We start from the raw sequence: 72089 nt of genomic DNA, 5'->3' as shown, positions 1-72089 counted from the left end.
TTTTTATTTTATCTCAGCTCTATGGCAAAATTAATAGAATGGCAGGAAATTGGCTTTGAAACAATAAAACATTTTTAAAAAACAGCTCCATGGCAGGATGTGTGGAATTGCAGGAGATTAGTTTTGAAACGACAAGCTGTTCTCTCTACTGCCAGGATGATATTTTTGACTTATTCTTTGGTCTGTGTATGTTTTTTCACTGCTAAAACCCTATGGGGGTTTGCGACTCAAAAGACACCTCAATTGGTGCGTCACGAAGCAAAAAAGTTTAGGAACCCTTGGTATAGGGGACAAAAAGGAAATATGTGTGGGAGTACTCCCATCTTCCAACTCAATAGGTTAACATCTGCCCCCTCCATGAAAAGAGACTCCAGATTAATTTTTTCCCCTGGGTTTTCAAATGAGTAAGGGAGACAGTGAGAAAGGTTTRAAAAAGTTTTAATGAGTAAGTTGGGCATGAATAACCCATGTTAGGCTTGTCTCTGAGGGACCCCAAACTGAGTGACCTCTGATCATTATCTGTAAAATTACATATATCATTTTCTGACAGCTCTAGATACTAGAGCWGTGAGACTGAGGGCTCTATTTTTGTCTGGCGCTAAGGCGGCGCAAGTGTAAAACGCACGTTAGTTTTCAATGTTGTCAAGTTTACACTGTCCCTAAYGCTAGGTTCGGCAATTTACTTGTCTAACATCAGCTCGCTTGCGCTGAGGTGGGAAGGGTGGCAATATTTTAGGCGTGTCCTTAAAAACAAGTGCAAAAGTGACAAGTTCATGAAGGGCTAATGGGAAGTTCTGCGTAAATACATTTAGGCCTACGTTTGCACACAGTGCCATGKAACGAGAAAAGCAATTTATGATATTATGCTTCTGACCCGATCCTATTTATACATATTGTTGTTTGAAAAACAGATTGTTTTTCATTTAATTTCATTTAAAAAAAAATCGAATTCATTAGAAAGATTCCCCGTCCATGGGTTTATGATGAGAACGTACATGGCTCAAATGCAATGCAATTTCATCTGCTATTTCTGRAGTGCAAATATGATCTGTAAGATGGTTCCATGATGTTGATAAGACATTACATTTGGGAGCAGTATCACAGTGAGTGGACATTCCCCCTTTCTCTTCATATTGGATCTTTATCCAGCTCTAGAGAAAAGTTTRGATGTGTGTAAAACCCTCMATAGTCTAAGTTGCCCTGTCTGTATTATACACCCATGGGGAGCAATTATGGTGCCTGGAACTGTATTTAGACAGAAGGTTAGCGTTTTTCATCATGAATCTTGTTCTGTAGGCAGTTCTGCAGAATGGTCACTAGCTGACACATCCACAAAGTCATAAAATCTGATTTTAAACCTAACCCTAACCTTAACCCTAAGATTAACCACACTGTTAACCCTAATGCCTAACCCTCATTTTTAATTAAGAAAAAAAAAAAGCCCATTTTTGTTTTCATGCATTTTTACAACATATTCAATTTTGACTTTGCAGCTAGCCCATCTAGCGGAAATCGCTCAGTTCGGTCTCAAGGACAAGACTCCCAATAAACGTCAACCTGCCTTTAGAGAAAGCCTATTTAAAACAAGTTGTTTCATTTATATTAGAATTTGATTATAATTATACACTGTCTTTTCATTCCTTATCAATAGTCTAGTGTGTATAATCTTGCTTATTGACTACGTTTGACATGTCCATGTCCAGACTGCAATTTACAGTAGTCCTAGCCCCTTTATCAGTGTGAATGCTATAGCCTGTTTAACAATTTATTTCCATATTGAAGCAATAGAATTAGAACAATGTGGACTGCAAACATGTTCAACATACAATTTAGCAAATATGAGGCAGGCTATTTAACAAACTAACATTCAAATTGGAGTGCCTTCAGAAAGTATTCACACCCCTTGACGTTTTCCACATTGTGTTGTGTTACAGCCTGAATTTAAAATTGATTAGATTTAGATTTTTTTTTCACTGGCCAACACACAATACCCCATAATGTCAAAGTGGAATTATGTTTTTATACATTTTTACAAATTAATAAAAAATGAAAAGCTGAAATGTCTTGTGTCGAAAAGTATTCAACCCCTTTGTTATGTCAAGCTTAAATAAGTTCAGGAGTAGATTTGCTTAAAAAGTAATATAATAAGTTGCATGGACTCACTCGGTGTGCAATAATAGAGTTGAACATGATTTTTGAATGACTACCTAATTTCTGTACCCCACACATACAATTACTTATAAGGTCCCTCAGTGAATTTATAACACAGCTTCAAGCACAAAGACCAGGGAGGTTTTCCAATGCCTCTCAAAGAAGGGCACCTGTTGCTGGATGGGTAAAAAAGCAGACATTGAATATCCCTTTGAGCATGGTGATTATTAATAACACTTTGGATGGTGTATCAATACACCCAGTCACTACAAAGATACAGGAGTCCTTCCTAACTCAGATGCTGGAGAGGAAGGAAACCGCTCAGGGATTGGGACGCCAATGGTGACTTTAAAACAGTTACAGAGTTTAATGACTGTGATGGGAGAAAACTGAGGTTTGTAATTACTCCACAATACTAACCTAATTGACAGAGTGGAAAGAAGGAAACCTTCAGAGAATACAAATATTCTAAAACTTGTATCCTGTTTGCAACAAGGCACTAAAGTAATACTGCAAACAATGTGGCAAAGTAATTCCCTTTTTGTCCTGAATACAACCTTTTATGTTTGGGGCAAATCCAATACAACACATTACTGAGTACAACTCTACATATTTTTAAGCATAGTGGTGGCTGCATCATGTTATAGGTATGCTTGCAATAGTTATGGACTGGGGAGTTTTTCAGGATAAAAAAGAAATGGAATAGAACTAAGCACAGGCAAAATCCTAGAGGAAAACTTGKTTGGTTTGCTTTTCACCAGACACTGGGAGATGAATTCACCTTTCAGCAGGACAATAACCTAAAGCACAAGGTCAGATCTACACTGGTGCATGATAATGGTCCATTCTAAATCCAAACAAATTTCACACATATTATCTAGTATATGTAAAGACAAGATTAAATCAAGAATAGTCTATATTGACAATATTAGCTTATCACTTGTGAATGATGCCCAGCATAAGATACAATGCCTTTTTTTGCAACTTTTTCTAAGCATAGTCGCCCACCTCATGTAGCCTAGCCCATAGGCCTATATGTTTTAATAAGGTTTGTATCACAACTAAAGTGGCCAAATAACTTCTTAAAATATCMTTTCGTTGCTTACCAAGAAGACAGTGAATGTGGCGGAGTTAGATTTTTGAGCAGATTTAAGTAAAAACTATGTCAAGACCTGAAAATGGTTGTCTAGCAATGATCCGACACCTAGAGAGAGCTTGAAGAATTTTGAAAAGAATAACGGGCAAATGATGCACAATCCAGTTGTAGAAAGCTGTTAGAGACTCACAGCTGTACTCTCTGTCAAATGTGATTCTAACATGTATTGACTCAGGGGTTTGAATACTTATCGAATCAATATAGAGTATATTAGTGTTTTATTTTTCAATGTATAATTTTTACAAACTTTAACATTTTTCTTCCACTTTGACATTACAGAGTAGTTTGTGTAAATCGTTGACAAAAAAKGACAATTTATATCCATTTTAATCCCACTTTGTAACACAACAAAATGTGGAAAAAGTCAAGCGGTGTTAATACTTTCTGAACACACTGTATTTAGCCCCGGAGCAAGTTCGGATTGGCAGGTGAGGGGCCAAGCCTCGACACACCCACAACTTATTTATTCATCAAAACCCAACCATTTCGCACCACCACCACTACGGCGACCATAATTAAAGTTGTGAAAATTGCCAAACCACATCGGACACACCCTCTAACCTCTAACGCTACAGCAGTCGCTAAGATTTACCATTGTGTTAGGTTTGTTAAAGAGCCCACAATGTGATCATATCAGTGTAAAAAGGAAGAAAAATAAATTCTCCCTTTCTAAGTCACTTTCCAGATATCTCTTTCCCTGCAAATGAAACTGTGATTGCCTAATGGAGAGTAATTCAACATCTGTGGGAAAACCTGTATTTCAGACAACAATATTATCGTCATGTAGGTTTATTAAAGGGCTTACTGATATATACACTCAGTGGCCAGTTTATTAGGTACACCACCTCGTTCACGAAAATGGTTCGCTCCTATAGACAGTGAGTCACGTAGCTGTGGCGTGCTACATTAAACAGGCAGACAGGCATCGAGACATTCAGTTACTGTTTGATTGAATGTTAGAATGGGCAAAACTAGTGACCTAAGTGACTTTGAGCGTGGTATGATCGTCGTTGCTATTTGCGCCGGTTCCAGTATCTTAGAAACGGGCTTTTCACACACGGCAGTGTCTAGGGTTTACCGAGAATGGTGGGACAAACAAAAAAGATCCAGTTAGCGGCAGTCCTGTGGKTGAAAATAGCTCATTGATGAGAGGTCGAAGGAGAATGGCAAGAATTGTTCAAGCTAACACACGGGCCACAAACAGGCAAACATCGGCACAGTACAACAGTGATGTGCAGAACGGCATCTCGGAATGCACAACTCGTCGGTTATTGTCACGGATGGGCTATTGCAGCAGACGACCACACCGGATTCCACTCCTATCAGCTAAAAACAAGAAGAAGGGCCTCCAGTGGACACGTGATCACCAACACTGGACAATTGAGGAGTGGAAAAAACATTCCCTGGTCCACCGAATCCCGGTCAGGATTTGGTGTAAGCAGCATGATTCCATGGCTCCATCCTGCATGGTGTCAACGGCGCTGGCTGGTGGTGGTGGTGTAATGGTGTGGGCAATGTTTTCCTGACATGTTTCCATGCCCTGAAGAATTCAGGCTGTTCTGGAGGCAAAAGACAGGTGTACCTAATAATAAACCACTGAGCATACAGTAGTTCTGGGGGCAACATGATATATGAGTCGACATATACATGTTATTACCTATGGTTGCCATGGTGGCAACACAAAACTTTGCCATTATTTTCCAAGTCTTGTCAAATGCGATATATGTTTCATATCTCCTTTTTAATAGGTGAATGGCACTACGACAACCCTGTGCTTGCCTGGCTAGTACTTGCCATGCAAATGAAGAACATACACTTTTGCAACAGTATCATTTAGTTGTCTGAATTCTGCATTTTGGAATAGCCAGCAGGCATGCATATTGCTCAATCACTGTAGCAACTATTCTCTAGAGTCAGGGCTTCCCAATTAGTACTTCTAAGCCACTTTCATTAAGACTCTGTGGTGTATTTCCATTGAAGAGAGAGACACAGCTCCAGGCTCAGTGTTTCAGTAAACTGTGCCATCAAGCTCATTCACTAATCCCTGCTAGTTCATTAGAAACATCACAGCGAGAATGTAATTATTTGAAAAGTGTCTGTGGATTCAATAACAACCAAGATATGTACAAACAATTTTAGACTACAATACCACTGTGGTGAAATAATGGATGAACTTTGGTTTCAATGAATATGTCAGTATAATGGAACTTCTTTATAAAGCGACATTAATCAAGTCCTTTACAAAGTGCGTCTTGAGGTAGCTAACATCAAAGGAAAGGGAAACCCATACTATCACTTATTTTATTAAAATGTATGTGCCAGCCTCATGGCCATTTGCTTTTCACCCGAAAGCTCTGACAACGACCAAGAGGCTGACACGTACATTTTAATAAAATTAATTATACGAGCAAGAGCAGTGTGCAGGTTTTTTGTTGTTGAAGTTATTGCATTGTTCCCACATACCTGCAACGACATAGGCTGATTGACATTAAAACACTCAAAAAGCTCAGATAAAACCTGTAACACATTACACAGTGTAAGATGACAGTGAATCTGATACAGTTGAAGTCGGAAGTTTACATACACTTATGTTGGAGTGATTAAAGCTCATTTTTCAACCCCTCCACAAATTTCTTGTTAACAAACTATAGTTTTGGCAAGTCGGTTAGGACATCTACTTCGTGCATGACACAAGTCATTTTTCCAACAATTGTTTACAGACAGATTATTTCACTGTATCACAATTCCAGTGGGTCAGAAGTTTACATACACTAAGTTGACTGTGCCTTTAAACACCTTGGAAAAATCCAGAAAATAATGTCATGGCTTTAGAAGCTTCTGATAGGCTAATTGACAACATTTGAGTCAATTGGAGGTGTACCTGTGGATGTCTTTCAAGGCCTTCCTTCAAACTCAGTGCCTCTTTGCTTGACATCATGGGAAAATCAAGAAAAATCAGCCAAGACCTCGGGAAAAAATTTGTAGACCTCCACAAGTCTGGTTCATCCCTGGGAGCAATTCTCAACTGCCTGAAGGTACCATGTTCATCTGTACAAACAATAGTACGCAAGTATAAACACTATGGGACCACGCAGCCGTCATACCGCTCAGGAAGGAGACACGTTCTGTCTCCTAGAGATGAATGTACTTTGGTGCTAAAAGTGCAAATCAATCCCAGAACAACAGCAAAGGACCTTGTGAAGATGCTGGAGGAAACAGGTACAAAAGTATCTATATCCACAGTAAAATGAGTCCTATATCGACATAACCTGAAAGGCCGCTCAGCAAGGAAGCCACTGCTCCAAAACCGCCATAAAAAGCCAGACTACGGTTTGCAACTGCACATGGGGACAAAGATCGTACTTTTTGGAGAAATGTCCTCTGGTCTGATGAAACAAAAATAGAACTGTTTAGCCATAATGACCATCATTATGTTTGGATGAAAAAGGGGGAGGCTTGCAAGTCAAAGAACACCATCCCTACGTGAAGCACAGGGGTGGCAGCATCATGTTGTGGGGGTGCTTTGCTGCAGGAGGGACTGGTGCACTTCACAAAATAGATGGCATCATGAGGGAGGAAAATGATGTGGATATATTGAAGCAACATCTCAAGACATCAGTCAGGAAGTTAAAGCTTGGTCGCAAATGGGTCTTCCAAATGGACAATGACCCCAAGCATACTTCCAAAGTTGTGGCAAAATGGCTTCAGGACAACAAAGTCAAGGTATTGGAGTGGCCATCACAAAGCCCTGACCTCAATCCTATAGAACATTTGTGGGCAGAACTGAAAAAGCGTGTGCGAGCAAGGAGCCCTACAAACCTGACTCAGTTACACAAGCTCTGTCAGGAGGAATGGGCCAAAATTCACCCAACCTATTGTGGAAAGCTTGTGGAAGCCTACCCGAAACGTTTGACCCAAGTTAAACAATATAAAGGCAATGCTACCAAAAGCTAATTGAGTGGATGGAAACTTCTGACCCACTGGGAATGTGATGAAATAAATAAAAGATAAATCCTTTTCTCTACTATTATTCTGACATTTCATATTCTTAAAATAAAGTGGTGATCCTAACTGATCTAAGACAGGGAATTTTTACTAGGATTAAATGTCAGGAATTGTGAAAAACTGAGTTTAAATGTATTTGGCTAAGGTGTATGTAAACCTCCGACTTCAACTGTATGTTTCAGTAGTGTTCAGCTGTAGACGACTAGACAAGGAAATCAATGAGGAGTAAAAGAAGATATATTGCTGCAGTGCTGAGTGACAGTGGCATTTGAAAGTGGTAAAGCCTGAATTAGTTACATAAAGGTTTCACAAAACCAGGGATTTTGTCGCTGGTGCCCCAAAAGACACATGTTGAGGTAATTCCTAGTCATTACCATCTGGTTGGAAATGTCATTAAAACAAACATAATTTGTTTTGCCATTTCCCTCAGCGACCAGCTACACAGCAGAAATAGGTTTTAAGTATTAGGCATTAGGATTCACAAGCTGCTCAATATTCCCTGAATAAATTATAGCTGACATTTTACTGAAGGTGGTGATAGATGCAGGTCTGTGCTACAGCAAAATAAAAKCAAGTTCTTTTAAAAATATWTTTTTTTTATGCTCCAGTTGTAATTACTAAATGGATCTAATTGCCACCTTTGGGCTGGCCATATAAACAGTATTGTTGTCTTAGTAGTTCCTTTTTTAAATATATTTGTTTTACTTTAGTTTATTTAGTAAATATTTTCTTAACTCTTATTTTCTTAAAACTGAATTATTGGTTAAAGGCTTGTAAGCATTTCACGGATACACCTGTTGTATTTGGCGCATGTGGCAAATAAAATAAAATGTTATTTGATTTCTCACAGAACATGAATGAAGAGAAGCAGGTGATGTGGGCAAAATGCTTCGGCCAGTGGAAAATAAAGACAGACTCTTCCATCGTAGAGGAAAGGCAATGTAGCACTTTGCCGTTTCTCCCCCACTCACCGGCAGAGCCAGAGAGACACTTCACTAATGGTGACAGTGCACCATATGTGGCATCTGACATAAAGGAGAAGTATCCTTTTTTTAAATTGTCACCACATGAAATTGTCTCATTCCGAACTTCCTCCGCAAGGTTATATTCCCTTTTGAGTGACTCCAGCCATTTCCCCTATCCACCTGTTCCATTTTCCCTGTAGCCTGCTGCTACATGTAACTGCCAAAATATAGGAAACACCAACATAAAGCGTCTTAATAGGGTGTTGGGCCACCACGAGCCGCCAGAACAGCTTCAATGCACCTTGGCATAGATTCTACAAGTGTCTGAAACTTCCTATGTGGAAGCACCCCATGCTTTTAATATACTTTGTCTCCCTCGTTTACTCAAGTGTTTACTTTATTTTGGCGGTTGCAGGTGGACTGGGCGGCGAGGTACCACTTGAGTTACAACAAAATGTAATATAATATTGAGGATAAAGCTCGGAATGACACAATGTCATGTGTACAGTATCTTAAGACCTRCGTCACTATACTGAGAGCTTTGCCATTTCTAAAAGGACATATTTGGGTCTTTTTGGAGCCTTTGTTTATTTTTCTTCAGGGCCACCATACTACACAAGAGGATGAGGAAGGGATTTCCTTTTTGGTGTAAGTTTCTCAAAAGCATGTGAAGTGACAAAATGTCATGCCCTGACCACAGTTTGCTTTGTATGTTTCTATGTTTTGTTTGGTCAGGGTGTGATCTGAGTGGGCCTTCTATGTTGTATGTCTAGTTTGTCTGTTTCTGTGTTTGGCCTGATATGGTTCTCAATCAGAGGCAGGTGTTAGTCGTTGTCTCTGATTGGGAACCATATTTAGGTAGCCTGTTTTGTCATTGTGGGTTGTGGGTGATTGTCTATGTTAGTTGCTTGTGTCAGCACATTTCTTATATAGCTTCACGTTCGTTTATTGTTTTGTAGAATTTGTTCAGTGTTCTCTGTTTATTAAATTCATGATGAACACATACCATGCTGCATTTTGGTCCTCCGATCCTTCCAACTACTCCTCCTCAGACGAGGAGGACGACGAGCGTGACACAAAAGCTGTATGGACCCTTCTATAACTTTCTATTTACATAAAAATAGATATTTGGTTGTAAAAAAWTTCACTTCTTTAACTATGTCAGTCAGCTAGCCTCAACAGTCAGTTAGAGCTAAGCAACTGATCAAGTCACTGCACTGGTGACCAACGTCCTTGCACAGAATTTTTGCAGGAGATAGCCACTGTTTTGATTTGATTTTCTCACAATTGCAAACTATAAAATGACTGTCACAATATTTGTAATAATTTGGCTAGTTATTATGTCTATTTCACGGAGAGTCTTACGAGAGCGCATCGATGTAAAAAATGAGGAACTATGTTCTCATTGTTGAATGGCGGATGCTCGGGAATATTACAATTTGAATAGGAGTTCTACGTCCTACAAGACAGGTCGGTTGAGGGGAGAGTGTCGTGTAGGAGTGATGCCATTTGTCAGAAGAAAATGGGGACAGGTAGCATATTGTCAGGCGCACCAATTAAATGGATGTGCTTCTGGTCAACGAAGTAAAAGGGAACGTCCTCAGGCGCTAAAAGGAGCAACCAGAGCTTCTGGAATTATCAGGTACTCAACAGATGGTGCTAAAGAGAAAATTGCAATGGTAAATAAATAATCATAACAGTCATTGCGAGCCTGGGACCTATTAAACTGGACATCATCATATATCATCATATTCAAGCTAGTTGACAGGGTGACATGTGTGGACTAAAACAGCATGAAACTGTGTGTATCACAAAGCATGATCAAATTAATTAGCCAGTCATTTTGAGAAACATTCAGAAATAATTCAGTCACATTTTTTTGTCAAATTAACAAGTTACCTTTGATAAGCAGCTAGCTACCGGTAGCTTGCCAATTTCAAGTCAATCTGAACTAATATCTTAAACTCAGTTATTTCAGAATTAAACTTAACTGGCTAGCTCATCATGGTTTTTGACATTATGCTCAAGTTTTTTACATGTAAAAATGCAGTTCCACATGTGAAAGCTCGATTTTCACATGTGAAAGTTTTTCACGTGAGACCACAAATTAAATTTTCACATATGGGAAAATATCAAATATACACTTAGGAGAAATGGGTGAGCACCACGATGACCAGAAACTCTCAGATGTTCTGTAGCTCAGTTGGTAAACCATGGCTCTTGCAATGCATATACAGTATTGTGGGTTCAATTTCCGGGACCACCCATACGTAGAAAATATATGCACGTGTGACTATAAGTCACTTTGGATAAAAGCATCTGCTAAATGGCATTTACTATAAAAGAACATGTAGTCAGATGACGAGAGAGCAGCTGGAGTAGCAGTGTTCTCTGGGGTAATCCATGTCTCAGATGCTCTCGAACTATGAGAGAACATGTAGTCAGACGACGAGAGAGCAGCTGGAGTAGCAGTCTTCTCTGGGGTAATCCATGTCTCTGTGAGGGCCACAAACTAAGGGGCAGCATAGGCTGAAATTAACTCAATCTTCTGGACCGCAGATTGGCAGTTCCAAATGCTGCTGGAGACCAAGAATTCCACATGGGTTGTGCATGTAGGGTACACTAGATTAGAAGGGTTGCAGCTAAGGGGTGGCGCTCGTCTGTAAAACCTACAGGGAGARGAGCGAACAAGAATAGAMAACAAACACATAATTGACAAAGAAAAAAAACAGCAACCTCCTGAGAAAGGCTCTTTGGCTCATCAGAAAGGAAATCTTTGTGATGGCAGAGATAATCCTGGATAATGTGGGGATTGGGACAAAGTGTTAGCTCTCATCCCTGAGAGGAATTCTAACCTAAAGACAAAGCGAGACTCAAGAGCTGGTCCTGTGGCATTTATCAGGAGATGGTTCTGAATTGAAGTGCGTGCCTTCAGGTTCAGTTCAGCTTTGTGATACAGTGCTAGGGGAAATATATTCAGACCCCTTGACTTTTTCCACATTTTGTTATGTTACAGCCTTATTCTAAAATTKATTAAATCGTTTTCCCCCYTCATCAGTCTACACACGATACCCCATAATAACAAAGCAAAAAACGTTTTTTAGAAATGTTTGCACATTTACTACAAATAAAAAACGGAAATATTACATTTACATAAGTATTCAGACCCTTTACTCAGTACTTTGTTGAAGCACCTTCAGCAGCGATTACAGCCTCGAGTCTTCTTGGGTATGATGCTACAAGCCTGGCACACCTGTATTTGGTGAGTTTCTCCCATTCTTCTCTGCAGATCYTCTCAAGCTCTGTCAGGTTGGATGGGGACCATCACTGAACAGCTATTTTCAGGTCACTCCAGAGATGTTTGACGGGTTTGGTCTCTGGCTGGGCCACTCAAGGAAATTCAGAGACTTCTGCATTGTCTTGGCTGTGTGCTTCGGGTTGTTGTCCTGTTGGAAGGTAAACCTTTGCCCCAGTCTGAGATCCTGAGAGCTCTGGAGCAGGTTTTCAACAATAATCTCTGTACTTTGCTCCGTTCATCTTTCATCTTTCCCTCGATCCTGGCTAGTCTCCCAGTCCCTGCAGCTGAAAAACATCCCCACAGCATGATGCTGCCATCACCATGTTTCACCGTAGGGATGGTGCCAGGTTTCCTCCAGATGTGACGCTTGGCATTCAGGCCAAAGAGTTCAATCATGGTTTCATCAGACCAGAGAATCTTGTTTCTCATGGTCAGAGTCCTTTAGGTGCCTTTTGGCAAGCTCCAAGAGGGCTGTAATGTTCCTTTTACTGAGGATTGGCTTCAATCTGGACMCTCTACCATAAACGCCTGATTGGTAGTGATGAAACTATGGTTGTCCTTCTGGAAGGTTCTCCCATCTCCACAGAGGAACTCTGGAGCTCTGTCAGAGTGACCATCGGGTTCTTGGTCACCTCCATGACCAAGGCCCTTCTCCCCCGATTGCGGTTTGGCTGGGCGGCCAGCTCTAGGAAGAGTCTTGGTGCTTCCAAAACTTCTTCCATTTAAGAATGATGGAGGCCACTGTGTTCTTGGGGACCTTCAATGCTGCAGAAATGTTTTGGTACCCGTCCACAGATCTGTGCCTTGACACAATCCTGTCTCTGAGCTATACAGACAATTCCTTCGACCTCATGGCTTGGTTTTTGCTCTGACATGCACTGTCAACTGTGGGACCTTATATAGACAGGTGTGTGCCTTTCCAAATCATGTACAATCAATAAAATTTACCACAGGTGGACTCCAATCCAGTTGTAGAAACATCGCAAGGATGATCAATGGAAACAGGATGCACCTGAGCTCAATGTCAAGTTTTATAGCAAAGGGTCTGAATACTTGTTTTTTTTCTGAAAAATTTATAAACATCTGTTTTCACTTTGTCATTATGGAGTATTGTGTGTAGATTGATGAGTAAAAAAAAAGATTTAATACATTTTAGAATAAGGCTGTAACGTAACAAAATGTTGAAAAAGTCAAGGGGTCTGAATACTTTCCGAATGCACTGTAGCTGCAGTTCCTGGCCTTAAAACATTACATTTCCTATTGCATTTGTGTGGTAGTGAGAGCGCCTTCTCTTCTCACAACTTAGCATTACATTTCCAGACAGTATAGGAATATTTGTATTCAACTGTATTTTACAGTGGGTTCCAGAGTACACAATTTGGAGGGGGCAGAACTGTTCAGAAGAGTACGGACTCCTCTAAAAAACAACAACCTCCACTTTTCAAAAACCCTCTCTTTCTTTCTCTCTCTCTCTCTCGCTCTCTCTCAACCCCTTCATCACTCCTTTCCCTCTTTTCCTCAGTTCAGAGGTAGATTTAAAAAAAATCCATACTATTCACAGCTCTTTGCCCGCTGAGCCCCGGCAGGGGAGTCTACAGCCCGCCTTGCCCCACCTGGCCCCGATCCCACCCTGGCTTTGAGGCCTCACTCCGGCCCCTTTCATGCCTGGCCCGACCTTTTCCACACGCAGACAGGAGGAGAGACTAGCTGTCTTAACCTCTGTACTTTCACCGAAGTGTTTCCTTTCTTCAGAGGAGAGAGGGCTTGGTAAAAGCTTCTTGAACTGCATTTCTAGTTTGCAATTGAAGGGTCCAATAAATGAAATTCTCTGTGAACCTGATGTTCTGTATTCCAGTGGAAAGAGAGACACAGACAGATCATGCTTGTGAAAATGTTCAACTTCTGTTTTAAATGCAGAGACATTGAGATCATATTATTACCGGTAAAGGAATGATGCAGAGAACAAAATAGATCTATTCTAAAGCACTTTTTTTCTGAGCATAGAAATATAATCTATATAGAGATTCCATTTCTATGGTTCTAAGGGATTTGATGTAGGTTCCAATACATATTTATTGAATGGGATTTAGCTTTTGTGTGCTTGTTACAAAGTCAAAAGGTTTGTTAAAATGTGCAAGGTCGTTTCGTTGTCAACCAGCGGCGGCAACAAATAAAGAGAACTGGAACGACAAATGTTATGTTATGCTCTTTTGAATTGTGTGCATTCACTGAAATCAAATCAGCCAGTCAACCTATCCACTCTCCATTGTATTGACTGAAATTTACCTGAAGAGTGGCAATGTAATCTGTGAATCACCTTTGTTTTCCCGTCTGGGCTCTGGCTGCTTGCAGTGTCCAGCTGTTCCTATMTCTGCGCAACCATTTGTTTACTGCAATCAGACAGGGTGAGAGGAGAGCCATAGCAGATTCCACAATTACATCAGGCCACTTTGAGAGGCGTACACCTCCTCTACAGATACATGAAAAACATTAGAGCAGCAGTCAGGACCAAGGCTCAACAACAGGTTTTTAACAAGCCGTCTCTAAATCAGGGATAGGCAACTTTGATGGGTGTGGCAACCACAAAAAATCTGAACTCATCATGAGGGGTCGCAGTGGCTTGCATGTCTGCATCCCCTCATCCATACCAACACATGCAGTAAGAGCTGGCCCTAGCCTTTTGGGAGCCCTAAGTGACATTTTGTTGATCAGTTTTCAATGTGATATCTGTTTGAGAGTGACTAACAAAATCAATTGGGCCCCCTGGTCAGTAATTCACCCATGATTACTACAAGTTTAGATACTGTAGCTGCTTAGATTAATTTACCAATAAGAAAATGTGGGCTAATTAAGTGACTGTCAGTGACTGACATAACAAGAGAAGAACTGCTTATTCACAAACAAATTAAGAAATTGCGGCTTGTGTATTCTACTATTCTAATTGAACAGTAAGTTGAGACCCCGACTGAGTTCCCCCCMAAAAACGTTTACCAGTAAACTACCAGAATTTTTGTAACTTTCAAGGAATATATGTAATTTGATCAGATGATATCTAGTGGCCTTTTTAGGTACGTCATATTATCACAGGTGTCTGTAATTATCTGTCCCACGGTGTGGCTTTATAATATGTAAAATATATAAAAATCTGATAAGATTATTTAAAATAAGAAGTAGAATGACAAAGCTGTAAAACATTATCCTAAATATAAGCCCTAATATTAGTGAATAATGTTTAATATGAGGGTTTCATCATGAAATATCCTTTATATACAGTTGAAGTCAGAAGTTTACATACACTTATGTTGGAGTCATTAAAACTATTTTTCAACCACTCCACAAATGTCTTGTTAACAAACTATAGTTTTGGCAAGTCAGTTAGGACATCTACTTTGTGCATGACACAAGTAATTTTTCCAACAAWTGTTTACAGATTATTTCACTGTATCACAATTCCAGTGGGTCAGAAGTTTACATACATTTGACTGTGCCTTTAAACAGCTTAGAAAATTCCAGAACATGATGTCATGGCTTTAGAAGCTTCCGATAGGCTAATTGACATCATTTGACCCAATTGGAGGTGTACCTGTGGATGTCTTTCAAGGCCTACCTTCAAACTCAGTGCCTCTTTGCTTGACATCATGGGAAAATCAGCCAAGACCTCAGAAAAACAATTGTAGACCTCCACAAGTCTGGTTCATCCTTGGAAGCAATTTCCAAACACCTGAAGATACCATGTTCATCTGTACAAACAATAGTACGCAAGTATAAACACCATGGGACCACGCAGCCGTCATACCACTCAGGAAGGAGACGCGTTCTGTCTCCTAGAAATCAACGTACTTTGGTGCAAAAAGTGCAAATCAATCCCAGAACAACAGCAAAGGACCTTGTGAAGATGCTGGAGGAAACAGGTACAAAAGTATCTATATCCACAGTAAAACAAGTCCTATATCGACATAACCTGAAATGCAAGGAAGAAGCCACTGCTCCAAAACCGCCATAAAAATGCCAGACTCTGTTTTGCAACTGCACATGGGGACAAAGATTGTACTTTTTGGAGAAATGTCCTCTGGTCTGATGAAACAAAAATAAAACTGTTTGGCCATAATAACCATCATTATGTTGGAGGTAAAAGGGGGATGCTTGCAAGTCGAAGACCACCATCCCTACTGTGAAGCACAGGGGTGGCAGCATCATGTTGTGGGGGTGCTTTGCTGCAGGAGGGACTGGTGCACTTTACAAAATAGATGGCATCATGAGGGAGGAAAATTATGTGGATATATTGAAGCAACATCTCAAGACATCAGTCAGGAGTTAAAGCTTGGTCGCAAATGGGTCTTCCAAATGGACAATGACCCCAAGCAAACTTCCAAAGTTGTGGCAAAATGGCTTCAGGACAACAAAGTCAAGGTATTGGAGTGGCCATCACAAAGCCCTGACCTCAATCCTATAGAACATTTGTGGGCAGAACTGAAAAAGCGTGTGCGAGGAAGGAGCCCTACAAACCTGACTCAGTTACACAAGCTCTGTCAGGAGGAATGGGCCAAAATTCCCCCAACCTATTGTGGGAAGCTTGTGGAAGGCCAAAACGTTTGACCCAAGTTAAACAATTTAAAGGCAATGCTACCAAATACTAATTGAGTGGATGTAAACTTCTGACCCACTGGAATGTGATGGAATAAATAAAAGCTGAAATAAATCCTTCTCTCTACAATTATTCTGACATTTCACATTCTTAAAATAAAGTGGTGATCCTAACTGACCTAAGACAGGGAATTTTTACTAGGATTAAATGTCAGGAATTGTGAAAAACTGAGTTTAAATGTATTTGGCTAAGGTGTACTGTATGCGACTTCAACTATCTTTTTATACACACTTATTTATTGAACTATGTCAATATGTCTGTGTTGTAAATGTTTTGGTGCCAAACTGGTGGCAGTTGTGAAAAAAGACAGTAGTTGGAAAAGTTGCAGAATTAATTCAAAATAATGCCATCGCTGACTAGATGCTTTTTTCATAAATTTGACTTTTTCTCTTGAACCATATGGTCTATCCACTAGAAACTCATGGACAATATGAACACAGATATAATAAATGAATACTATATATGAATAAATTGTTTTAAGTTATTCAAGTAAAAATTACCAAAGTTACCATAGATTGCCATAGATTACCAGTTAATTACCAAAATTACAGAAGATTCCGGTAATTTTTTCGTAAATTACCTGTAGTTTTGCAATCCTATATGTGCAGGATTAATAAAACATATTATAAAAATGTAATTCATCCCTGCCTGAGAAACAAGGTGCCTGTGGTGTTATGTGGTTGGAATTGAATTTAAACATCTCCTCTGTGTTTCTTTTTGTTCTCTTTCACAAAACAGATTTCTAGCAGAATGAATCATTTCTGAAGGTCTCTCTCTCTCTCTGCATAGTGCTTTGTGTCGTTGATTAAATAACAGCCTCCATAATGATATACAAGGGGACAAGAAGGAATAGACAAAATGTAATCATTAACAAAGCTGAAGCGGTCAATGTTTGACTAGTCTCTGTGAAATCTTAATTTGACCAGTATTGTTGTTTAGTCCATAATGTTGCTTGATCGGTGGTTAGGCTATTAGGTGGCCAAAATGTGGCTACATGAAAAGTGCAATACTGTTAATACAACCATGAAGCTCATCTGCATTACCTGCAGTGCAGAACAATTCTGAGCAACAAAGGGGTGATCAAATTAAGATCCTACATCTGTATGAAAGAGAAAGAGAGAGAGCGAGAGCAGAGAGACACTTAACACTCCCCCTTCTGAGATTGAATTATTTAAAACAAGCAATACACAAATAATACCGCATCGATCTGGTTGCCTGGGCCAGTGGTTCCTAAACTGTGGGTTGGGACCTACTTGTGGGCCGCAGCATGGGCAAAGGTGGGTAGCGGGATGACATTATTAGTGCATTGCAAAAATAAATGTAAATACATTTGTGATGGAAAAACGCTTTCAGTGTAAACTTAAACAACTAAAACGAAATAGAAAGTACGTAGAACAGATAATGGACCTATATATTTTTCAATAATAGCCCATCATCTTTGAAAATGTACAATCAACTAAATAAAACCTAAAGCCTCCATTGATTTTGTTATAATGTTTGAGCGTAAGAACACAGCATTAGCCATGTCAAAATGTGTAGAATTGTAGTAAATTAGCTTAAAAACTGCAAAGTGTTCTCTCAGCTCCATGGCAGGATGTGTTGAATTGCAGGAGATTTGCTTTGAAACTGCAATGATATTATGTACTTATTCTTTGGTCTGTTTTTTCCCCCACCGCTCAACCCTTATGACGGGGACTTAAAAATACACCTCAATTGGTGGGTCATAAAGCAAAAAAAAGTTTGGGAACCCCTGGCCTTTTTATTTGAATACTACCCAGGCCTGTCAGGCACTCTGTCAATCCATCTCCTTTAACAACTAATCATCAAACATAGTTAATAGATAGTGCTATTCAATTATACACAGCTGTTCATTTATTTTGTATTCATTCCTGGTTTACAGGCGCTGAGGACCATTCCATTTCATGTGTGTATTTCTCTGGCCTTTCTGAGGAAAATTATTAACAACAAACACCGTTAGCGCTAATGCAATGTGACAAACCCAATGATAGGTGGGGTCAGCATTTAACGGGCATTGCACAGCATCAGTTTAAATTGCTTGAGTTACTGACTGATGTTATATGACCGCACAATTACTGTGCTGCTGGCTAGCACTGAAAAAAAGCTGCACTGATCTGAAGTCAGAACACGGAATCCACGACCAGCTAAATACATTTTTCAACTACCGGGACAGAGCAACTTAAAGAACTCTGGCTAACATGGTTAGTTTGGATAGCTTGTTGCTACAGTCCAAGCTCTACATACCAATTGCACATACATATATTGGCTCTTGGTACAGTATGTGGTGCTACATTATGTAGTAGAGAGAGGAAAGAGCTGGAGATGCATGGAAAGATGGAAATGGCTGTGAACCGAGAAACACCAGTGAGCTTTCCTATTCCTCAGGGGACCAGCCAGTCTCCATGGGATGTCCATTAGAGATGTAGGAGGTCAGTGGTGATGACCAGGGTCAAGGGCACATATGTACTGGAGCGATTGGTAGATTGAACAGATTTAACCAAGTCCAGCAGGGCTGATGTTCTGACAGAGAGCCTCAAACTCATTATCCAGGTACCTCTCAAACATACCTCTCAAACCAGTGCATAATGGCTCCAATTTTGAAGCTGGGTTAGTTTTTGTTCATTTTTACTCGGATGCAATCAGATAAAGCATCTTCGGTTTTCTCGGTGAAAATCCAATTTGCTTCTTCTCTCTAGCATAAATACAAATATATTTTCAGCAACGTAAGTCATGAAAAATGGAATAGAACCAGTGCTCAGTCAGACTGGTTTTCAATTAGACTAGAGAGGCCAGGTACAAGGGCAAAGGCATTCCATTAGAACGTTGTGTAGGCTACCATATGACCACTCGCCTTAGATTTGGATCAAATCTATCAAGGTCCCGACTCGATTCAATCAAACTCAAAACATATTACCTAGTGATATAGTCATGTCAAGTCCCAAGCCAATAATGCAAAGTATTAGGCATAGGTGTTTCCTGCGCACATATTGGAACCTATGCTATATCTCTACAATAACGTGTTCCACGACAATAACATCCAGCTTTTTTATTGCCCATCCTCAATGCATACACATTATTTCAATGCTCAGTATCTAAAAATACACGACTGGGTTCAATAAGTGTTCAATATGGTCCATCAAGCAAAAGCGAGCAGCTGCTTCAGATCAAGTCCTCATCTGGCTGTGTGGCTGCAGGCCCAGGGGGACCCAGGGATGAGTTAACTCCTGGTGAACAGAGACGGACTCCACTGCCTGAGCTGATGAGGTGTGCTGGGCTGGGCTGGGCTGGGCTGGGTTGGAGGGCCGGAACGATACCAGTATTGCAATACTCATTCGTATCGTGGCAAGGAAACAAAACAGAAAGCGGATTTAACTTATTTAGACCTACAGGGCCCTAATATTGCCCTAATGTTGGAAACAAACATCATTATGTTGTTATCTAAGCTATAGCACACCATTTTTACATACAGCAGGTTTTTAAAGGACCAAAGAGTTTGGTCTGCTTCCTGTTTTCATTTTTGCCATGGAAAAAATATTGCAATACCGGTATTGTCACAGCCCTACTAGATTGTCACAGCCCTACTAGGTTGTGTGCCTAGGAGGCTGTGAGGTAGATGTGCCACTCCGTCCCATGTCCTTCCATCCATGTCTTATGTAGGTTAGATGAGATGTAAAAGGTATTTCTGTATTCTGTACCTCACAGTTGTGAAACACCTTTCAAAGACATCTCTAAAAACACTTATTCTCTATGACTCGTGTTATCCATATTGCGCATGTTGTACCTGTAATAATTCACGTTACTGAAATAAGACCAAACGGCCGCCCATGAGTCATATATAGAAGAGTAAATGTGCTCCATTCAGGTAATCTGACAGAGATAATAAGAATCCAAGTTCATGGGATTTTACAGTGAAATTGATTTCACACAAGAAACCCGGGCACAATATAAAGAAGAGTTAATTGACATGGCTTTGTCTGAAAAACACCACGTCGTTCGACTAGATGATTCGGATACTACAGTGTCTGCCTACTTAGCAGTCAACAAAGGGATGGGGAGCAAAAACAGAGGTCTATCAGGAGCTACATTCATGCCTTCAAATTTCCACCACTCTAATCTCAGCTCCTCCATCAACACATTGTAATCTTTTTAATCTGCATACATTATCTATTATTTTACTCTGTGTCCTTCAGACTCTGCCTGTCGCTAATTGAAATATGCTTTTCACTCCATAAGAAGTGTAGCTTCTCCCCAGACACATGATCTATCTACCAATCATCCTAGCACAGTCTAGTCATACCACGCCTGGGTTCAAATAGTGTTTGCTTTCTTTCAAATACTTTAGCTGTGCTTGATTGAGCTTGCCTGGTGGAAGGGAACCAATGGAATATTCCCAAAATTACAAATCCCGCTTATCTGGCATTCCAGGCAGACTCAATCAATCAAGCGCTCAGAATATTTGACAGAAAACAAAGTACTTGAACCCAGGTCTATGGTCCCACACATATAAAGAACCACTTATCACATTGCTGATTTGTAAGAAACGTAAATAGCAACCATTTATCAGTTCACTTCATTTGTCAGTATACAGTATGTGAGAATAATTGTAAATGTGTGTCTCATCTACACCTATGAAACAGGACCCATCCATCCCCCACATAAACACAACTGCTTTCTGAGTACTATTTAACACATACAATTAGCAAGCCATTTTAATTGCTGTGTCTCCCACCACATGCAGGAAAAACCAAGCGCTACGTTTAACCGATTTGCTTACAACTGCTTGAGTTCAGTTTAATCTTGCACTCTATTGGGACGTTAATTGAAGCACAGAAAAACCAAACTGATTGTGTTGTTTAAGAATAACCTGATAGAAACGGCCTTTAAAAGCCTAATTAGGCATGTACATTATATACAAAAAACTGAGGATAGCTCATCAATTGTCATCGAACCTACCATTCAAAAGAAGGAGAGCCACCAGATTCACTGTGGTCCTGATACTAAGTAGATGTGTGTTTGGAAAAGCAGCATGAAGAATCTATTGCACTCTCTTTGTTCTACTGGCTGTTGTATGACAAATAAAATAAGATCAAATTGTATTTGTCACATGCGCCGGAAACAAGAGGAGAAATGCTTACTTACAAGCTCTTTTCCCAATGATGCAGAGTTAAATTAGAAAAATAAGAACACATGAGAAATCAATCACACAATAATGAAGCTATATACATGGAGTACCAATACCATATCAATGTGTAAGGGATACATAGCAATGGAGGTAGATATATACATGTAGGCAGGGGTAAGGTGAAAAGGGATCAGGATATATAGTAATAAGAGTAAAAAGCAGCAGCGCGTATGGTGGGTGTATGTGTACATGCGTGATAATGTGTTTGTGTGTGTGGCGTCAGTACGTGTGAGTGTGTTATGCAGGTGCGGAGCTAGGGTATTAGCACAGTGGGGGCAGAGCGGTCTCGAGGGGCCTTCAAGACCAAATCATTTTTAAAAAGGATAGCTGATATGGCCTATCATAAACGCAAATTAGTCATTGTCACATAATGAGCCATGCAAGCCTTTTTCCAATAAAACATACAGAGAGATATAGTATCACTTTGCCAGACATGCGTGCTTTGAAAGACACAAAAATCGAAAACAAATTGCCAGTCTGATGCAAATTGCAATACAATGTTTTAGCCCCAAGGACAGCACACCTCCCTCTGCAACTGGATCCTGGACTTCCTGACGGGCTGCCCCCAGGTGGTAAGGGTAGGTAACAACACATCCGCCACACTGATCCTCAACACAGGGGCCCCTCAGGGGTGCGTGCTCAGTCCCCTCCTGTACTCCCTGTTCACTCATGACTGCACGGCCAGGCACGACTCCAACACCATCATTAAGTTTGCCGATGACACAACAGTGGTAGGCCTGATCACTGACAACGACGAGACAGCCTATAGAGAGGAGGTCAGAGACCTTGCCGTGTGGTGCCAGGACAACAACTTCTCCCTCAATGTGATCAAGACAAAGGAGATGATTTCGTGGACTACAGGGAAAATATTACCGAACACGCCCCCATTCTCATCGACGGGGCTGCAGTGGAGCAGGTTGAGAGCTTCAAGTTCCTTGGAGTCCACATCACCAACAAACTAACATGGTCCAAGCACACCAAGACAGTCGTGAAGAGGGCATGACAAATCCTATTCCCTCTCAGGAGACTGAAAAGATTTGGCATGGGTCCTCAGATCTGCAAAAGGTTCTACAGCTGCACCATCGAGAGCATCCTGACTGGTTGCGTCACTGCCTGGTATGGCAACTGCTCGGCCTCCGACCGCAAGGCACTACAGAGGGTAGTGCGAACGGCCCAGTACATCACTGGGGCCAAGCTTCCTGCCATCCAGGACCTCTATACCAGGCGGTGTCAGAGGAAGGCCCTAAAAAATGTCAAAGACTCCAGCCACCCTAGTCATGGACTGTTCTCTCTGCTACCGCACGGCAAGCGGTACCGTAGCGCCAAGTCTAGGTCCAAGAGGCTTCTAAACAGCTTCTACCCGCAAGCCAGAAGACTCCTGAACACCTAGTCAAATGGCTACCCAAACGATTTGCATTGTCCCCCCCTTTTACACCGCTGCTACGCTCTGTTGTTATCATCTATGCATAGTCACTTTAATATCTCTATCCACATGTACATATTACCTCAGCTAACCGGTACCCCCGCACATTGACATCATATTTTCAATGGTCGCACAGTTGAACAATAGTTATTTTCTCACTTTTGGGTGTGATGCATTGGTGCTATGTCCTAAGAACAGAAGAGTTGGTTTAATGATGTGTCTTGACCCACCTTTGATACCCTGATGCCCTGGCCAAATTTACATCCAGGTCATTAATCAATCATCATTCCTGACATATTACCACTTACCAGATTATATCAACACACTTACCACTTCTCTGTGATAGTCCAAGTATGGTGAACGCTCTGGTGTGAAATTCTAACCGTAATACCTTTAGTTGGTAAAACAGTGGAGGAGGTATCCTGTCACAACGTTGAATGTTTTGGTCTTCGTACCTGTCACCTATACTCCCTCTCCGGCCTCTAGGTCATCAGGCTGCTGATTATCCCGCACACCTGTCACCATCGTCAAGGGCACCAGTGCCTCATGACACTCACCTGGACTCCATCACCCACTTGATTATCTTCCCTATATCTGTCACTCCCCTTGGTTCTTTCCTCAGGTGTTATTGACTCTGTTTCATGTCGGTGCGTTGTTTGTGTTTTGTGTTTATTGTTTTGTTTATTTATTAAAACACTCACTCCCTGTACTTGCTTCCCGACTCTCAGTGCACTCATTACAGAATAACATCTCACCTAAGGGAAGCATTAGGGAGTGTTTTCTTTTTTTGTGTGTCAGTGTAAATGATGTCGAGTCCGGGAGCGGCTACAGGCTTTCATGCCTCAGCCGGATCGCCAGGCTCCCCTGCATCAGCCGGCTCGTCGGGCTTTCATGCCTCCGCCGGATCGCCAGGCTCCCCTGCTTCCACCGGCTCGTCAGGCTCTCATGCCTCAGCCAGATCGCCAGGCTCCCCTGCCTCAGCCGGTTTGTCAGGTTCCCACGCCCCAGCCGGCTCAACAGGTTCCCGTTCCCCAGCCGGCTCAACAGGTTCCCGTGCCCCAGCCGGCTTGACAGGTTCCTGCGCCTCAGCTGGCGTGACAGGTTCCCGCGCTTCAGCAGGGGTGACCGGTCCGCTCCTGATCCCCGGGTTCGTCCCCTTTGTTGGCGTCCTGCGGCTGGAGCCGCGCTTCGGGGAGGGGGTACTGCCACGTATACTCCCTCTCCGGCCTCTAGGTCATCAGGCTGCTGATTATCCCGCAGACCTGTCACCATCGTCAAGTGTACCAGCGCCTCATGACACTCATCAACATTTAACATGGATTGGCAGAATTTCTCTTTTTAGCCAAATGAAGTGGTTCAAAATGGGAACACTTTACCTACCTGGTGCGCAGTGCTTCTGAATCAAGTGCCAATAGCGCAACATGAATAATAACAAAATAGGCGTGTAAGCCTTTATTGTTGTCTTTTCTACAGAACAGTTTGGTGATCAACTACGAATTCCTTCGAAGATCGACCAGTCGTTCTCGATCAACCAGTTGGTGAACACTGGCTTAGGCGATGATGTTGGTTCATTGATTGTGCAGGACAAGCTTACAGAGTTAGCATACAAATATAGTGTATTTGATTTTGAATAGCCAAGTAATAGGGCATTATATTGTCATAATTAATAGGCTGATACCTTACCGTTAGCTACAGAATATCTCACCACTGTGTCTTTCTATCTCCATGTGTTTGATGTATTTAATAACATTCCACTATTTCCGCTCCAGCCATTACATGAGCCCGTCCTCCTGTGTAACCACCATATACTAAACAGCCTTAATGTTACATGGTCAGGGGAAACTGCTGGCCCTAATTATGACCGTTCAAACAGACTGGCGCTCAGCTATAAAAGTTCACAGACCAGTCAGTATGATAGTCTAGACGTTCCTAAAGGTCACATGGCTAATTAGCTCTGTTCTAGTTTATGACTATGGATGGGGCAGCAGGTAGCCTAGCAGTTAGAGTGTTGGGCCAATAACCCGAAAGGTTGCTAGTTTGAATCGCAGAGCCGACTAGTGAAACATCTGTTGATCTGTCCTTGAGCAAGGCACAACCCTAATTACTCCAGGGTTACCGTCAGTTGTGTGTCAGAAAAATATGTTGATCTGCCCTTGAGCAAGGCAAAGCCCAAATTATTCCAGGGTTCACCGTTATTGGTGTGTCCATCCCAAATGTTAAGATGTGATAGGTTGTCTCTGAATAGACGCACACCGACAGCAAGACTCATCAATGGCATTTCATTTTATTTCTGTCCAGACACCATCAGATAAATGGGATACAGATATTAAGACAGAGGGGAGCCGTTTGTCTCGCTCTAATGCTTTCTCTGGTGAAATAGATTCAACCTCTTGCAAACTGAAGTAAAATTATGAAACACGGATAGACACGAATGAGAAATAATTGTATAAGTTTGTTTCTTTTTATTAAGGTAAGCCTGGCTTTCCTTGGCCTCTATGAATACACACCACTTTGTAGGCTGAATGTCATTACACTTATGGTGTTTGTAATACACTATATATACACCCCTTCAAATTAGTGGATTTGGCTATTTCAGCCACACCCGTTGCTGACAGGTGTATAAAATCGAGCACACAGCCAAGCAATCTCCATAGACAACCATTGGCAGTAGAATGGCCTTACTAAAAAGCTCAGTGACTTTCAACATGGCACCGTCATAGGATGCCACCTTTCCAAGAAGTCACGTCGCCAAATTTCTACCCTGCTAGAGCTGCCTTGGTCAACTGTAAGTGCTGTTATTGTGAAATGCAGCAAGGAGCAACAACGGCTCAGCCGCGAAGTGGTAGGCCACACAAGCTCACAAGACAGGACCAGTGAGTGCTGAAACGTGTACCGTGTAGAAATCTGTCCTTGGTTGCAACACTCACTACTGAGTTCCAAACTGCCCTTGAAAGCAACGTCAACACAATATCTGTTAATTGGGAGGTCCATGAAATGGGTTTCCATGGCCGAGCAGCCACACATAAGCCTAAGATTACCATGCGCAATGCCAAGCATCGGCTGGAGTGGTGAATAGCTCGACTCAATTGGACTCTGGACGTGTTCTCTGGAGTGATGAATCACGCTTCACCATCTGGCAGTCCGATGGAAAAATCTGGATTTGGCGGATGCCAGGAGAACGCTACCTGCCCCAATGCATAGTGCCAACTGTAAAGTTTGGTGGAGGAGGAATAATGGACTGGGGTTGTTTTTCATGGTTTTGGCTATGCCCCTTAGTTCCAGTGCAGGGAAATCTTAACGCTACAACATACAATGACATTCTGTGCTTCCAACTTTGTGGCAAAGGTTTGAGGAAGGCGGCCGTTTCCTGTTTCAGCATGACAATGCCCCCGTGCACAAGGTTCATACAGAAATGGTTTGTCGAGATCGGTGTGGAAGAACTTGACTGTCCTGCACAGAGCTCTGACCTCAACCCCATCAAACACCTTTGGGATGAATTGGAATGCCACCTGCGAGCCAGACCTAATCGCCCAACATCAGTGCCCGACCTCATTCATGCTCTTGTGGCTGAATGGAAGCAAGTCTCCGCAGAAATGTTCCAACATCTAATGGAAAGCCTTCCCAGATGAGTGGAGGCTTTTGTAGCAGCAAAGGCGGAACCAGCTGAATATTACTGCCCATGATTTTGGAATGAGATGTTTGACGAGCAGGTTTCCACATACTTTTGGTCATGTATTGTAGATGTCCCTTTCCATTCAAATAGAGGGTGCACACTGCACAGTGCACTGTTCGGATACTGAACTTATTTTGGAGTAGACGAACATGCGCAGGTAACCTACTTAACCTACTTTTTTAAGTGATTTGTTTGAACACAACCAGTCAGATGAAAACATCATGACTGGTTGTGTTCATGACACATTAAAAAGTGACATATTTTTACAATTCATTTACGTCTTTACTACAAACACCATAACAAATGTTTGCGCATGCTCAGGAGCGTGCAGACATAGGAGGTCTCGTAAAAAAAATGTCACGGTATAATTCGCACTCCGTGTGTCACTTTCAAGTGAATTTACTGCTGTATGCTAGAACTATTATATAAAATCCTGACCTTGACTGCAAACACTGTAACAATACTTTTTGAATCGATTTATGATTTATTTTAACAGGGAAATGTACCAAACCTAAGCTGAAGCATTTAATGTGTTGAACCATCATAATTATATTGAAAAAATACGCTGTGCATTGATCAAGCTTCAAAGTGTTATGGACCCCCTAAACTGGATCTGTGCCCTACCTCGGCCACCCCATTCAAAATGTTCTGGAAACGCCATTGGTTTCTGTCAATAATGGCTGATCCCTGGCCTTGACCCCACTCAAAATGTTCTGGACACGCCATTGGTTTCTGTCAATAATGGCTGATCCCTGGCCTTGACCCCACTCTCCAATGGTTTTTCTCAGGGGGAGTGGGATATGCAAAAAAAACACCACCCACTGTACAGGTTACACACTTGTAAATGTGTGAAACAGGACAAATATAAGCACACCCTATTTGACCTTTCGATGCACTGTTGAACCTCCACAGGTGTCTGCTCCCTCTCTGTGGGCTTCTGGAAGGAGAAAATGCATGCATATCCCACTGGTTTTACTGCTTGACAATAATAGGGGGGGGGGGGAGTCTGCAAAACTGGTACAGCATGCTCCAATCCATGATTTCAGTCACTGTTGAGAGCATATCAGAGTTAACGATATTTTTCATGTTTTCCATAAGCAGGCCTCTTGCTCACAAAGCGGCATCAATACTCTCATACTATCGGAAGACGCTAAGGTCGCCTGTCTTCACTCTAGCATTTAGCTGTGCTACTCAGCAAGGCTTACTTCCTGAGAGAGCTGATGGGTTGACATTGATCTATGGGTAAATGGAGAACAAAATGGAGTCGGCAGATCCGCTGAAAGCCAGGTGCATCAATGGTTGAGTGAATGAGCACATATTGAGTGGCCATGTTACATGATGACTCACCCATTGAGAGGTTCCAGGTTTAGCCATCAATGCCGTCTGGCTTTCTGCTTATTTGGCCATATCCTGGCTATATGTTTGCTCTGTGTAGCCATGCATTAAATAGGTGTGTTTGGAGACAGTGGAAACAGATGGCTACTAAACCTCACAATATGGATACATACTGTAGAGAGGTGGTGTCCAGGTTTCAGGTAGAATCAATGGCATCATCTCACTGCTTAAAGAGACCACTTACTTTAGAACCACAGTCATTTATTAACAAGCATGTATGAAATGTATAAACGACATGGAAACGACAAAGACATGGCAAATTGGGAAAAGACATGGAAAAAATATGGAAAAGTGTGAAGTCCAATGACATAAACAACAGTGAAAGGAAAAATTGCATTGTGCATCTTTCCTGACAGGAGAAAAAAGCCATGGCGAAATTAGGAATGTGCCTGATGTTTCCGGAGGCAGGTGCACAGATAGAAGTGTGCCTGTGCCAAGCACATGCCCCTCTGCCCTCCCACTCGCCAAGTGCCCTTTTGGGTGATGGTATATATATAAAAAAATCTAAAACGTTTCTGTTGTTGTTGATCTAAACTCACTGCCAGCAAGTGGTCGTCAAGTTCGCCACCCCCATCATTGGCCTGTTGGTCTGCCCTGTACGGTGCTCGTGTGCCCTGGTTACGCCTGTTTTTCCAGTCTGCCCTGTACCGAGATTGCACACGCCCAGTATCCAAACAAGCACTGCTTGAGATGCGGTCAGCAGTCGAGTGTGTGTACCTACCTACCTAGATTAAATATCAACAGTACTGCCACAGCAGCATAACATCTGATTAACACTTGATTTACATCATCAATATTCTATCTGTTTGGCTGATACGCGCAGCAGAGAAAGGCAGAAAGACAGAGAGGAGCATAAACGATCCTCCGACTCAACTCCATCCCTTCTTCAGTCGGGAGTTGCACATGCGTGTAAGGGCAGTAGCAACACAGGTTGTATAGACTTGTATCGACTCTAGCTAACCACCATATATGTGACTTGTTTCAGAAAACTAGGCGTGTTGAGAGTCAATACTTCACAGGAGAGCCATTTGAACATAAACTTATTTTTTTTATCAAAATCAATTTTTTTGTCAAGAAATGCCTTCTGGAACATGTGAACTTTCATGTGCCTTAAAAACAAATTTGTATGCCATCTGTCAATAAAAATAAAATTGTTAAATTACGAGCCTAGCTGGTTCAGCCACAGAAAAAGACAGCAACCTTCATTAGAGTATGATAGCTAAGGAGATGGTGAAAATTCTGCCGTTTGATTGCAAATATGCAGATGTATTCGAAAAAGGAACACACAGAAGGCTGTTGTAAAACACCTGTCTCCGGATTACATCTTCAAACTAAGGGCAACCATGGCATCCGTGACAGAGAGGGAGAAGTGTCCATCCATGTATACGGGTAAGAGAGTCTAGCTAGCTACATTTTCATATATTACACTTTCTAATTTGGTCAGAAAGTAATTTTCATTTCAAGCTAAAGTGTACTGTTAGCTAGCTAGCTAACTTTAGCTGGCTGACTATCTAGCCAACATTATGTGTATGATCTGTGTAGTAATATTATTCATATCTCAGAGCCATTTGCATTGCTAGTTATAGCCTAATGTTAGCTAGCTAACATTGAACCTGGTTGGTTAGGTCCCTGCAGATTCATACAGGGTAGTAACGTTATGAGTTGGGATTATGGATCATTGTTTAGCTAGCTAGCTACGTCTAAACAAAAGACTCTACTATGCAAGTAACCATTTCAATAGAATGTTTATGATGTCACTGTGCACAGAATAACTGCCGAATATCAGAACACTCAACAACCGTTGAATATGTCCAGTGTCAGTAAACATTGGCAAAAAAGCATAATTAAATTGTTGCCAGCAGCACAGTTGCAGTCCCCAATGCTCAGGATAACATAAAAACAGCCTAACCAGCTCTGCTAGGGTGAGTAAAATGGTCAGAGTGAGCTGTTCTCTCATTTGCGTCTGGAAGTAGCTAGCAAGCTAGCCAACGTTAGCCAGGTAGATTGGGTGCTTGACTGCTGTTGTTAGGCCATGGATCAACCCTACTTTTCGGACAGAGCGTCCAGTTTGCGCTCTGAAGCTCCGTGAGCGAAACGTTCTGAATTTACAAACGGCCAATCTGACAACGCTCTGAGTATACGAACGCCCAGAGCACACTCGATACCGATTAATCGGACTATTTTTTAAATGTATTTGTAATAATGACAATTACAACAATACTGAATGAACACTTATTTTAACTTAATATAATAATTCATAAAATCAATTTACCTCAAATAAATAATGAAACATGTTCAATTTGGTTTAAATAATGCAAAAACAAAGTGTTGGAGAAGAAAGTAAAAGTGCAATATGTGCCATGTAAGAAAGCTTAAGTAAGTTCCTTGCTCAGAACATGAGATATATAGAAAGCTGTGGTTCCTTTTAACATGAGTCTTCAATATTTCCAGGTAAAAGTTTTAGGTTGTATTTATTATAGGAATTATAGGTCTATTTCTCTCTATACAATTTGTATTTCATATACCTTTGACTATTGGATGTTCTATAGGCACTTTAGTATTGCCAGTGTAACAGTATAGCTCTGTCCCTCTCCTCGCTCCTACCTGGGCTCGAACCAGGAACATATCAACAACAGCCACCCTCGAAGCAGCGGTACCCATGCAGAGCAAGGGGAACAACTACTCCAAGTCTCAGAGCGAGTGACGTTTGAAACGCTATTAGCGCGCACCCCGCCAACTAGCTAGCCATTTCACATCGTTACACCAGCCTAATAGCGGAGTTGATAGGCTTGAAGTCATAAACAGCGCGATGCTTGAAGCACAGCGACGAGCTACTGGCAAAACGCACGAAAGTGCTGTTTGAATGAATGCTTGCGAGCCTGCTGGTGCCTAACATCCTCAGACAGACTGGTCTATCAAATCATAGACTTAATTATAACATAATAACACAGAGATACGAGCCTTAGGTCATTAATATGGTCGAATCCGGAAACTATCATCTCGAAAACAAAACGTTTATTCTTACAGTGGAACCGTTCCATATTTTATCTAACGGGTGGCATCCATAAGTTTAAATATTCCTGTTACATTGCACAACCTTCAATGTTATGTCATAATTACGTAAAATTCTGGCAAATTAGTTCGCAACGAGCCAGGCGGCCCAAACTGTTGCATATACACTTACCTGCGGTGCAATGAACGCAAGAGAAGTGACACAATTTCACCTGGTTAATATTGCCTGCTGACCTTGATTTCTTTTAGCTAAATATGCAGGTTTAAAAAATATATACTTCTGTGTATTGATTTAAGAAAGGCATTGATGTTTATGGTTAGGTACAGTCGTGCAACGATTGTGCTTTTTTCGCAAATGCGCTTTTGTTAAATCATCCCCCGTTTGGTGAAGTTGGCTGTCTTTGTAGGAAGAAAAGTCTTCACACAGTTTGCAATGAGCTAGGTGCCCAAACTGCTGCATATACCCTGACTCTGTTGCAAGAGAAGTGACACCATTTTTCCTAGTTAAAAGAATTCATGTTAGCAGGCAATATTAACTAAATATGCAGGTTTAAAAAATATATACTTGTGTATTGATTTTAAGAAAGGCATTGATGTTTATGGTTAGGTACACGTTGGAGCAACGACAGTCCTTTTTCCGAATTGCCACCGCATCGATTATATGCAACGCAGGACACGCTAGATAAACTAGTAATTTCATCAACCATGTGTAGTTAACTAGTGATTATGATTGATTGATTGTTCTTTATAAGATAAGTTCAATGCTAGCTAGCAACTTACCTTGGCTTCTTACTGCATTCGCGTAACAGGCAGGCTCCTCGTGGAGTGCAATGTAATCAGATGGTTAGAGCGTTGGACTAGTTAACCGTAAGGTTGCAAGATTGAATCCCCGAGCTGACATGGTAAAAATCTGTCGTTCTGCCCCTGAACAAGGCAGTTAACTTACTGTTCCTAGGCCGTCATTGAAAATAAGAATGTGTTCTTAACTGACTTGCCTAGTTAAATAAAGCTGTAAAAAAATAAAAAAAAATAAATAAAAAAATAAGAATTGGTCAAATCGGTGTTCAAAAATACAGATTTCCGATTGTTATGAAAACTTGAAATCGGCCCTAATTAATCGGCCATTCCATGTCTTTTTAGGCCTGTGGGCATCCTAGAGCGAAACAACCGACATGTATAGCACCAGTCAAAAGTTTGGACACACCTACTCTTCAAGGGTTTTTCTTTATTTTTACAATTTTCTACATTGTAGAATGATAGTGACATCAAAACCATGAAATAACACATATGGAATCATGTAGTAACCAAAAAAGTGTTTAACAAATCAAACTATATTTTAGATTTGAGATTCTTCAAAGTAGCCACCCTTTGCCTTGATGACAGCTTTGCACATTCTTGGCATTCTCTCAACCAGCTTCACCTGGAATGCTTTTCCAAAAGTATTGAAGGAGTTCCCACATATGCTGAGCACTTGTTGGCTGCTTTTCCTTCACTCATCCAAAACCATCTCAATTGGGTTGAGGTCGGGTGATTGTGGAGGCCAGGTCATCTGATGCAGCACTCCATCACTCTCCTTCTTGGTCAAATAGGACCAAGTAGTTCACGGAGAACACCATTGTGTTCGTGAGAGTCTCAACTGTTTGGATGCTACCGACGATTTTGTGAGAAGACCGATTTTCGGGATGTCTCATGGTCTGACAAACACGGCTGTCGCTATGTCACCTTTCACCCCACATGCGGAAGTGTGACATGCAGTGGATTGAGATACAAAACCCCCCAAATATCTCTAGCTTAAACTGACAGATTTTTATGGGGATTTTTTATTATGTTAATTCGATACAGACATCAACCTTAGGTTAAAGGAATAGTTCACTATTTTACAACTTGATGTTCAATGGTTCCTCATCCTGAAAGTAGTCTATGGGCAAGGATAAACTATCATCCATGGTTCAGTCTTCTTTAAACAGCCACTACGAACTTCAGTTAACTTTAGCCACCACAAGCTAACAATCAATGGAAGTGATGGGGGCATGTGAGCATGTGTTTCTTTATTTTTTATGGCCAAATCATCTTTAAGTAACATCAAACCAAATATGGAGTTGATTTGAGTGGATTGCAGGTGATTATTATGTATTATTTGAAACATGCTCACATGCTGTGGCTGTTTCAAGAAAAACTGTAATCCATAGTTCAGTTATTTTGGCCCATAGACTACTTTCAGGGTGAGTAGCCATCTAACATCAAGATAAACACACAATACAGATTACATTAAAAAATATATATTATTCCAAAACAGTCACATTGTTGTATTAGTGTGATGTGTAACTTCAGACAAGCTTTATGCTAAGTAAAATACAGTTTTTAGTCCGAAATTGCTAACAAAGTGTTTACTGGCAGTGACTTTTCTACCAAGAGTAGTCTAATCTCGTTTAATCCAGAACTAAAATCTTGCATATCGTAATTTGGTCGGCTGTGTGATTAAGTTCTGGGTCCATAGGTGTTAGAACTTGGGAGTTCTGGCTCCCTTGCAAAAGGAAACCACTAATTTCACTACACACGCAAAGCAGTAGAAGTTTTAAGCACCGCTTTCACCCAATCCTGGTAAACCCAAATAATCTGTGACGAAAACCCAAACATCAGAACTACTGCTGATCATACCCATTCCATCATGTCGCGACAGATTCTTCAGGTAATGCCAGAATCGGTCCACGAGAGCTTAAGAGCAGTCCATAGACTGCTTATGAGTTAAGGAAACAAATGTAAATATCTGAATACATTATTTTGCTGAACTATCCCATTAAGTTTAAAGAGTTACTACCTTTAAATGCCCAGTAAAGGTGCCGCCAAACAAAGCCATATGTGGTTATAGTCTTCGGTTAAAAGACTGAATCACGGAAAGCATTTAAAGGTTATACATGTAACATTTCTACCTCAATCACATATCAGTAGTAATGAAGGAATTCAAATCCACTAGAGAAAAACTATATATTACTATATATCAGTCTAGCCAGCTGTTGCGTTTAGGCTACATCTCCCTGTTTTATGATTAGGTTGACAACGTTAGCAAAACGTTCACATTACAACTCTCCCTCAAGTCCTTGCAACAGTTGTTTTACAACATCTTTTGTGAATAAAATATTTCCTTTGTGTGGTATGCTTATTATTTTAGCACTGATATGTTCCAGGCTATTTTGAGACCCTAAGGAGTATCAGGTGCGTCCATCGTTTTGTGAGAAATTACACTGGTCACTCAAAACATTTGGAAAGTATAAACAGCCCACACTTTAGATGAGGCTATGCAAAAATACTTAACTAATGATTAGTGAATGGTTTTATAAGGACCTATATAATGAATGGATTCATAAATAATCAATAAACTATTTACTAATCCATTACAAATGAGTTATTATAAAGTGCTACCTAAAATTGTTAGGAATTTTGATCATATGAATGATTTTTTGTTGTTGTTATTTAGCACCTGCCCCCTAAAAGGTCTGTGCACAGCCCTGTGTCTCCATGACGACCCCTCAGTCCAGCTGGGACGCTGCAGTCTAAACACACAGAGCCACGGACGACAGACACGGGCTCTTTTCGGATCAACATGAGTTATTGGAACAGTAAACAGTTTATCTTAGGGAGTTATCTAGGGAAAAAAGTGTCTTTGTGTGAATCTTTCCCTGTCTGTTATTCTGCAGTGAAACTAGGTCTCCTCAGTGATACTGTAGCTTGTGCTATAAACTGATAGGGGGTAAGTAGGTGCAGCGGAAGGTTTTTAATGAAAGACATCTGTCTATATTCATCCCTTCAATGGACACCCCTGGTGAGCTTGTGGTCCTGTCGAAAATGCTGTTTTATCTAATTTAGTTCTGTCAGTCCAACTGATTCATCATTATGGGATCAACTATATATAGAGCGGTTTGAAGCTATCAAGTAACCTCATAAAAAGGATGTCAAGGATATTCCAGGATAAGAAGACTGAATGCCACTGAGGAAGAGAAAGATATTTCAAGATATGAGAGGAGCAGAAACATCCACAGGCCACCGGCTCAACAGGTAGCTGCTCATCTATCAAGAGCCGCAGAGACAAAAATAGAATAAAAACTATTTCCCCCAAAAACTAATCAAACACACCAAAGTGTTACTATTTTGAAAATAATTCCTGAACATAAACAATACACACTAACAATGTCTAAAAAGAAAAGTTCATACACAGTGCTCACTTCAGCTAGTCATTACCTGCATCGAATGAGCTGGCTCACACCTGTGAAAGCAAATTCACAGCAATGCTGAAAAGCCAGGTACTACTGGCCAGCTTGCTTCTCTCGTTTAGTACACCTAACGTTCAATCATTTCATTGGCTAAACTGACCAGCTACACCTCATGGTGCTATGATCAAAAGAGACTCAAGACCGAAGAAACAATGCTATTCACACGGTTGTCTTCAGCTAGTACTTGCTAGATAAGCTATTAGCCAACTAGGTAAACACTAGCTAGTTAACACCAAAAGCCTCCCACCGGAGTATTATGGACCCTTCAATGGGAAACTAACATGCTCATGCAGCTCTCGAACCAGTCCTAAGAGTGTTGTAAGGTTTTACAGAGTACCCGGCCTGTGCTAAGTCTAAGGAGTGCTGCTAGTCCTCACGGCTAACCCCAGCTAGCTAACCATTCTGGATATTGCTAGCTTAGCTCTTGTATCTAGTTTACCTAGCGTTTAGTGCTTTGTGCTTAATTGAATTTATTTTTTTATTTAACCTTCATTTAATTAGGCAAGTCAGTTAAGAACAAATTCTTATTTACAGTGACGGCCTACCAAAAGGCAAAAAGCCACCTGCGGGGATGGGGGCTGGGATTAAAAAATCTAAAAAAATAAAATAATAATAATAATAAAAAATTAAATAAAAATATGGGACAAAACACACATCACGACAAGAGAGACCACAACACTACATAAAGAGAGACCTAAGACAACAACATAGCATGGCAGCAACACATGAAAACATAGCATGGTAGCAACACAACATGACAACCACATGGTAGCAGCACACCATGGTAGCAACTTGTAAGTCGCTCTGGATAAGAGCGTCTGCGAAATGACTTAAATGTAAATGTAGCAGCACAAAACATGGTACAAATATTATTGGGCACAGACAACAGCACAAAGGGCAAGGAGGTAGAGAAGCAGCCACAACTGTCAGTAAGTGTCCATGATTGAGTCTTTGAATGAAGAGATGGAGATAAAACAGTCCAGTTTGAGTGCTTTTTGCAGCTCGTTCCAGTTGCTAGCTGCAGCGAACTGAAAAGAGGAGCGACCCAGGAATGTGTGTGCTTTGGGGACCTTTAACATAATGTGACTGGCAGAACGGGTGTTGTATGTGGAGGATGAGGGCTGCACTAGGTATCTCAGATAGGGGGGAGTGAGGCCTAAGAGAGTTTTATAAATAAGCATCAACCAGTGGGTCTTGCGACGGGAATACAGATATGACCAGTTTTCAGAGTAGTATAGAGTGCAGTGATGTGTCCTATAAAGAGCATTGGTGGCAAATCTGATGGCCGAATGGTAAAGCATGTCTAGCTGCTCGAGAGCACCCTTACCTGCCGATTTATGAATTTAATCTCCGTAATCTAGCATGGGTAGGATGGTCATCTGAATCAGGGTTAGTTTGGCAGCTGGGATGAAAGAGGAGCGATTATGATAGAGGAAACCAAGTCTAGATTTAACCTTAGCCTGCAGCTTTGATATGTGCTGAGAGAAGGACAGTGTACCATCTAGCCATACTCCCAAGTACTTGTATGAGGTCAAGATCTAAACCCTCAGAGGTAGTAATCACACCGGTGGGGAGGGGCAACTCTTCTTACCAAACCACATGACCTTTGTTTTGGAGGTGTTCAGAACAAGGTTAAGGGCAGACAAAGCTTGTTGGACACTAAGAAAGCTTTGTTGTAGAGTGTTTAAAACAAAATCCGGGGAGGGGCCAGCTGAGTATAAGACTGTATCATCTGCATGTAAATGGATAAGAGAGCTTCCTACTGCTTGAGTTATGTTGTTGATGTAACTTGAGAAGACCGTGGGGCCTAGGATCAAGCCTTGGGGTACTCCCTTGGTGACAGGCAGTGGCTATGACAGCAGATGTTCTGGCTTTATACACTGCACTCTTTGAGAGAGGTAGTTAGCAAACCAGGCCAAAGATCCCTCAGAGACACCAATACTCCTTAGACGGCCCACAAGAATGGAATGGTCTACTGTGTCAAAAGCTTTGGCCAAGTCAATAAAAATATCAGCACAACATTGCTTAGAATCAAGGGCATTGGTGACATCATTTAGGACTTTTAAGGTTGCAGTGAAACATCCATAACCTGAGCGGAAACCATATTTCATACCCAAGAGAATATTATAGACATCAAGAAAGCCAGTCAGTTGATTATTGACCAGTTTTTCCAACACTTTTGATGAACAGGGCAAAATAGAAATTGGCCTATAACAGTTAGGATCAGCTTGATATCCCCCTTTAAATAAAGGTCGCACCGTGGGTGCCTTCCAAGCATTGGTAACCTCGCCAAAAGGGAAAGACAGGTTAAAAAGGTCAGAGAAAGGCTTGGCGATGATAGGGGCAGCAACCTTAAAGAAGAAAGAGGTCCTAGGTCTCCAGGTCTTAATAATTGAGCCGGCACCATTATGTGGTGATCCGGTCCACGAGACGGCTTGAAACAGGCTAGCTAACGCGACAAGTTTGGCTTCTGCCTGCCAGGCAAACCCAGGCCCGTGGCAGCCCGTTAGTCACTGCAACTTGCCCCAGCCTCACAGTAGGGAGGGGGCAACAAGCTGGCCTTGGGGGCCAAAAACTCTCAGTGACACAGCATACTGCCAATACCCAGGCTTAGCTCTTGAAAAGAGGTAAACCTGGAGCTAAACAGACAAATAAAAAGGCAAACCTGGAGCTAAACAGTCATTTGCTGTGGCCGTAGCAAGGTTGCGCCCTCATAAACTCCTTAAGGGGGAGGATAGTGTGTAAAGCCTAAGGCTTCCTTGCCCTACCCTGTCTCTCGTGTTTAACGTAAGCCGTCCCTCGTCGTCGCACGATTCCCTGTGTGGAAGCACAGTTTCATGACATTTCTCATATGGGAAGATGGAAGATATGCACTCTTACCTCCAAGTGCCATCCCCCTTGGACTCTCCCCTCGGCACCTTCTCAGGTTCTAGCCAGGGATGGAAGTCAGCATGTCAGCATTCCCTCCGGTCTCTTCTGACGTAAGGAGCTGGATGACAGATTGCCATATACCCCTTTCCCTTGCCTTACGGCCATGTCTACTATAATTGTCTATTGCGTGAGCAACAGTAAAAACTGGCTCACGTGGGCAACTCCTTGGTACTGCCACCAGGAGGTGCTATCACTTTAAGTGAGCGAGGCAGGGAAGAGAGCTGACACAATGCCCCGTTTTCATAACGATAAACAAGGAAACAGATTTTCCGGGGGTTCTCTCTGAAGACCACCGTAACCCACTGGGTTTCTCTGGATCTTTTTTGGCAATCTTATGGCAACATAGCTCTATTAATATAGAACTCATTCTATCGCGCTATAGGACGGTCAGTACAGTATTCCTTTACTTGATCCGAGGAAAAAGGGGGGCTTAACAGAGCCCAGCCCAGACAGCTATCTGGTACACCCCAAGTCCACTACACTCTGACGTTTTTTTCTCATCCCATTCCTACCTGTGCTTGGTTCACACAGTCAGGTATTTGCTGGCTCTTACCTTCCCCTTTGGGAACGAGTGGCTGGGGAAGGGCTCCGGCTGGGGTATGACCAAGACAGAACAGACACATACACAGCTGATCTTTTTCTTAGAATTAGGACATCTGTGTAATGAGCATGTTTCCAGTGATACTGTATAGCCATACCTATCAGACCTGGGATAACTATAGATTTAACTATGTTTTTTGTGGAAAGTAATTTTAAAAAATTGGGAACAAAAAAAGTTAAGTAACTACTTTTTAAAACTGTTTTAATAGAGATCTGAGAAAGCAACTACTTAAAAACAAATATTTGAATACAGATCTCAGGAAGTGACTACTTTTCAGAAACTATTGGATTGGTTGCCTTCAACTACAGGCAGGGCTGTATCTGGAACTGCATGTTGAAGATAGAAATAGAATGAATAGAGCACACACAACCGTCTATACTATTCCAATATATCTGACAGTCATATTTGATCTCCACAATACATTTCTATCTGAACATTCTGTAAATGTCCATTGTGTACATTATCAAGTCAAACCAAAAACCAATGATACTTAGTACAGATAAATATAAATAAGTTGTGATGCTCATATACTGACTCTTTCAACATGCCAATGTTGCTATTGTAATAATCACAACGTTACTACATATGTATAGGAACTTGATGTCAAGTGTTACTGTATAACCTTATGTCTCACTCATTCTGAAAATATATTTGTTATTCATTTTGAAGCTGCAAAAGGGGTCTACTCTAATGTTGAGGAGATTCCATGTCCCCCTCCATTTAATTGTAGTCTATAGACTATATTAAGATTCACTTCTAAATGCACTCAAAACCATGTGCTTATGATCATCATATATTTAGACTAATTCAACTAACTGTTGTAGTTTTTGGTTCTTCATCAAATATTTGGCAGCCAGCAAATATATATTTTTTATATATCTTTTTTTTATAACTTGCATATATTCAAATACTTTCAAATATTACTCGGTTTCAAAATACTTTCAAAAATGAATTGTTTTTCTGAGACCTATATTTGAATATCAATGAAAATAGTTGCCTATTAGTTGAAACTCAATATAAACTATATTCGACTACCGCAAGTATTTGTGTATTTTCAAATAAACTGAAAAATACAACTATTTTCTGCCCAGGTCTGGACACCATGACTCAATACTGGAACACACAAATTGGTTTCATCCTTATGAGTACATGCAAATTGTTTCCTGAGGTGGTTGTCCGTGGCAATACTTTTGACATTGAGGGAAACTCCTCAGCTGATGAGAGCACATAGATGAGAGAGGGAGATTTGTCTCCGTCACTGCTGGAAATGGGCAGCTGAGGATTCAGACAATCTCATGGACATTCCACATGCTGCATGGATCCCATACCAAGATCATGTAACTTATTGGGTTGAGTGGGAAAAGTATTTTCTAAAACAGAATTGCAAGTCTATTATAAGGAACAGGCAAATGACAAGCAATGTCTGTCTCCTTTCCATTGCTGCCTTTATAGAAATTAGATTTGTTTTTCAAAAACTAAAATGCCATAAGGAAACGTGATGGGCCTCAGTGTGCCATAATTGTTTTGTGCCGACCATCTCCGTTTAAACTTTTATTGAATTTACCCACCTACGTAAGTAGATTGTGATTAAGCAAAAATAATAACCAGCAAATTTCAGGTTGCCGTCTGTGCCCCAGGTTTTCATCCATCAGGCTTGCCAGATGAGCGGCCATCTAGTATAACAGCCAACTAGTTAAGACTGAAAGCATCGACGCTTCAGGCGGCGTAAGATGACAGTGAGACCCGTGTCCTCCTCAACAGCAATTCATATTTATATTAACATATCAAATCAAATGTTATTTTATTGGTCACATACACATGGTTAGCAGACGTTAATGCGAGTGTAGCGAAATGCTTATCCATTCCCACAGCAGCAAATGCCACTAAGATGTGATTTTATACAAAGAAGATGAAGTCTAAGAAATTCATGCTTCAGGCTCCCTGAAGTAGTCATGAGAATGGATGGAGCCCCGGGCAAATTAACTTTGTCAAATGATACCTTTAACTTGGGTGAGGGAAAATGTGAAAGAAATGGAGCTTTCAAGATTTCATATAGAAAATTGGACGTCTGACTTTCTTAGCTTCCTAATGCAAGACAAACTATCTTTTTCCATATTCCACATAACAAAGAAGATAGAAGAGCATACCCAGTAATGAGCCTGTCTTTTGTGGGCTACGGTAACAAACTTAGATAGAGAAATGTCAACGTGGATGAAAAAAAAGCGACCGTCTCTCGTCTCGTCTGTTGTATGGAGACTGATCTAATCAGCACAGAGATCCTGCCGGACACCCGTTAGCCACGCAGCACTAGCTAGCGGTATTGTTACAGCGTCTTCACAGGACTGTGTCATGGCAAACAAAGCCACCGAGCAGTATCTTCTGGAGGAATAACTCGCCTGAGAGAAATAGAGAGCCTCAGTGATCCTCACAGACACAAGGGTCACAGTGTCACACTGGAAACGTCGATTTAATTGGCATATACATTAACAAAGCTGCTGATTTACTTCCAATGTACTGTGGACAATATTGCGATGGCAGATTGAGGCTTCATGTGGCCTGGAAGGTAGGAACCTGTCTATGTGATGTAAATACTGATCTTCATTTTTCTTCTCTGCTTTCTCAGTTTCTCTCAGCGCATGTTTGATGGAATTCTAGCCTCAGACTACTTTCACCCTCTAAAATACTTGTTGTTAGGAAGCGACCTGAAATTTAGCTGCAAGCACTTATCCAATACGTTTGTAAACACTTGAATTGCAATAGCTATGGATACTAATATACCACCAGACACATCCAAAACAACTTAATCAACTAATTCTAATAGTCAAACTCTCCGGTGCCAACTGACAGATGGCAGATATTGTGGTCTTTGTTTACTATAGAGAAATCTATCAATTCAAATGTGTGCTCAACGAGTGGGCGCAAATAAAGGTGATTGGCCAAGCACACTAGTATGATCCAATCAGAAAGGCCATTACTGTTCACAGATCTTAACGCTTGACCATAAATGGTCGAATGAGACCGAGCCACAACATCATCTCCATTTGGCCATAAAAATCACTTTATTTGAATGATAGAGAAAAAAAAACAATACATTTTACATATGCAAAATTCTGCATATAAATTGATATTTGACGCCAACTCCGATGAAGAGGACTTATGAATCTCTGGCTGCATTTATGATGGTAATGAAAAGCCATAAGCTCACCATGAATAAACATGACGGCAGCATATAATAACATCAGGTAGGCATATGCCCCAGGGGCAGAGGTAAACACACAAACAAGGCTGAGCAGAGAAGCAATAAGTAATTGCACACACTACAATCACCTATCCATGTAATGTACCCTTGGGATGGATGAGTTTTGGAACTGTTTTAAAAATCTTGTAAATTGGGCTGTTAGATTTATGAATATACATAATGCATACACTGATACAGTTAAATCTATAGGGGGAAAATGAAAATAGCCCTAGTGCATAGCAGTGCATATTTGTTCTCTTCAAGGTGCTGGCTGTGGCAAGATGAATTTTGAATTTTGGTTTATCGGGTGTGCTGTGTTGAATAGGAATTTTATCTATCTGAGAGTGAAATCATAACTTAAAAAATGCTCACAAGACTTGTACAAATTGCACAAAGATGTGCACAAATATGTGTGTTGCGCATGCGTTTCTCAAATTAGGATTTGGCCCTGAGAGATGAAAAGAGACCCAACAGTTATGAGGATGATCAGTCTTTTTCATTACCACTTCACCTTGATAAATCACCCTTACTATAAACAACAAAACATCTAGTTTATTTCAGTTTACCTGACAACAATGTTTTTATGAAACCTGAAGGTTCCTTCCTTCAGACTAGCTCACTAGCGCAGTCCTTATGCTTATTCATACTGTAGCAGATGGGAGGTTACCAGGTTTCTACCTTCTCTGTACCTGGGCTGACCCCTGCCAGCTGTTTGGAAAGATAAGGCTCCAACTGAAAATAGTCTGTCTATTTTGGGCAAAGCCTGCAATTCAAGGTGCTTGATGCTATAACGTCAACATCTTGAAGGGAAAAAGCCAGGGTTGGGCTCAATTCAATTTCAACTCGAGGAAGTTCTTCATGAATTGAACAGTCCACACAGAAAAATAATGGGTGATTTCAATTGATAAATTGAATATCAGTTCATTGGATTTCAATGTATCTCTCTGAACTGACTGAATGGGGATATAACTGGTCCCCATCTGGCTGTTTACAGTACAGTTAACTCCCTCCTTCATCCCAGTCTCTGGCATGACATCTGCCTGTCTCACCAAGCCAACAAGCATCTACAGTGAGAGCAAAGCTGATCTTACATTCAATCAAACAAAGAGGTGCAATGGGTTGGCACTCAAAAATGTCGCATAAAGCTTACTTCATTATTCAATGTTTAAAATGTTTTACTGCATCAGGGATAGCGTACACAGACATCTTGGTTTTACCAAGGTCAACCTGCAGATTGATGTGCCTCACAGAGTGGAGTCTTACATTCACAACGGCAGATATACTTTTGAGGAGATGGGAAACGTTGCCCATTCATTCCCACTGAAGGTCTGAAAATCCAGCTAAGGATGCCAACCTGCTGGTGCTTTTACCATGTACAGTAGCATGTTGGTACCACAGGTATTATATCTTTGTGAAGTACATCAATGCATATGAACTGTATTACCTATCAGCTGACTATGGTCAAGATGTATTTTGTGACCGTAGAATACTTTGTCGACCTTCCAACTATGAAAATGTCCTGGCGTGTTAATAGAAATTGCCGAACTCTTCTTTGACCGGCTGACCGTGTGGTGACAGAGGGGATGGCAGGTGTGTGTGCATGTGTATGTGTGTATGGTAAGGTTTACAAGTCGTAGGTCCATAGCGCCAAGCCTGACTGAGGAGAAAGTGGAGAGCAGCAGGCCACAGGTCGTTAAAGATTCCAGTCAGACACAGCTATCGTCGGTATGTATAATTATTTTAAAATGAGTTTCGGTGCTAAATGAACCTCCGACTGAGCTAAATTAAATCCCACAGCTATCGTTAGAAAGGTCGCCATTAAAGAGCCCTGTGTTGGGAAATTGGCTCCAAGATTCTTGGCCAGATAAAGGGGATATTTTTAATTTCCTACTGGGCTTGCTCATTCTGATCCGCGAGGCTGTAGGGCAGCAAAACGCACCATTAATTCCGTTTGAAGGCAGGTTGCCATCACGGATCATTTAGCTTTGTCCCGTCCCCCTAATGATCAAGGTGAAACTTCTTCCTTGTGCTTATAAAACATTGTGTTTCATCCAGCTATTGATACACTGAATTATTTACCAATGGTGTATGCCGTTCACGAAGACATGAAAGAAATAAAGCCATTCACAGATTGCTTTTGACCAATCCACACCTTCCACCTTCTATTTCCACTCCCTCATTCCCTTTGATTCCTCTCCATTCATGCCCTAGCCATATTGGCTTTCATCATAACTAACCACGAGATGATTGGTTTTCTTTCCCCACCCCTGGCTAAAGGCTGTCACGTCCACTCAGCTCAGTGTCTCAGTGCCATGGGGATCAATGGTCAAGAAGGCAATTTGCCTCATTTGCATAAACAAAACATCTATGACCAACGTAGAAGCCAGACAGACGCAGCATGCCGCTTGTCTCTGGTAGAAGACGACACTTTGGTTTTTATTTTACTTCCCTTTTCTCCCCAATTTCATGATTTCCAATTGCAATCTGACAACCGAATTCAGCTTGCAGACGCCCAACCCGTCACAAGGAGTCAGTAGCCCCCCCCCCCCCNATAAAACCTGCCGACAAAGGAGGTGCATTAGTGATACTAAATGCAGCAGACTATGAAAAGGAAACCCTGAGACAACTTAGTGATGATGCATTTTACAAAAGACTCCCAAAGGACCCTACTAATCAATTCAAGTCTCTGATCCATGACAACTTGTCTAAATCTTTGAATGAAGGGGAAATTACAAAGACAGAATATGAGTATATGAAAGTTGACTGCCCAACCACACCTGTCATATACGCTCTACCCACAATTCACAAGAGCATGACACCACCTATACCAGGCAGGCCCATTTTGAGTAGTAACGGATCTCTGACAGAGAATATCTCTACCTTTGTAGACCATTTTGTGAAACCCTGGGTGATCTCCCTCCCCACGTATACTAGAGAATCTACTGATTTTATTCATCTTTTGAAATCTGTGGACCATATACCTGAAAATTATATTCGGTGTACTTTTGATGTTACCAGTCTATATACTAACATCCCCCATCATGGTGACCTAGAGGCCCTCATGTTCTACCTCAATGAGCATCCCCCTAATGCTCTACCCAGCACCAATTGTATTGTGGATTTGGCTGAACTGGTACTAACCTCCAGCTATTTTCTCTTCAGAGGAGACTCTTTCCTCCAGACCAAAGGGACAGCGATGGGGAACACTAAGGCTCCTCATTATGCTAACCTATAGCTAGGAATGTTTGAAAAACAGGTGGTGCTGAATCCAGACCGTAACCCCTTTCTCTCCAATATTCTCCCAATTCTGAGATATTTGGATGACATTTTGGTGACCTATACAGAGACACAGGAAGAACTTTTAGAATTCCGTGCTTATCTAAACTCGATGAATGAACATCTTCACTTCACCATTAACTATGACCTATCACAAATCAGTTTTCTTGATGTGATGGTTATTAATGACAAAACCTCCCTCTCTACAGATCTATTTAGGAAACCTGCAGACAAGAATACCCTCCTTAGAGGTGACAGCTTTCATCCACGTCCACATTAAAAGTCTCCCTAGAAGTCAATTCAGTCGCATCAGAAGAATATGCAGCTCTGATGCTTCTTATTAGAACCAGACCACGGACCTCACACAAAGGTTTAAGGAAAGGGGGTACAAAGACAATTGGGTAAAACATGCCAATGATCGTTTTGAAGGACTAACACAGTTGGAAAGCCTTCAACCAGAAAAAGAAAAAGAAGAAAAAGCAGAACATGTCCTATCATGCTTCACCCGATACTCACCATTGGGGAAGGCATTTAAGATCATTATCAGGAAGCACTGGTACATTATTGATACTGACCCACAATTTAAACCCATTTTTAAATATCCCCCACGTATGATCTTTAAAAGACCCCTCAAACGTGAGAGACATTGTAGTTAAATCTGATTACCCACCAGAGAAAAGGGAAACTTACGGAGGGTAATTGCAAATGTGGCCAATGTGCTCAATGCAGCTTCACGTACAAATGCAACTCATTTACACACCCCCGCACAGAACAAAGATTTAAGATAATTTTACCTGCATGTCCGCCAATGTTATTTACATGTTGAATGTCCTTGTGTTCTGTCTTACATAGGGAAAACCCATAGAAGCCTTAAGACACGGATCAGTGAGCACCGCAGCAATATACGGACAGGTGAGACAACAAATCTGGTTGCTGTTTTTTTTGTACAAGTTGGACATCCTATTAGTTCTCTGAGATACATAGGAATAGAAATGGTCAAGATGTCACACAGGGGAGGGGACATTCTGAATCTTTCTGGAACCACAGGCTCAACACACTGTCTCTTCTTTGCCTAAACGAGGAGTTTGACTTGAAACCTTTTTTATAGTTTCAATATGTCCAAATCTTTTTTAGTTTTTTTTTATCCTAATTGAATATTGTATGTGTATGTATATTATTGTAAATATTGATCACATTCCTTGTGTATGCTCATATATTTTGATACATTGAATGTTAATATTGTGAATCTATCTCATACCTTTTTAACCTCCTGTTTCAGGAAGTGATGTCACTGAGTACTGCCCCTATATATAGGACCTTCCACCCCCACCTGGGATATGGATGCCTGATGAAGACCTAAGGGTCAAAACGTTGTAAATAAATATCACCTGTGTGCATGAGCAGCAGTGTGCGGCGTTTTCCTGTCTGTTTTCCATGAGTTTGCCTACAACTCCAGCACCTGAAAAAAGTACCTGGATGTGCATATGTTCTTCAGCTTTTGTGTCATAAAAAACTACAAATACCATGATGATCTGAACGAGACTGCCGAATCGAGGCAAAGGTAAGAATCTCTGGATTAAATATTTTGTAATGAATAAATTGGCAAAATTTCTTTAAATGGACAATTCTGTGAACTGTCTTGTGCAAGTTTTAAATTAACACAATACCTGTTAACGAAGGCGTCAGATAGAGATGACGTGCAGGAGCTGGCAGGGAGTTGTATTCTTGCATGATGTCTACTTTGATGCTAATTAGCATTTTCGAATCTGAGAGTAAATAGAGCCGCATACTGTATATTGATAATAGTCACCTTGTCCTAGAGAGATTTACATGGTTATCAAAACGCCACGCCAGGGTAAGCCTACATGAAACACAGCCCTTGCTTTAAGTGTTTCTAAAATTCCCTATGGGAAAAATGAAGGGTGGAAAAACAATTGGAACCATTTCCCTGTTTGACCGCTAGGTTTTATGGGTATTATGACACCTCCACTGTTGGGCTCTACTACCATCAAGTGGGATCCGGCTCCGAGGATTGCAGATTCAGTCCCAGTGCTAGGCACCTATTTAATAGTTTTCTGGTTTAACCCTATCCCAAACCTTAATCCTTACCCAAACTTAACTGTCAAAATTTTACATTTATCCTCCCCCTGGACAAACGTTGAATACGGAAGTGAGACGTGATACCTTGTTGCTTTAAATGTCTCAGAAAGACACTCAACACAGGAGAGAGGGCTAAACGTCTCTCTGAAGCAGATTATATATAGCCAGTGATTAAGGCAGATGGGAACATGACCTACATGCATAACAACATTCCTCTCACTTCTGATGCTCTGCCACAGGTTCAGGACATTACAACTGGGAGAATCAGACTAATTATAACACCAGAGTCATGGTGTAGTTCACAGCACACCTTATTATTAATATAGCACTCATTATTGGGTTATTGTTTTGGGGAGTCAATGACACAACCCAGTGAACCTCTTGTGCTTGGCCTGCCTGTGCCTCGTCATCTGTGCTCAGGTTAAGAGGATTGCTCCCCACTCCACTCGCGGGTCCATCAGATTGCATTTTTAAACAGATATCACACTGTTGATGGGCCCAAAAAAGCCACACTCCCCCCTGGGAACCACTTGGGGATGGGAGAGAGGGAGAAGAGAAAGGGCTTCCTCCATCCCCATCAATCTTTTGGGTCCAGTCCCGCTGCTGCTGCTGCTGGCTGCCAATGCCTGGGAATCTATCTATCCGGCAGGCAGCTGGGAGCAGCTCTTGCTGGGATTCAATTGAGATCCTTTTATCAGCCACCTGAAGTTGATTTAACAGCCATGATCCTCTGTAGCCGAGGTGTGTTAATCCAGCCTTACCTTCCCTCACATCCTTCCCCCATCACTAGCCCCCTGTACATCCCATTACTCAGAAAAGGCTGTGCTGTCTTCTCTCTGACAGGGACGGAGGAGGGTGGCAGTCAGCAACAGAGAACAGACAGGATCAAAAGTGGTTGCCAAAAAGGGTTGTATGGATGTAGTTGGATAGGTATATTCCTGAATAGAGAGGGTCTGAGGTGGAAGGTGGACAGTCTGTCCTTGGAGGGGTTTGAGAGTCTGAGGAAGGTTAAATACAGTGCATTCGGAAAGTATTCAGACCCCTTGACTGTTTCAAAATGTTGTTACATTACAGCCTTATTCTAAAATGGATTAAATTAAATGTTTCAATCTACACACAATACCCCATAATGACAAAGTGAAAACAGGTTATTATACATTTTTGCAAATGTATTAAAAGTAAAAAACAGAAATACATTATTTACATAAGTATTCAGACCCTTTGCTATGAGACTCGAATTGAGCTCAGGTGCATCCTGTTTCCAACTTGATTGGAGTCCACCTGTGGTAAATTCAATTGATTGGACATGATTTGGAAAAGCACACACATGTCTATATAAGGTCCCACAGTTGACAGTGCATATCAGAGCAAAAACCAAGCCATGAGGTCGAAGGAATTGTCCATAGAGCTCCGAGAGAGGATTGTGTCAAGGCACAGATCTGGGGAAGGGTTCCAAAACATTTCTGCAGCATTGAAGGTCCCCAAGAACACAGTGGCCTCCATCATTCTTAAAAGGAAGAAGTTTGGAACCACCAAGACTCTTCCTAGAGCTGGCCGCCCGGCCAAACTGAGAAATCGGGGGAGAAGGGCGTTGGTCAGGGAGGTGACCAAGAACCCAATGGTCACTCTGACAGAGCTCCAGAGTTCCTCTGTGGAGATGGGAGAACCTTCCAGAAGGACAACCATTTCTGCAGCACTCCACCAATCAGGCCTTTATGGTAGAGTGGCCAGATGGAAGCCACTCCTCAGTAAAAGGCACATGACAGCCTGCTTGGAGTTTGCTAAAAGGCTCCTAAAGGACTCTCAGACCATGAGAAACAAGAATATGTGGTCTGATGAAACCAAGATTGAACTCTTTGGCCTGAATGCCAAGCATCACGCCTGGAGGAAACCTGGCACCATCCCTACGGTGAAGCATGGTGGTGGCAGCATCATGCTGTGGGGATGTTTTTCAGCGGCAGGGATAGGGAGACTAGTCAGGATCAAGGGAAAGATGAACAGAGCAAAGTACAGAGAGATCCTTGTTGAAAACCTGCTCCAGAGTGCTCAGGACCTGGGGCGAAGGTTCACATTCCAACAGGACAACGACCCTAAGCACACAGCCAAGACAATGCAGGAGAGGCTTCGGGACAAGTCTCTGTATGTTTTTGAGTGGCCCAGCCAGAGCCCGGACTTGAACCCAATCGAACATCTCTGGAGAGACCTGAAAATAGCTGTGCAGCAATGTTCCCCATCCAACCTGACAGGGCTTGAGAGGATTTGCAGAGAAGAATGGGAGAAACTCCCCAAATACAGGTGTGCATCATACCCAAGAAGACTTAAGGTTGAATACGTTCAGAATGCACTGTATGCATATTAACTTCTTCACAGTTTAGGAAACTGAACAGAGCAAAATTGAGCGCCAGACTGAGAGAAGAGATTGCACAGTTTTGTTACAAATTAACAATCCAAGATTATAGACAAACGTAATACAGTCTGGTTGGTAAATATGATATTCACACATTGAAGTAAATCACCCACTACGTCTTCCAATAATGGTGTCAGAGAGGGTATCAGTGACAAAAATGCTGTATGTTTTTGAAAGAATGTTACAGCTACTGTATTCTATGATAAAACACAATGCATTATTAACCAGACTGGGCTCCTTCCTACTCAGTGATGTATGGGTCCATTCACACCCTGTAGAACAGAGCCCTCCATCGCTGTCGTAGGAGTCAGGCTCCGCAATCTCCCTCTCTCTCTCACACTCACACCACACAACACACACACACATCACACTATCATGTACGCACGCACACACACACAAGTACACACCCAAATTGCTTCTTTAAAAGGCAACATTTTATTTTTTACAACCACATCTACATTTTGTATGTAAATGGGATGTTATAGAAGGGTCCAGAACACATTTTTGTGATTTCACTTAGTTTTGATGAACACCCCAAACAGCGGATTCACTTCCTTATCCTCATTGTAAGTCGCTCTGGATAAGAGCGTCTGCTAAATGACTTAAATGTAAATGTAAATTGTGCAGTATGGGGGTCCTGAAAAACATGAACAAACGCTCCAAAAACACCCAATTACTCTATGTCCTTTTAGAAATGGCAAAAGCTCTCAGTATTGTGATGCAGGTCTTTAGATGTTGTACACATGAAATTGTGCAATTCCAAACTTTATCCGCAGCAGTATATTCCCTTTTGTGCGACTTGAACCGTTTCCCCTATCCAGCTGTTCCATCCTCCGTGTAGCGGAGGATGCCAAAATAAAGGAAACGTCAACATTAAGTGTCTTAATAGAGCGTTGTGCCACCACGAGTTCCCAGAACAGCTTCAATGCGCCTTGGCATAGATTCTACATGTGTCTGGAACCTGTGTGTGGAAGCACCTGCTTTCAATATACTTTGTATCGCTCATCAACTCCTTTATTTTGGAGCTACCTGTAGAATGGACGGTGAAGTATCACTCAAGTCACAAATCAATGTAATTTAACGCTGCAGATAAAGTTCGGAATGACACAATTTCATGTGTACAACATCAAAAGACCTGTAACACTATACTGAGAGCTTTGCCGTTTCTAAAAGGACATATTTGGGTGTTTTTGGAGCCGTTGTTCACGTTTTTTCTTGGCCAACACACTGCACAACGAGGATGAGAAAGTGATTCGTTGTTTGGGGTAAGTTTCTCAAAAACAAGGGAAATCCCCAAAAAGGTGTCTGGGTCCTTCTATAACAAGCCATTTACATCAAAAATAGAGATTTGGTTGTAAAAAATAAAAACTTCTCCTTTAATAGAAAATCTGGGTCTAATCTGGGTCCACACTACTGGTGAAACGGCTCAGGTTCAAAGATGAGGAGATTCTCAGGAAAGCCAAGTGCCTGAAGGGAACCAAAATCTTCATCAATGAAGACTTCTCAGAAAAAGTACGCCTCAAAAGAAAGAAACTGCTGCCACGACTAATTGAAGAACAAAAGAAAGGCAACATCGCATACCTGAAGTATGATCAGCCGGTCGTTCACCCCGCCTCTCGTAGGTATATGACAAGTGACTCAGCTATAGTCCACTGATTTGACACACACGCATATTTACTCTATTTGTTCATCTGTTTCACCTAACCTCATGACCAAAAACACACATTGCTCTAAATGGCATAACCCTCTGAAGTCTGCAGTGGTGATATGTGAACTGTCTCAATGTGCATTCCATAGGAAGTGCACCCCTATTGATAAAACTAACAAAAATGTGTGCTTGTATTGGAGGCATGCATTTCTATGTTTCTGTTCCACTCTCTGGTTGATTCCGACTGCATATCTCTCTCAGTTGGGAACATATCAACCCTGATAACAAGATCTTTAACCCGTTAGATATTAATGAAGCGAACGATAAATGTAATGACTGTGTTGATCCAGATTCAAATTTCCTGAAACTTACTAGAAATAATTCCATCACTTGTGATTACTATAACGTTACGCAATTGAACAACCCGTACGGGAGTATCTCATTCCAAGACGAGCTTGTTTTCAACCTTTCTTTTGAATGTCCGCAGTCTTCCTAAAAATCATGACCACATTGTTCATGATCTGTCTTCTCTCAGTCATGAATTTCCCATTGTTGCCCTTTCAGAAACATGGTTGACTGAAGAGACAACTGTGCTTTATGACATGTCCCCTTATAATGCTGTTCACCGCTGTCTTCTACCGTACTTCCCATTCCCATCAAATCATTTTTGATTGACTAATCAATGAAGCCAACCCAGGCATGGACAAATTGTATGATTGGTTCCAGATAAACAAATGATCTTTCATGTAAAATCTTTATTGTATCCACTAGTAAGAATAAGAAATATTGTTAAAAAATAAATAATTAAAGTCACAAGTCGCATCCACTAGGTTCCTCTGAGTTCTAATTGCTGAAATATGATACTGGAAAGATCATATTCAATTTGTCTGCAGCAAAGTGATGAAATCTGTTGGTATCATCAGAAAGATATGTGGTGTGGTTTATCAGGCTTGCTTCCTAACTCTATTCTGTAGCTTAAATTTACCTATATCTAATTTACTGTAATACTGTCTGGGCCAGTACACACTCCTCTTACCTCAACACATTACTCATCATACAAAAGACATTTGCAAGACTAGCCACCTCCTCTAATTACCTAGCTCCATCTGCACCTTTTGTTTAAGAAACAATATCTTGTCTATTTACAACATTAATGTACACCAATTATGCGTTTTCATCTACAAATGCTCATACCTCCCAGACAGTTTACCTAAACCCTTCAATGGATTCTTCCAGGCTAATTCTGAAATCCATCTATATAACACAAGACACTGCGATAACCTCTAGCCTCCCCTCTGTCACACCTCACATAGTCAATTCTCTAATCAGATACAGAGGTACCATACTCTGCAATTCATATCTTCACATTGCAAAAAAACTCGTCATCCCTCAATGACAACTCAGTAATCTCCTCCATATAGCTCAACTCTCACACACTCACATCCACACATACATTTAATTAAAATATATACCGTTTTTCAGTTCTTTGTGTTTGCTGATCGATTCATTTGTACTTTTATGATTAGTGGGTTTTATCTGTTTTAACAAACCTTTTTGATATTTTTACTTATGTTTTGTATGTCGTTTTTTTGTGGTGTGGTTTTTATATAAGCCCTTGGGCTTCCAACCACACCTGCACACCATTATTTATTTATTTGTTTTTATCTGTGTTGTTATTTATCACTTTTTTTATTTGGTGCAAATAAATTCAACCTTAAACCTTAAACTGTAGACACTAATAGAGTCATGCTTGCCCGGTAAAGGTCTTTCTGGTATTGATAACGGAGTTGGGATGGGGAGGAATATTTTCCACACATACAGTACACTGTATTATCACAGCTGATGGTGTTCCAATGTGGTCCTCCAGCATAGCCTACTGACAGGCCCTGATTTTAGCTTGCCAGAGAATGACAGCATATACATTCTTTGAACAAGTAATTCCAAGATAAGTCTTTGTACATGTAAATCCAGGGAAATAAATTAAAAAGACAACACCATCTCTAGTTCCACAAAAGCCTTAATCTGAACACCTAAATTGGAAGATTTACTGGTGACTTGTGTTTGGGGGGTAGATGGTTGCTTGGTTTGCGTCCATGGTTCTTACATAAAAAGACAGATGGGAAATGGGTGACCTCATCACCTGAGCATATGCCCCTTCAGCAGGTGAGCAAAGTGGCAGGCTTTAGAAACGCTGTGTCGGAACAAGATGGTCGAATGACTACTGAGTTTCCGTGGTGATCCATTCTGTAATAATGGAAAGCCTCACTTACAGTAAATTATAGAAGATTGTGTACAGTAAATTATAGAAGATTGTGTGCATCAATTAACTTTCATTTCAAAAACATTTGGAGGAGAGCAAATGGATTTGTTAGACAGGCAACTCAAATACCATATATCCCCAAAAAAGTGTAACCTTAAAGGGATACTCCGGGATTTTGGCAAAAATAGTATGCTAGCGGATACCCATAGACTTCCAATCATTGCGCTAACACTAGTTAGCATTGGCTTGCGAAACTACCTCAAACTTCCTTCATACTGGACACAGAGACATAAAAATGGTATCCACACGTTCATTCAGAGTGGGATCGCTGCAACTTAGAGGTATGATCCAATTGTAAGCATTACCAACAGAGCAAATGGGAAAACAAACGAGTAATGGCGGCGGAGGGGATGGCTGCCATTTTATGGGCTCTTAAGGCTCTTAACCAACCGTGCTATTTTGTTAGTTTTTTCGCATTGTTTGTAACTCATTTTGTACATAATCTTGCTGTTACCGTCTCTTATGACCGAAAAGAGCTTCTGGACATCAGAACAGCGATTACTCACCTCGAACTGGACAAATAATTTTTCTTTGAGTCGAACAAGAGGGATTTACTCCAGACAACCGACGAGGCTCTCATCCAAGGCATTCGTAGGAGAAAAAGATGGAGATATCGGGGTGCCTTGTAAGGATCCGGCGACGAATGGCTAATATGCCTTTGCCATCAGTACTATTGGCCAACGTACAATCGCTGGATAATAAAGTGGACGAACTACAAGCACGTATATCCTACCAACGGGACATTAAAAACTGTCATATCTTATGTTTCCCCGAGTCGTGGCTGAAAGACGACATGAATAACATACAGCTGGCGGGTTACATACTGTTTCGGCAGGATAGAACAGCTGGTAAGACAAAAGTGACACACCAACAACAACGAGTGAGCCTATAGGGAGGAGGTCAGAGACCTGACAGTGTGATGCCAGGACAACAACCTCTCCCTCAATGTGCTCAAGAGAAATTAGATGATTGTGGACTACAAGAAAAGGAGGATCGAGCACGCCCCCATTCTCATTGACAGGGCTGTAGTGGAACAGGTTGAGAGTTTCAAGTTCCTTGGTGTCCACATCACCAACAAACTAACATGGTCCAAGCACACCAAGACCAAGACAAAACCTATTCCCCCTCAGGAGACTGAAAACATTTGGCATGGGTCCTCAGATCCTCAAAAGGTTATACAGCTGCACCAGAGAGAGCATCCTGACTAGTTGCATCACTGCCTGGTATGGCAACTGCTCGGCCTCCGACCGCAAGGTACTACAGAGGGTAGTGCGTACTGCCCAGTACATCACTGGGGCCAAGCTTCCTGCCATCCAGGACCTCTATACCAGGCGGTGTCAGAGGAAGGCCCTAAAAATTGTCAAAGACTCCAGCCACGCTAGTCATAGAGTGTTCTCTCTGCTACCGTATGGCAAGCGGTACTGGAGCGCCAAATGGCAACCCAGATTTTATTTCCCTCCCCCCCCCCCCTCTTTTACCTGCTTGCTACTCTCTGTTTATTATATCTATGCATAGTCACCTTTAATAATCTACTTACATGTATATTATTTGCATGAATTACCTCGACTAACCGGTGCCCCGCACATTTGACTCTGTACAGTACCCCTTGTACATAGCCTCACTATTGTTTATTTTACTGCTGCTTTTTTCACCTTTATTTCAGCTTTATTTAACCAGGTAGGCTAGTTGAGAAACAAGTTCTCATTTGCAACTGCACCTGGGCAAGATAAAGCAAAGTAGTTCGACACATACAACAAACACAGAGTTACACATGGAATAAACAAACATACAATCAATAAATACAGTACAAAACTCTATATACAGCATGTGCAAATTGAAGGTAGGATAAGAGAGCAATGGCAATAAATAGGCCATGGTGGGCAAAGAAATTACAATATAGCAATTAAACACTGAATGGTAGATGTGCAAGAAGATGAATGTGCAAGTTGAGATACTGGGGTGCAAAGGAGCAAGATAAATAAGTAAATTCAGTATGGGGATGAGGTAGATTGATGGGCTGTTTACAGATGGGCTATGTACAGGTGGCAGTGATCTGTGAGCTGCTCTGACAGCTTCGGTGCTTTAAAAGCTAGTGAGGGAGGTAAGAGTCTCTCAGCTTCAGAGATTTTTGCAGTTCGTTCCAGTATTGGCAGCAGAGAACTGGAAGAGAGGGCCGCCAAAGAGAATTGGCTTTGAGGGGTGAGACCAGTGAGATATACCTGCTGGAGCGCGTGCTACGGGTGGGTGCTGCTATGGTGACCAGTGAGCTGAGATAAGGCGGGGCTTTACCTAGCAGAGACTTGTAGATGACCTGGAGCCAGTGGGTTTGGCGACGAGTATGAAGCGAGGGCCAGCTAACGAGATCATACAGGTCGCAGTGGTGGGTAGTATATGGGGCTTTGGTGACAAAACGGATGGCGCTGTGATAGACTGCTTCCAATTTGTTGAGTAGAGTGTTGGAGGCTATTTTGTAAATGACATCGCCGAAGTCGAGGATCGGTAGGATGGTTAGTTTTACGAGGGTATGTTTGGCAGCATGAGTGAAGGATGCTTTGTTGCGAAATAGGAAGCCGATTCTAGATTTAATTTTGGATTGGAAATGTTTAATGTGACCAGACACCTAGGTATTTGTAGTTGTCCACATATTCTAAGTCAGAACCAGTAAGTCAGTAGTGATGCTGGACGGGCGGGCAGGTGCGGGCAGCGATCGGTTGAAGAGCATGCATTTAGTTTTACTTGCATTTAAGTGCAGTTGGAGGCCACGGAAGGAGAGTTGTATGGCATTGAAGCTCATCTGGAGGTTAGTTAACACAGTGTCCAACGAAGGGCCAGAGGTATACAGAATGGTGTCGTCTGCGTAGAGGTGGATCAGAGAATCACCAGCAGCGAGAGCGACATCGTTGATGTATACAGAGAACAGATTCGGGCCGAGAATTGAACCCTGTGGCACCCCTATAGAGACTGCCAGAGGTCCGGACAACAGGCCCACCGATTTGACATAGTGAACTCTATCGGAGAAGTAGTTGTTGAACCAAGCGAGGCAATCATTTGAGAAACCAAGGCTGTTGAGTCTGCCAATAAGAATGTTGTGATTGACAGAGTCGAAAGCCTTGGCCAGGTCGATGAATACGGCTGCACAGTAACATCTCTTATCGATGGCGGATATGATATCGCATAGGACGTTGACCATGGCTGAGGTGCACCCATGACCAGCTCTGAAACCAGATTTCATAGCGGAGAAGGTACGGTGTGATTCGAAATGGTCAGTAATCTTTCGAAGACCTTAGGAAGGCAGGGTAGAATAGATATAGGTCTGTAGCAGTTTGGGTCCAGAGTGTCTCCCCCTTTGAAGAGGGGGATGACCTCGGCAGCGTTCCAATCTATGGTAATCTTAGACGATACAAAAGAGGTTGAACAGGCTAGTAATAGGGGTGGCAAAAATTTCGGCAGATCATTTTAGAAAGAGAGGGTCCAGATTGTCTAGCCCAGCTGATATGTAGGGGTACAGATTTTGCAGCTCTTTCAGAACATCAGCTATCTGGATTTGGGTGAAGGAGAAGTGGGGGAGGTTTGGGCGAGTTGCTGTGGGGAGCGCAGAGCTGTTGACTGGGGTAGGGGTAGCCAGGTGGAAAGCATGGCCAGCCGTAGAAAAATGCTTATTGAAATTCTCAATTATTGTGGATTTATCGGTAGTGACAGTGTTTCCTAGCCTCAGTGCAGTGGGCAGCTGGGAGGAGGTGCACTTGTTCTCCATGGACACTACAGTGTCCCAGAACTTTTTTGAGTTTGTACTACAGGATGCAAATTTCTGTTTGAAAAAGCTAGCTTTAGCTTTCCTAACTGCCTGTGTATATTTTAACTTCTTTAAAAAGTTGCATATCACGGGGGCTATTCGATGCTAATGCAGAACACCACAGGATGTTTTTGTGCTGGTCAAGGGCAGACAGGTCTGGAGTGAACCAAGGGCTATATCTATTCCTAGTTCTACATTTCTTTAATGGAGCATGATTATTTAAGGCACTTTTAAAGAATAACCAGGCATCCTCTACTGACGGGATGAGGTCAATGTCATTCCAGGATACCCCAGCCAGGTCAATTAGAAAGGCCTGTTCGCAGAACTGTTTTAAGGAGCGTTTGACAGTGATGTGGGGTGGTCGTTTGACCGCAGACCCATTACGGATGCAGGCAATGAGGCAGTTATCGCTGAGATCTTGGTTAAAAACAGAGGTGTATTTGGAGGGCGAGTTAGTTAGGATGATATCTATGAGGGTGCCCGTGTTGACGGATTTGGGGTTTTACCTGGTAGGTTCATTGATAATTTGTGTGAGATTGAGGGCATCAAGCTTAGATTGTAGGATGGCCAAGGTGTTAAGCATGTCCCAGTTTAGGTCACCTAGCAGCACGAGCTCAGAAGATAGATGGGGGGGCAATCATTTCACATATGGTGTCCAGGGCACCGCTGGGGTAGAGGGTGGTCTATAGCAAGCGGCAACGGTGAGAGACTTGTATCTGGAAAGGTGAATTTTTAGAAGTAGAAGCTCGAATTGTTTTGGTACAGACCTGGATAGTAAGATAGAACTCTGCAGGCTATCTCTGCAGTAGATTGCAACACCGCCCCCTTTGGCAGTTCTATCTTGACGGAAAATGTTATAGTTAGGGATGGAAATTTCAGGGTTTTTGGTGGTTTTCCTAAGCCAGGATTCAGACACGGCTAAGACATCCAGGTTGGCAGAATGTGCCAAAGCAGTGAATAAAGCAAACTTAGGGAGTAGGCTTCTAATGTTAACATGCATGAAACCAAGGCTTTTACGGTTACTGAAGTCAACAAATGAGAGCACCTGGGGAGTAGGAGTGGAACTAGGCACTGCAGATCCTGGATTAACCTCTACATCACCAGAGGAACAGAGGAGAAGTAGGATAAGGGTATGGATAAAGGCTATAAGGACTGGCCGTCTAGCACGTTCGGAACAGAGAGTAAAGGGAGCAGGTTTCTGGGCACGATAGCATAGATTCATTGCATAATGTACAGACAAAGGTATGGTATGAAGAGAGTACATTGGAGGTAAACCTCGGCATTGAGTAATGAAGAGAGAGATATAGTCTCTAGAGATGTTTAAACCAGGTGATATCATCGCATATGTGGGAGGTGGAACAACATGGTTGGTTAAGGCATATTGAGCAGGGCTATAGGCTCTACAGTGAAATAAGACAGTAATCACTAACCAGGACAGTAATGGACATGGCATATTGATATTAGGGAGAGGCATGCGTAGCCAAGTGATAGTATGGGTCCAGTGAGTGGTTGGGCTGGCTGGGGACACGGCGATTCAGACAGTTAGCAGGCCGGTGCTAGCAAGCTAGCAGGCCGGGTCTAGCAAGCTAGCATAAGGGCCTTAGAAGGACGTCGCGATGGGGGAAAAGTCTGTTTTTGCCTCCTCGTGCGGTGACGTCGATAGACCAGTCGTGGAATTAGTAGGGTTCCAAGTAGCAGAGGGGTCCAAGTCCAATTGGCAAAATGGGTATAGCTGATCCATCGGCCAGTTTCTTTAGATCACAAACAGCCCAATATGCTCGAGATAGCTAGCAGGCCGCGGTTAGCAGAATGGTCCTTCAGGGGACGTCGCGCCTGAGGGGCCTGTTGGAATCCTCGGGCAGATTATGTCGGTATTCCAGCCGTGAAGGATCGGCGGGGTTCCGTGCCCCGTACCGGCAGTAGAAGGGGTCTGGATATTGTAGCCGAGGAGTGGGCTTCAGGAGTAACCCAGGAGCCCTAGCCGGGTGATGGGTCTTGCATGCGCTAGTCCCAGGCTAGTTGGTGCTTGCTCCGGGACGGAAACGTTAATTATTTATTATTATTTATTATTATTATTATTTTGTTACTTTTATTTTTTAGGTATTTTTCTTAAAACTGCATTTTTGGTTATGGGCTTGTAAGTAAGCATTTCACTGTAAGGTCTACACCTATCGTATTCGGTGCATGTGACAAATACAATTTGGTTTGATTCGAAAATTGATTCAAAATGGTTGCCCTCTGCTGGTGATTTGCAGGATAAGCAATGATACAAGTAAAAGGAGGGATGTGATTGGCTACAATATTTCAGTATTAAATGGGCCATAACACTAAAACCAGCTGAGATCCCACTCTGGAACGTTGGTATGCCCGTAGAGTATATTAGGTTCAACAATATATTTAAAAATATGCCAAATTAAAGTAATATGCTTTTATGCTTTTAGATACAAATGTCAAATATATGTCAACAATCTTTCCTCCAAAGGACCATTCTATGGATATTTTTTAGGGGGGGAAACCAACAAAATGTAGTATATTTTTGACCTTATTTCTTGAGGAATCACTGATGAAGCAACTGGTGGGTACTGAACAGAACAGAGCAGGAACAGGGTTGAACGGCTATTTCCCCTGGCACTATTTCCTGGAGAGATACTTCCTGGCTGCTTGGCGAAACAAGCGTCAAGGTCACTGTATTAGCTGGCCAGTGAAGAATCAGACAGGCTATAACAGCACCAGTCTACCAGGGAGACATTGGTTGTCAGAGGTCATTCTCAATGACGAACACAATGTGGAGATGGACAAAGCCCAAAGAGAAGCTGGCAGAAACAAAGTATAAATAGAAGGAAAATAGTTGTAAAAAGTATTACATCTACATACTGTACGTACCTATACATGTAACATTGAAAAGATGTACAGTTTTTTTTTTATAACAAATTAAAACCAATCATTAATCTAGTAAGAAAAACAAAAACCCTTTCACCGGCATTCAGGATCCCAATTCTTATTACAATCATTGTTTTCTGGGATTATGTGTCCCAGAGCATACCAGATTACGGCCATTTTTGAAATGACATCAGACACAAAACACCCACTAGACAAAGACATAATAGGAACACACAAATCTCCCGCTACCCTCGCAAAACATTCAGGCAAGCGCACACACATGGACGAATGCACGCAAGTGCACAGGCACGTGCATGCTCACACACTCACACTCACACACACACACACACACACACACACACACACACACACACACACACACACACACACACTTTCCCAGGAGCTACTGCATTCGGCCAGCCTACAGTGAGGTAAACACTTTGCCATTAGAGTTTATACTTGTAGGTCAGGTAGGTACTGTAAATGTAGTGGTGGCTCTCCACCATTACTCAAATGGGCAGCAGCATCATACATACACCCACTAGTCTATTGAAGAAGTGAAGAAGCTGTTGGCATTTATCCATATTCCATTTTCCACCACACAGCAGAAAACATATCCAGGATACCCAAACAATAGACCAAGGTATTACATTTGCAGTAGAACACAGGCAAGCATTTTGGCACCAGATCAAATCTGCTAATCAACTTTTTAAGGTGCATTCATCATGTCGAAGTGAATTATAGTTGTATAACTAACTAAAGCCTCTTCAGAAGACATTTGTTGTTTGAATTCAACCTTGGATGGTTGACTTCTTAACTTTTTAGAATACCAAAACTCCCAACATTAATCAGTATTTGTGATTTGATGATGCCAAGTAAGGTTTTGTGAGAGCTCCTGATTTGAAGATAACATTTGTGAACCATCTTGAGATCTCTTGGGGACAGCATGCATCATTCCAATGCAGAAGACACGTTTTTTTTTAATGAACCACACAAGTGGAGAAAGAGAACCCAAACTGCTGAGAAAATGAGAGGGAGAGAGAGCAAGAAAAAAAACAAAGAGATTGGAAGAAAGATAAAAGCGAGGAAGAGAACGTGAGCGAGAAAGAGAATGAAAGTGAGACAGGGAGAGAGAGAAAGAGAGAAATAGGGAGGACTTACCCCAACGTGGTCATTGTGACAATGGTGTACCAGAAGGAGGCTGGAATGCTGGTGAACTTGGTCGACGACGACCCCTTCTCTGCGTAGAACATGACCGTGGCGAAGATAATGATGGCCATGGTGAGGGAGAAGAGGAGGAAGCCCAGCTCGGAGGCGCAGCTCTTCAGCGTGTACCCCAGGATCCTGAGGCCCTGCGAGTGGCGGGAGAACTTGAAGATGCGGAACACACGGAACACTCGGAGCGTGACGAAGGCCCCGCTCACATCCTCATTGTCTGTCATCACCAGGCCGATGTAGTAGGGAAAGATGGCTACCACGTCGATGATGCTCATCACACTGCGCATAAATTGGTAGCGGCTGGGCGCGGCGAACAGTCTCATGAGGTACTCCACGGTGAAGATGAGGACGCAGGCTGTGTCCATGCAGAAGAAGGCGATGGTATAGCGCTCGCCACACGGCATGTCCTTCTGTGAAGGCGTGGCACCGCAAGGTACCGTCTCTATCACATTGGTGAGGACTGAGATGGCGATGAAGAAGCCGGTGACGTAGTAGAACACCAGGGCCATGGTGGAGGTGTGAGGGTTCTCAAAGGCCCTCCACATTGTCTCTCTGTATGTCATGTTGGGCAGCTTGCAGTCCTTGTTGTCATCCTGGTCATCCTGGAGACGCTCCGCGTTCTCCCGCTTCCGGTCCTTGTACTCTTCGTAGCAGCAGTCGCCGATGATCTCCGGAATGATGCCGAAGAAAGTTAACTCTTCGTCATAGGCCGAGATGCACTCGTAGCGAGGATAGTGCAACTTTCCTGTCCGGTAGAAGTTGAGAATGCTGCGGAAGGAGTCTGGGTCCCGGTCGAAAAAATACTCCTTTGTCTCCTCATCGTAAAAGAACTGTTTCTCCGAGCTTCCCAGCAGGGTGTCTGGGTAGCGGTCCAGTGTGGTCCTCCAGGTCTGGAAGCGTCGTCCACTCACATTCAGGATGATCAGCTCGTCATGTCTCTTTCTGTGGTCTCTAGGAGCAGTGGGCATGGGGCAGTTGGCCACAGGCATCCAGCCAATAGCTGCTGCCCGTGCAAAGGGAAGCCATGCAGCCACTCCTGCCGCCATGGCGACTCACTCTGTGTTCCGGCTTGCCTTAAAATTACCTGCCATCTTAAGCAGAGAAACAGACAAAACACACAATCAGTAACAACTCATGAACAAAACATTTCCATGATAAGGTGATTGCATGGTACAGTGCCTTCAGAAAGTATTCACACCCCTTGACTTTGTCCAGACTTTGTCCAGACTTTGTCCTTGTGTTACAGCCTGAATTTAAAAGGCATTACATTTAAATTGTTTGTCACTGGCCTACACGCATCATTTTTGTTTATGGAAGACAGACGGAAGACTGAGGGACCACCTGTGCTAATTAGCTATCTAGCATGCTCCGAACATCTGAAATGTGCTGTCATTGAGCAATACTGTAATCTGCAACTGTGATGAAGCTGGTTAAAACAGTGTACAGTAAGTGTACACTCGGTGGCCAGTTTATTAGGTCACCACCCCGTTCCCAAAAATGGTTCGCTCCTACAGACACTTGGCCATACTGTTCGATTGAACATTAAAATGGGCAAAACAAGTGACCTAAGCAGCATTGAGCGTGGTATGATCGTCTGTGCCAGGCGCGCTGGTTCCAGTATATCACAAATGGCCGGCCTCCTGGGCTTCTCATGGATGACAGTGTCTAGGGTTTACTGATAATGGTGCGACAAACAAAAAACATCCAGTCAGTGGCCTTTTTGTGGAGCGAAAACAGCTTGTTGATGAGAGGTCCAAGGAGAATGGCAAGAATCGTGCAAGCTAACAGGAGGGCCACAAACAGGCAAAAAACGGCGCAGTACAACACTGGTGTGCAGATCGGCATCTGAGAAAGCACAGCTCGTCGGTCCTTGTCACAGATGGGCTATTGCAGCAGACGACCACACTGGATTCCACTCCTATCAGCTAAAAACAAGAAGAAGCAGCTCCAGTGGACACGCGATCACCAACAATGGGCAATTGAGGAGTGGAAAAACATTGCCTGGTCTGATGGTGGTGTAATGGTGTGGGGAATGTTTTCCTGGCACACGTTAGGTCCTTTGATACCAATTGAGTAACGTTTCCATTCCCCAAATAATTCAGGATGTTCTGGAGGCAAAGGGGGGTTCGACCCGGGACTAGATGGGTGTACCTAATAAATATATTTTGCATTTATTTTGATGTGATATGAAAGTAAAGAGATTTATATTTCTACAACCGTATTGCAATTGAGAATCGATTCAGCTTTAGATGGAGTATTTGGTAGTCTCCCTCTGAAAATAACATATAAGGTCCTTGGACCTTAAGGACTCTTTAGGCTCTTTAAGAGTACATCTTGGGCTATGGATGCAAGGATTATAACAGGATTCCCTCTGCAAGAACACCACCTCTAAAAGACCTCTAAGCAGGCTGTCAAATACCTTGTCATTTCCAGAGGTCACAGAACAGAATGTTTAAGACAGAGAGGATAATGTGAAGTCTCGTTAGGAAGCTCTGTTAACAGCTATGACAAATAGAAGTGGTCTGTTCAGAATAGAACGAGACCTGTAGCGTCAGAATGAAATACCTGCCATACTGCTAAGTATGTATCAGATTTAAGGATAATACGAAGAACGATTGTCAAAATATAGAAAATCCAGTATACTTCTGCTTTTTTATTGATCATTTAGATGGTACATTTTGACAACATTTCGATAGGAGTGTATACAGATGTTAATTTGACCACTCTTTCGTTGCTGCGAATTTTTCTGAAGAGCAGGAAATACAAACTTGTGGTGCATTCCAGTTTTATAAAGGTTTCTAAAGTTTGTAATTTCCACATTGAAATTTCAGACTTGATTTGCCTTAACAAAAAAATATATCCATTCCTTATAATCCACATATTAATTCACATTTCCTGTTGCTGCATGATTAATTTCCTTCTGTTTGCAAACTGACTCAGATGAAGAGCCAGTTGAATACAATTCAGTATTTTGATAAATAAGTAAAACATTTTTGCTGGTTTAACATTCCGATAACCATTATCAACTCCACATGTCAGGCTACTTGTAGAAAAAAAAACACACCAGCACATTAGAAACAAATAGGGACAACTCAGGTGCTCAATCAAAGCTTTCTATATCACTTACCGCCAAACAAGGAAAGATCCCAAAAAATGTAATGCGCGATCCTCCAGTAAAATAATTCCTCAGAGGAAAAGCTACATATTCTGAAGGACGCATTGACAAAGGACCTCTGTACGAATAAACGAAACAAGTATAGAGGAACACGAGATGGGGATGGATGTTGATGCGTTGAACGACCGAAACGTGTTGATGAAATTCACCAAAACCTTGGATGTCTTTCTTTAAACCACACCTGCATCTAGTGGCACCTGCGGTTTGGACAGAAAGCACAGATTCATTTTGCAGTCTTCAGGATGATATTCACACCTACCTCATGTCGGTGAAGACTAGAATAGTGGATGATGGACGTAGGAGTCAGTCTCCGCAATCTCTCTCTCTCTCTCTCGCTCTCTCTCTCTCTCTCTCTCTCTCTCTCTCTCTCTCTCTCTCTCTCTCTCGCGCGCTCTCTCTCTCTCTCTATTTCTTTCCTGTGCGCATAGGCTCTCTCCCACTCCCCATCTCCCCTCATAAGTTTACCGTGACGAATCAGTCCACTCAACCAGCTAAACGGACTGATTTGTCAACACTTTATTCACGCTTTTTCTTTCTTCTTAACTTTGTATTAGTTAATGTGAGAAATTACATCTTGATTATGCACGCCTTTATTGAGGCAGTTGGTATACTGTGAAATTTCCTCATTCAATTATGTGCAGCACAGTGAGGGAAAGTTGCCTTCTAGAGAAATCTTATCACATGACAGGGTGCAATAACTAGATCACTTGATAGTTTTGATCGAGAAGGGTTTGCAGCGTGCTTTTTAACATTATCTTTATTACAGGGTAATATGTCACGATTAATTGTCATCTCGTCATTTAAACCCACTTATCAAATCGAATGTTTACTCTATAATGAAAAGTGGAAGGCTTTTATATTTAGCCTCTATAACTTACACTTATTACCATGTAATGTGTAAGTAAGTACATTGTTAATTATCTTACAATGTGAACATGTAAATGTAACGGCCCATCCGAACTGGGATTTGTGTTGAAAAATACGAAATGCTTGTTTTGACGGTTACAAAAATTCAAATTCAGAGCTCCAAAATGGTATTCCATACACTGTGATTGGAGGAAGCGTGTGTAACGGATGTGAAATGGCTACGCTATTAGCGCGCACCACCGCTAACTAGCTAGCCATTTCACATCCGTTACACGTGGGAAGGTTATGCTGCTTTAAAAGTTGATTAAACGTTATCCCACTTAGGAGACAAGTAGACGAAAAATGCCCTTGAAAGATTTTGCTGAGTGCTGGAGAGCTCTTTGTTTATGCCCATTCAGGATAATTCACACCCTCTTAAACCATAGACCCACCAATCTCTTCAAGAATTAACATGTAAATGCAAGATCAACCATCAGCCTGGTCAACCTCTCCATTATCTCAGCCAATCATGGCTAGCCAGGAAAGATCATGTCTTTCTTCTATACAGCTCAGTGCTTTTTCCTTGGCTAAACTAGGCTAATAATTTAACATTTTTATTCATATTTAAGGATCACATACACGTTTGTAATTAAGGCACATACAGTTCACATGTTCAACAAGGCATTTCTGCAAAATAAAATTAAATCTATAATTTTTCGAACTGTCCTACTATGAAGAAGGAACTAGAGTCATCCACCCCCTGCTGGGCTGGCATGTCACGAATGATGGATGGGCACATTTTTAAATGTTTAAGTCTTATTTTTTTAAATTATTTTTTTATCATAGTGAGAAGTAATGAAGTTGGATTTGAGATCATAAAAAATGTAGACCTCGACACGAGGATTACATTCATTATTACTACTATATCCATATTTATTACCCAAGAGAGGCAGTAAACATTGGCATGGGGAAAGTAGAGAGCTTAGAGTATTACTTTATTAATCCCAATTTGGGAAATTATTTTCTCACAGCATGCATCGTTAATGACTTGACAGGACACAATGACAGGACACGCAACAATGACCAACGCATGATTAAAAAACAAAAGGCACGTGCACCAACCATAGTATCCCAAAATGAATAGTCTGATTCCAGTGCTGTTCCATCCTACTCTGGGTGAAAACAGGCAACAGCATTTTCCAATAGACAGTTAATCAATTACACTCATTAAAAAACCTCATAGCTGTGGGTAAAAATGACAGTCTAAACCTCTCTGTGGAACATCTGGGCAGGATGAACCTGCTACTGAAGCTGCTCCTATGTTGCATTAAAGTGTTGTGGAGTGGGTGTGTGTCATTGTCCATGATCATGTGTGTTTTTACTTGCAGCCTTTTTATGAACATGTCTAGGGTGCAGCCAATTGTAGCACTGGCTTTGTTAAGGATTTTGTTAAGCTAGTTTAAGTCCTCCTTAGCTAAATTCCCTTTCCAGTACATAATGGCATAGGTCACTACACTCGCCATGTCACTGCTATAGAACATACATTAAAAGATCTAAACTTCCTTAAAAAGTACAGTCTGGATTTTTTTTTGTAGACACCGAGAATACTCCTTCCAGTTCAGTTTGTTGTCCACTAGTACACCCTAGTACTTACAAGAGTCAACAGTGCCAATCTCTTCACAATTAATAGAAATGGGATTAAAGACATGTTTATTTTTCCTAAACTCTACCACTAGCTCCTTGGTCTTATCATGTGTCATATCACTGAGCATACAGCATGTGCCATCCAATTCCCTCGTTGCACTGTGCAGACATACTATTCCGTAAGGGAGCTCAGAGTATTTACTTTGCCTCAAGTTCATTGTTGCTTAATAGCCTTCACAAACTTGGACAAAAAAAATCGGGAACAATTTTCTTTCCCTGAGTACATCCATATCCATACTTTACCGTTCAAAAAGGTCCCCCAGAAGGACATTCTTTCAACAATTCCCATTATGAATGTGAGGTATTCAAAAAGGCACTAATTTGCTCTGGAGACCTTGAAGTAATGAAATAACCCTCAGACTTAAAACAGACACTAAAATAACACTAGAGCTTACATTAACATACTCACTGGCAACACACTGGTGCTGCTATGGAAAACTCCTATTTTTCGCCCTACAAGCCTCCTAACCATAGAGAAGTTGAAGGAACACCAGGCCTTCCTCACATCTCCCTCTTCAGTCCCATGCAGTCAGTCGATGCATGGGCTCAAGGCCCCCTCGGCTGACTGTGTCATGTGGGCCTTTGAAAGGACCTCTTCATGGGGAACAGATGGAGAGGAGAAGAAGTCTAGATGATGAAACGCACTTTCGATGAACACCCTTGTAATGTAGCAAATGTTCTTCAGATGAAGGCATTTAAAAGCATTGCATCTTTGAACAATTTATCTAATCTGAAATGTATTTTAGAAAACACCCTGGCATGGAAGGTATTTTAAAGAATATGCATGCTCCAAGTAGCTGGAGGGATACTGATATGCGACACTATTCCATTACAGAAACTCCTTTCATGTTCCTGCTAAAAGGATTTTGAAGAAGGAGGGGAAAAAAACAAAAAAATGTGTCTTTCCACAAAAGATGAGAGAAGACTTGTTTTTCTTTCTTTTACTGATGCAACTGTGTTTCAATGTCATTGTTCTGCATGAATGTATCATTTACAGCACCAGTCAAAAGTTTGGACACACCGACCCATTCTAGTGTTTTACATTGTAGAATAATAGTGAAGACATCAACACTATGAAATAACACATATGGAATCATGTAGTAACCAAAAAAGTGTTAAACAAATCAAAATATATTTTATATCTGAGATTCCTCAAAGTAGCCACCCTTTGCCTTGATGACAGCGTTGCACGCTCTTGGCATTCTCTTAACCAGCTTCTTGAGGAAGTCACCTGGAATGCATTTCAATTAACCTCTCTGGGATCGTTCGGGACGCTAGCGTCCCACCTCGCCAACAGCCAGTGAAATTGCAGGGCGCCAAATTCAAAACAGTAGAAATCTCATAATTAAAATTCCTCAAACATACAAGTATCTTATACCATTTTAAAGGTAATCTTGTTGTTAATCCCACCACAGTCTCCGATTTCAAAAAGGCTTTACAGCGAAAGCACCACAAACGATTATGTTAGGTCACCGCCAAATCACAGAAAAGCAGCCATTTTTCCAGCCAAAGAGTGGAGTCACAAAAAGCAGAAATATAGATAAAATTAATCACTAACCTTTGATGATCTTCATCAGATGACACTCATAGGACTTCATGTTACACAATACATTTATGTTTTGTTCGATAAAGTTCATATTTATATCCAAAAACCTCAGTTTACATTGGCGCCATGTTCAGAAATGCCTCCAAAACATCTGGAGAAATTGCAGAGAGCCACATCAAATAACAGAAATACTCATCATGAACTTTGATGAAAGATACATGTTTTAAATAGAATTAAAGATAAACTTGTTCTTATTGCAACCGCTGTGTCAGATTTCAAAAAAGCTTTACGGCAAAAGCACAATATTCAATAATCTGAGTACAGCGTTCAGCCACAAAAGCAAGCCATACAGTTACCCTCCAAATTGTGGAGTCAACAAAAGTCAGAAATAGCATTATAAATCTTCACTTACCTTTGCTGATCTTCGTCGGAATGCACTCCCAGGACTCCCACTTCCACAAGAAATGTTTGTTTTGTTCGATTACGTCAATATTTATGTCCAAATACCTCCGTTTTGTTTGCACGTTTAGTTCATTATTCCAAAGGCAGAATGTGCGAGCGCAAAATCCAGACGAAAAGTCAAAAGAGTTCCATTACAGTTTGTAGAAACATGTCAAACGATGTTTACAATCAATCCTTAGGGTCTTTTATTAATAAATCTTCAATAATATTCCAACCGGACAATAGCGTATTCATTACAGAGGAAAAAGAAGGAACGGCGCACCCGCGTGACCGCGCAGTAAACAACTCATTGGCCTCAGCCTAGTCCACTTGTTGAAACAGCTCTTATTCGACCCTCTTCCACAATAGAAGCCTCAAACAACTTTCTAAAGACTGTTGACATCTGCTGGAAGCCTTGGGAAGTGCAATCTGGCCCCATAGACACAGCATATTGGATAGGCAATCACTTAAATGAAACTACAAACCTCAAATTTCCCACTTCCTGGTTGAATTTGTCTCAGGTTTTCGCCTGCCATATGAGTTCTGTTATACTCACAGACATTATTTTAACAGTTTTGGAAACTTTAGAGTGTTTTCTATCCAAATCTACTACTTATATGCATATCATAGCTTCTGGGCCTGGGTAACAAGCAGTTTACTCTGGGCACCTTATTCATCCAAGCTACTCAATACTGCCCCCCTTTCCCAAAGAAGTTAACAAGTGTGCCTTGTTAAAAGTTAATTTGTGGCATTTCTTTCCTTCCTAATGCGTTTGAGCCAATCTGTTGTGTTGTGACAAGGTAATGACTGGCTCTCATGAGGAGCCAGTTTCATCAGGAAAGGAAGACCCAGAGTTACCTCTGCTGCAGAGGATAAATTCATTAACGTTAACTGCACCTCAGATTGCAGTCCAAATAAATGCTTCACAGAGTTCATGTAACAGACACATCTCAACATCAACTGTTCAGAGGAGACCCCATGAATCAGCCCTTCATGGTCAAATTGCTGCAAAGAAACCACTACTCAAGGACACCAATAAGAAGAAGAGACTTGCTTGGGCCAAGAAACATGAGCAATGGACATTAGACTGGTGGAAATCTGTTCTTTGGTCTGATGAGTCCAAATTTGAGATTCTTGGTTCCAACCGCTGTGTCTTTGTGTGATGCAGAGTAGATTACAGATGATCTCCGCATGTGTGGTTCCCACCGTGCAGCATGGAGGAGGAGGTGTGATGATGTGGGAGTGCTTTGCTGTTGACACTGTCTGTGATTTATTTAAGGCACACTTCAAGGCACACTTAACCAGCATGGCTACCACAGCATTCTGCATCAATACGCCATCCCATCTGGTTTACGTTTAGTGGGACTATCATTTGTTTTTCAACAGGACAATGACACAAAACATACCTCCAGGCTGTGTAAGGGCTATTTGACCAAGAAGAGATGACCTGGCCTCCACAATCACACTATCTCAACTCAATTGAGATGGTTTGAGATGAGTTGGACCGCAAAGTGAAGGAAAAGCAGCCAACAAGTGGTCAGCATATGTGGGAACTCCTTCCAGACTGTTGGAAAAGCATTCCAGGTGAAGCTGGTTGAGAGAATGCCAAGAGTGTGCAAAGTTGTCATCGAGAAAAAGGTGCTACTTTGAAGAATCTAAAATCAAAAATATATTTTGATTTGTTGAACACTGTTGGTTACTACATGACTCCATATGTGTTATTTCATAGTTTTGATGTCTTCACTATTATTCTACAATGTAGAAAATTGTAAAAATAAAGAAAAACCATATAATGAGTGGGTATGTCCAAACGTTTGACTGGTACTGTATATTGGGACTAGAAGTGAAGCTTTGCACTGTAAATCTTGATCTTTGTCTAACAACCATTATAACAAACACTCACGTTCATTGATTAGGCATATGCTCAGAACGTTATTACACATTAGGTGCAATTATTCATGATGACCATATCGTAATGGAAGAAATGTTTCTACAAGGTAGAGAAGATGTTTTGGAACGAAGTTGGAATCTGAACGAAACAGAATGTCTAAACTGTCAGGTCTTTGACACATTCCCCTTTTATCCCGCTGAAAGGTCAGCCACAAAAATGTTGGCACCATTGTAACAGGTTGTAATCAAGCACTGGTCTTCATCATGGGAACAGAAGAGGACTCACCTGGTGCGGTAGTCTCATAGGACTACTCCAAATCATCTTGGCTCTGACACACACACAAACGCATGCTTTGCAGTTCCATCAACCCATCTATATACAGCACGTAGCCTAGTGGTTAGAGCGTTGGGCTAGTAACCGAAAGGTTGTAAATAAGAATTTGTTCTTAACTGACTTGCCTAGTTAAATAAAGGTAACATTTAAAAAATATACCTCTCACACCCTACAGTAACCTGTGGATCATGAGAAAACCTTCATAAATCAGCAGAATGTTTTTATTGACACTTTATGTAGTGTCCTGTAATACTTAGTTGGAAATGAGACACCTTCTGTCATTCAAACACATCCATGAAGACTATATATCATTTTATGCTGTACTTACTATAAAGTCAGACACCTTCGATCATTCACAACACACATTCACTTTCTATGATCTCTCTCCCTCTCTATGCTCTGATAGACATGGGCCTGCAACTCTCATCTCTCCAGCGTTGCACTACATCATTTATTTTCATGGTTGCGCGAAGGGTTCTGGAGGAGCTGCAGCACCCCTGATAAATTGAATTGTATTTGCCAAAGTTATATAGTTACTGCTGGTTTTTCA

At 41.7% G+C, this 72089-nt stretch overlaps 1 protein-coding gene across 1 annotated transcript; it reads right to left on the bottom strand.

Annotated features, from left to right (window-relative positions):
* Positions 1 to 23786: 23786 nt before the first annotated feature.
* Positions 23787 to 62680, bottom strand: LOC111970556 (A-type voltage-gated potassium channel KCND3-like). The gene is made up of 2 exons (XM_070445815.1): positions 61547 to 62680; positions 23787 to 24018 (listed from the first exon to the last, which is right to left on the bottom strand). Exons 1-2 carry the CDS (start codon positions 62647 to 62649, stop codon positions 23787 to 23789), a joined length of 1335 nt encoding a protein of 444 aa, XP_070301916.1. The 5' UTR covers positions 62650 to 62680.
* Between the last annotated feature and the right edge of the window lie 9409 nt (positions 62681 to 72089).

This window comes from Salvelinus sp. IW2-2015, linkage group LG11, assembly GCF_002910315.2.
Source record: "Salvelinus sp. IW2-2015 linkage group LG11, ASM291031v2, whole genome shotgun sequence".
NCBI classification, from domain to species: Eukaryota; Metazoa; Chordata; class Actinopteri; order Salmoniformes; family Salmonidae; genus Salvelinus; species Salvelinus sp. IW2-2015.
This window is presented reverse-complemented; position numbering and strand designations above follow the sequence as displayed.

Bases quoted from the DNA above. Each gene is read 5' to 3' on its own strand.
- LOC111970556 (XM_070445815.1), bottom strand. From the start codon at position 62,649: ATGGCGGCAGGAGTGGCTGCATGGCTTCCCTTTGCACGGGCAGCAGCT. The intron at 24,019-61,546 runs GTAAGTCCTCCC...GCGCGGCTCCAG, and splicing joins GTCACAATGACCACGTTGGG to CCGCAGGACGCCAACAAAGG.